The sequence below is a fragment of the Littorina saxatilis genome, linkage group LG15, assembly GCF_037325665.1.
Source record: "Littorina saxatilis isolate snail1 linkage group LG15, US_GU_Lsax_2.0, whole genome shotgun sequence".
Lineage (NCBI taxonomy): Eukaryota > Metazoa > Mollusca > Gastropoda > Littorinimorpha > Littorinidae > Littorina > Littorina saxatilis.
Window position 1 is genome coordinate 22,807,937 of NC_090259.1, and position 60,948 is coordinate 22,868,884.

General features: G+C 41.8%; 1 protein-coding gene and 1 long non-coding RNA gene across 4 annotated transcripts; one reads left to right on the plus strand and one right to left on the minus strand.

Annotated features, from left to right (window-relative positions):
- Positions 1-29,241: 29,241 nt before the first annotated feature.
- On the minus strand, positions 29,242-55,376 carry LOC138948867 (FAD-dependent oxidoreductase domain-containing protein 1-like). Of its 3 annotated transcripts, XM_070320499.1 has the most exons (12): positions 55,311-55,375; positions 50,955-51,004; positions 47,198-47,798; positions 46,773-46,934; positions 44,981-45,110; positions 42,805-42,904; positions 42,089-42,183; positions 39,948-40,117; positions 39,077-39,225; positions 37,799-37,934; positions 32,544-32,648; positions 29,242-30,737 (listed from the first exon to the last, which is right to left on the minus strand). In XM_070320499.1, exons 3-12 carry the CDS (start codon positions 47,579-47,581, stop codon positions 30,483-30,485), a joined length of 1,686 nt encoding a protein of 561 aa, XP_070176600.1. In that variant the 5' UTR covers positions 47,582-47,798; positions 50,955-51,004; positions 55,311-55,375; the 3' UTR covers positions 29,242-30,482. The 3 variants fall into 3 exon arrangements, with proteins under 3 accessions (XP_070176600.1, XP_070176599.1, XP_070176601.1); XM_070320498.1 differs by lacking the exon at positions 50,955-51,004 and having other exon boundaries at positions 55,311-55,376; XM_070320500.1 differs by lacking the exons at positions 50,955-51,004; positions 55,311-55,375 and adding an exon at positions 50,641-50,725.
- A 371-nt stretch (positions 55,377-55,747) lies between these two features.
- LOC138948873 (uncharacterized) lies at positions 55,748-58,205 on the plus strand. The gene is made up of 3 exons (XR_011450111.1): positions 55,748-55,952; positions 57,436-57,537; positions 58,031-58,205. It is a non-coding gene; the product is annotated as an uncharacterized lncRNA (long non-coding RNA).
- The last annotated feature ends 2,743 nt before the right edge of the window (positions 58,206-60,948 follow it).

The following is a 60,948-nucleotide window of genomic DNA, read 5'->3' on the forward strand; positions in this document are numbered from 1 at the left end:
AGATCTAGTACGATGTTTGATGTTGTGATGTTTGTGCGGGTGTTATAATGCAATATGTAGCCGTATGATGGTTCCAGTGTGTGAGTTGTACATGGCCGGGTGCTAGAGTGCTGCATGAATGAGTAAGTGCATGTGGAGCTGTATGGCTGGGTGAATTGTGGGTTGCGTACGTCCGAGGGGCACATGTAGCCTGTGTATCTGGAGTAGTGGGTATGTTGCGCAAGGCAGCTCCAGAACGTTTCCAGCTGTGACAGGTCACTCTCACATATCGCTGACTCATTCAGGAACCTACGCTAACAAGATGGTGCGCACCCATCCTGAACTCAGGTCAAAATGAGTTCGGCTCATTCTCTCCCTGACAGCCTGGATGCCTTGAGTTTCCTTGTCTACCGATTTTATTTATTTATTTATTTTTTTTTTTTTTTTTACATATTTAGAGCTTTTTGTAATGTACTATTGATTTAAGCAGATTCGCGATCGTCGATAATGATTTTTCATGGTGTTGTGTCATTTTTAAAATACAAAGGAATTGATTTGTAAGAGAGTTTCAAGCGAGCTATTTTTCGCGGCTGTATTTACTGTGCAAACTACTCTAAATATGGCAAAAGTGTCACGTGATAATCAACCGTTTGGTTTCGGCGCTCGCTGGAGCAGACGATTTTTTTCTGTAACCAGTTGACAGTGATGAAACCATACATTACGGTCTCCTTCCGGCAGCAGTCCCAAAATTTCGACTTGTTTTGACCTTAGAACGATGTCTTATCATAACTGTGAAGAACAGAACGGAGATCACTGTCGAAGTCGGCCAATCTGCAATCATTTTCGTCTCGCGAACACTGATCTCAACTTTAGATCAGTGCTCGCGAAAAACATATGGGAGATAACTCTGTATTTTTGTTTTGATAGATTCGCGTTGGACTGTAGCGTCCGGTCAGAGAGACAACTGGCAATAGCCGCCGTGGACGACGGCGATGCTTATCAGAATGGCTCGCACCATCTTGTTAGCGTAGGTTCCTAAATGATCGCTGACTGTGCAGATTGTCTGATTGAGATGTCACAAAAATTCTCCTTTTTACATTCAGTCAAGTAATGACTGAATCTCAAGAGCGAATAGCGAGGTTTGTCTCCCGATGTATGTCTGTCTGTCTGTCTGTCTGTGAAAAGCATTTCTCGAAATCTACCCAACGGATTGTTGTGAAAATTGGTACAGACATTTCTGAGAGCATTTGCTTGAAACAGTTTTCGCTGATTTTGGATAGGGCTATTTGATGACGTCATATTTGACCGTTGGTAAAAGTTGAGGCCACGCTCTCATGGTTACAGCTTTTCATCATTTTTTTTTGGAAATTTTTGTTACATGATCTTTCTGACAAATTGAAATCGGAATTAAAAAAGTGACTTATTAATTGTATTCGTTATTGCCTCCTGTATCCGAAAATAATATATAGTTTTGGTGTGTTTGACTGAAAAAATGGGCTTAACATGAAGAAAACCGAGAAATAGCGACTTTCTGTATTCAGCCGATCAACGTCATATATTGACTCTGCAACACACAAATGACGTCATATTGAAAGACAAGAGATTATGGCATGACCTTTTCGACGCTGTTTCACCCAGACACCAAAGATTTTGCCTCAAGCTTATTTTTTCTCAAAATATCCTCTCTCTCTCTCTCTTTCCTTCTCTCTGTCTCTGTCTGTCTGTGTCTGTGTCTCTCTCTCTAGCGGTCAGAATGTACATGTGTGTGTGTGTGTGTGTGTGTGTGTGTGTGTGTGTGTGTGTGTGTGTGTTCGGAATGTGAACGGAAAGCGTGCCGCCGCTTGACTGAATGATTAATCACGCCTCAGCGTTCTTGTTTGTCTTATAATTATTAGTTTCGCGGTACACTGCGTAACGATTGAAGTGCCATCCATGTTGTTTGCCTTATTCTAGTCATTTGTATTAAATGATGGTCGTTGTTTCACTTGGGGTTTAAAGTGAGGATAATCCTTTGCACGGTGTGTCAGCTGATTCCGTTCATCCACCGGATGTTTCCGTTCATACAGCCTCATTTTCGTCACTTGCTTGGGGAAAAATGTTGTGGTAAGTCGTGTGGGCAGCGCGCTTGTGTGATATTGAAAAATAAGGTAGCAAAATGGTTGGGCTATATGTACAATACGTACAAAGGTGCTAGTAATCCTAATGATAACACACGCGGGCCAAAACGTGGCAAAATTGCCTGATTTTTTAACATGTTCTTGTTTTTCTCGCTCTGTTATCGAATCTGACCCATATTTGCACATGATCACCAAAACCGTTGCCTGTTACGACATTTCGCTTGAACAAAAGTGTATAGAAACCCATGGCTTTATGTACAATCACTTGTCTTTTTAAAACATGCAGATTCCGTTCATACACCATGTTTCCGTTCGTACAAAAGTGCACGTTTCCGTTCGTACGAAAAGCGTTTCCGTTCGTACACATCTTGATGATTACGCTGCTGGGTACCAGAAGACTGGCATAAATGCAGCGGGGGAGAGTGCGGCAGCCTAATGGTGGTGGACGGCTGCTAGCTTGGCTTTAAAGATGCCAATGCTTTTGGAGGTTACAATATTGTCCTCAAGTAGATTCCAGTCTTGACCAGTCTTGTGCCGTCTTCACAAAAAAGGAGTTCCGAAACTGATCAGTGCGGCCTTGGGGAACTAAATAGGGTCTAGAATTGTTTCTTGAATACTGTGAGACGATGTTGGATGTGTGATGGTCAGAGTGTCTCACTGGCCTGATTTTACGGCCTTGCTTCTGCTCAGTTAAGAACTGGTGTGATGGTAGTGCCGGTACCAGCCCCTCAACCACCCTATAGAAGAACGTCAGACGGAGTTGTTGACGTCGCTGTTGCAGAGGTTGGAGTCCAGTTTTCTCTAGGAGTCTGGTGACGCTGCCGGGGGTCGACGACCTGAAGTCGCCTGTGATAAACCTCGACGCTTTGCGTTGTACGCGTTCGATGCAGTCAATGTCTTTCTTCAGGTAGGGGTCCCAGACAACCGCCCCATACTCCAGAAGGGGACGCACAAGGGAGAGGTAGGCCTGCTGACGGCAACGAGGCGGGCAGCGTTGGAGGTTGCGGCGGAGAAAGCCAAGGGTGCAGTTAGCTTTTTTAGTGATAGAAGAAATGTGGGGGCTCCATTTCATGTCGTCTGAGAGGAGAATGCCAAGGTAGGGTGTGGATCTAACGTTTTGGAGGATGCTGTTGTCCAGTTGGTAGTAGAAGTCAGAGGATTTGTTTATACTGAGGAGATAGCATTTAGAGGCGTTGAAGCGCATGCCCCAGGTAAACGCCCACTCTTCGAGGTGTCTGAGGTCTTGTTGCAGGGATTGGTGGTCCGTGAAGGAGTTTATTTCCCTATAGAGCAGGCAGTCATCGGCGAACAAGCGGACGTGGGACGATACGGAGGCTGGCAGGTCGTTAATATGGACAAGGAAGAGTAGTGGGCCGAGCACCGTCCCCTGCGGGACGCCAGTCTACTGTAGTTGATTCGGATGAAGTACCCTCGAGTGCAACTTTCATGGAGCGCTTAGTGAGGAACAACGTGAGCCAGTTGAGTAGGGGGCCGTTTATGCCATAACAGGAGAGTTTGTGGAGAAGGTGGGGGAGGGGAACAGTGTCGAACGCTTTAGAAAAATCAAGCACAGCGACATCTACTTGTTTTCTTTGGTCGAAGGTGGTCAAGAGGTCGTGGGTTGTGGTGAGAAGTTGGGTTTCACACGAGAATCCAGAACGGAAACCATGGTTTAGATGCGTGAGGATGTTATGCGAGTCGAGATGTGTGAAGATGTGGCGGCATATAATATGTTCTAGGAGTTTGCAAGGGATGGAAGTGAGGGAGATGGGACGGTAGTTCGCGGGGAGGTGGCGATCACCCTTTTTGAATACACAGGAGATGTTGGCCTGGAGCCAGTCGGAAGGGAGAGAACCGCTATCCAGGGATCTCTGGAAGATTGCACGGAGAGCAGGTGCAATCTGGTCGGCGCAGGTCTTTAGGACCAGGTTGGATATGCTGTCGGGGCCTGGGGCTTTGGCATTCGTTAGATCAGAGTGAAACAGGCTCCCACTACAAGTTCTGTGTATTCCAATCGTCTTCAAATAGCACAAAGTACGAATGCGTGTGATATTGGACCAATGTGAACCATAAGATGAATTAAATTTGCAAAAAAACAGTTTTGTGTCCTTTCGTACTGATTTTGACAACAAAATGTGTCCGTTTGTATGTATACCAATAAGAGAGGGACACGAGCTTGCGCCAAATGTCAAACACAACAGAATTTCTGTTCCAAAGAGGAGGAGCCTCATGCAACTGTGAGATGATATTGATCACGCAAAGTATTGAAATGCACAATGTGAATGAATTAAAATACGTTTACATAAACAGAACGTAAGCACACACACAAGAGAGAGCGAGCTTTGAAATAAGCAGGCTAGCTGTCGGTTCAATGGGATGAAATATGACCACCAGAAACGCACCCGACACAAAGAGGTAAGAACATATAATATTTTCAAGGACACATTTTATTTGATCAACGTCCGAGTTATTTTTTTTCGCTGCATACAATTGGTCTTCTTTGACACATTACAGATCAAATCCATCTACACAATGCTGTGTTTATTAATGTACTACAAACATTATACATTCAAATCAACCCAAAATAAAAAATAAAAATTATCATGGTCATTGTTGCAGAGCAAGTAGCCGTTACTGTGACAATTCTATCAATAATAAACTTTCTTTAGTGACATTCTTATTTAACCCTTACACATGTTACATAGCCACTGGTGAATTAACAGAGAGAAAAATAAAGAAAAACGGTCAAATTGGTTTTCGCATCTGTTAGGAAACGCTACCGTTGCTGAGCTTTGGTTCAGTTTTGTGTGTTGCATGTAGTTGACTTATTTGTACTTTGTGGGAAAGTACCGATATTATATTTTGTAAACACAATATTTATGCTTGGACGAGAATGCAGGTGAACTTTCTAGTCCTGTCAAAACAAGTTGTTTACCATGCTGTTTTAGTCGTGAGTTCGTGGCGTTCGTTCGGATTAAGTGCGTCGGCGCTTTTTGATGTACGTCATAGAGAGAAAGGGGGAATGTACGTTCTGGCTCACCGATTCCGACAGACCCTAAATATTAACGCAAAATAGGCTTCTGGACTAAACTTTTACTAAAATGAAACATGCGACAAAATCAAAAAAATACTGCATAAATCCATACAAAAAAAATATAGTAAAGTAAGGTTGTTTTGAACCAATGCCGGGTCTGTCGGAATCAGTAACCCAGAACGTACATTCTCCCTTTCTCTTATACAACATTCTTAAGCTCAATACGCTCTCTCATTTACAAACTTTACTTCATATGTTCTTTCACTGTTAGAATTATATCTGATACATGCAATGTGACTGTCTAAACGAATAGTTAACTCTTTACAAGTGATTCTATTTTTACTTTTTCTTCCCGTCCTATTTGAATCCCCTTTTTTAAAAACTGCTTTTTCAGATCTTCTATATCGAGTGGCTTGTTATATTCAGCTCGTGTTTTTGTTTGAATACTTGCTTTCTTACTTTTGTAGTCATCAAAGTCTGTTTGTATCTGTTTGAATTCTTCGTCAGAAACTTTTGAATCTTCAAGTGCTTTACTGATAGACAGTTTTAGGCTAGACAATTTTGATGATGCAAGAGTGGAAATGGATTCGTGTTTTTCAAGCTTTTTCACAATTTTTTTCATTATAGCTGATGCTATAAATGATAAACCACCAACTGCTGCTGCGACACCACCTAGGATTAGAGAAACTGGAGTCCCTACTCCGGTAGCTAACAGAATTGTTCCCGTTACACCTGCAGCTGATGCAAGGATAGTAGAACCAGTGCTGGCATTAGAAAGGCTGTTGTAAGTTGTTGAGTACTTACGTCTAGCGCGAGAATATTTTTCTAATTCATCTTCTAGTTGTTTTTGTATATTACTAATGTGTGCCAGTCTGAATTGTTGACTTTCTGCTGCACTTTCATCAATATTAGGATAAAGCTTCACACTGCTAGTCATCTTTTTAATGCAAAATATAAAATATTTATCTTAATTCTCACTGGCCAGTGTTTCTGCTAAGCTTTGAAGCTGTTCATTGCTTAACACCTTATCTGTATAGTAGAAAGCAATCAAATCAAGATAAGTAAGATTAATACTTCTTATTTCTGTTAAATTATTTATATCTGCGTTAACAACAACATTTTGGTTTGACGTCTGTTTTTTTATTGTGTTAGAATCCTTTTGAACAGCAATAAATACTCTGACTTCTTCAACATTTAATGGTCTCCAGTTGAGATTTATTCCTCTCATTAGAACAGTGTTTGTGGTTTCTTCCCTTTTCCTGACAACTATATCAAATATCATAGTTGCATTCTGCCCTATTGGAAGCTTGGGTATAAAATCGACAATGGTGTCAGCGTCCTTTTCAACACTTTGTTTTCTGTGAATGAGATAGTTGTTCTTATGGAAAGGTTTAACTGCAACTTCTCCCCTGCTGTTAAACGCAGGAACAAGGCTAACAATTAGTGGTTTAGCATTGATTGACTTACGGAATGTGTCGTCTTTTCCAACAAGAGTGTATGGACTCACAAATTCAAACTTCATTTCCCAGTCAATCTTTTTTATAACAGGACTAAGTACCCATTTTTTATTCTGATGTTTCCACATGTAGTATATGTCATCGACAATTGGATCAGGTACATTAACATCACGGATTTGACCTAGTTTGAGGAATCTTGGTTTCTTTTCATCGTCGATTTCCTTTCTCTTGTAATAACCGGTGTCTGTAAACTCGAATGCATACACTGCACCAACTTCAGCATTGCTCTCAAAGTCGATAGCGTCTGCTAAATCTTTCAACTCTATAGTTGAACATGCAACAGGATAAGCTATTGTAGGTCCACTCGACATTTTAATACTCAATATTTTATGGAACTATTTCCAATGTAATGTTAAACAAACAATCAACTGGTTGTCCACTTTGATTTTTCAGATCAATGTGTAGGAATTCATGACACCCTTCCTCCAAGTCCTTGAACTGAAGTGTCTTAAATGTTGGCACGTGCATTTTACAAAAAGAGGCATCACTCGGTGGAAGAATTCTAAGCAGATCAGAACGCTGATCATTAAACAGATTATAGGATGTGTTAAGCTCTCTCATGTGAACAAACAGTACACTGTTAACATCCATGTCAATGGGACGTGTTCCCTTGTATAAATTTGTAATTCCAAGCATATCAAGGAGTTTGGTTGGAAACTCAACGTTTACTTCTCTAGTTTTGGGCATAGTAAGAGTAGCAATGAGACTTGCATGATTTAAACTCGCTGTAATACCTACTGGAGCAAACAATTCTTTCTCTAAAGTGCAGAAGTCATAGTAACCATCTTCTACAGAATGTGTTTTACCATTAATTCTAACCCAGTTGTTAGCCTTTTTTTTACTGATATTATACCAAGTAACCTTGTACATAATTTCATGCAGTGCAACTTTCATTCCTCCATTTTGATTGTTGATAGGGTTTGCAAGTTTAACTGGCACACTAGTCTTCACATTTGTTAGTGTGATAAACATTTTTTATTCAACAACAAAAATGAGTCAGTATAAATTCAACAAAGATGTTAAATACAAAACTGGACCATATTACAATCCAAAGACTATTTCTTTCCATGAGTTGGACTTTGCTGTAACAGAAACAGAATCCATTCGCGTTAAAGTGCCTGACCCATTCCATTCTTACCTAAATCCCCCAATCAAAAATGATAGTGTTCCAAAGATGTGGAACTCTCACCCAATTCAGTTCTATCAGAATCAGTTAAACTTTGCAATATTCTGTGCAACCACAGGATGTGGAGTGTCCTATGCAGACCACATGAATAATTCAAACTTACTGACAAAGTGTGTGTACACATTTCACGTTTACTATCAGTGCAGGAGAATCTTGTCTGAACTTCAGGCACCAATGCCGCATGAAAAGAGCTGGAACCCATTCAACAATAGGATAAACATGAAAGTGTATGAGCGTCTCTGCAATGAATTCAATATAGATTTTAAGACCGACTTTAGGCAAAAGCAAGACAAAAACCATGGCATGGGAACACTATATTTATGGGGTGTCCACAGGAGGTATAATTTTGATTACTGGCCAGGTCATACATCTTTTTCTTCAAATGTGCAGGTACAGTTAGGATCAATAGAACAAGAGCACCACAATGCATGGACTACTTTTATATTAGACACCGGCAAAGGTTTCACTGGATCAGGTGTTGAAAGGATCAATGAATCTATCCGAACATATGCGTGGTGCTTGCTAGGCTCGCAGGCACAGACACGATCAAACATAATGAGAACAAGCACAGGGTTTGGTGCACAGAAACAGTTGTTATCAAATTTAGAAGATGTCATAAACTCTGCAGTTGATCTGCCTTCCAGCATCAAAAGGTATCAAGACTCTCTCCGTTATGCAAGATCAAAAGTTGACTTTGCTGTTGGTAACGGCCTTTACATGTTACCTTCTGATCTCCAGCTGCAGATTGGAACAATAACAAATTATAACAATGAAATCATTATTGCTAGTGACACCCAGCCGCTTGGAAAGGGTGAAGAACTGAATTCAGAAATCAGAACGATGTTACAGCCATATCACAATGAACAGAAACAAAGCGTGACAAGTGAAGATCGGGCTGCAGGTGAAGATCATTCTGTCACTAGTGATGATCAAGCTGTTAGTATTAGTGATGATCATGAATCGCAGAAGACTGCTCTAGTAATTGGTGGAGTGGGTGTAGGCTTACTTTTGCTTTATTCTCGTTAGCAGAACACCTGCAATTAAAACTATTAGAGTCCAGAGATGTTCAGCCATGAAACCAACAACTTTACCTGCAAAAGATAACAGCCAGCTAACAATTGAACCAATGATTCCTGGAAGTGCATCCAAAGCTTTTGCTGCTAGTTTCTTTAATAGTTCTGCAATGTGTTTGAGTTGTTTCTTTACCCATCCCGGATCAGATGGAGATGAAGGTGAAGGTGGAGGTGGAGGTGTGACAGTGCCACCTGTGAGTGTTAACACTAATGTGCTTATTGCAAATCCTAACGCAGTTAGTATACTAGCTATTGTGATTCCCTGCTCTCTGAAAAGCGTTCTAATTCTTTCAGCAAGAGTTGTGTCTTCGTAAAGGATTCTTTGAATTGTATTTTTTATTCTGCTGACCTGTGTTCTCAGTTGTTCTCTATTGTTACTTAGAACTTCTAACCTTATGGCTTTCTCCTCCTGCAAATCTTTTAAACGCTTAGAAATTCTGTTTTTTACTTCTTGTTCTAGGTTCAAATCATCAGCATCAGCAAGTTTTTGTTTCTCTTTGTTTATATCTTCATCCAGCTGACCTAGTTTTGACAGATTATTTGCTATTTCACCTCTGATGGTTTGTAGTGATTGATTAAGGGCTTCTATTTCTCTCATAGGTAATAGTTCATGTGGAGTCTTCAGTGAAGTTTCCTCAGAAAAAGAAGTCTCTATCTCTTGTATAAGTTGATCAGCCTCATCTGCAAGTTTATTAAGATCTTGCAATGGAACAGATTCTATTTGAGTAGCAGTTGGTAGTCCTAGTTCTGCTTGTTGAAGTAAGGAAACAACATGGGAAGATGATGACCGTGTGCTAGGCACAATATCTAATTGCCTAAGTCGATTAGCAGTAAGTTTTTGTTTTAGTGAAACTTTTGATAGAAACTTAGCAGGATTAGATTTATATGTAAGTTGGACTTTTTCTCCTTTATCGCTAGTTGTATATAAATGATTTGCTTCCATTTTGAACTGGTTTGGATCTAAAACATCAGGTTCTTCTCCTAAACTTTTGTAGAAATCTCTAACTTTACCTTCCAGAAGTTCATGTCGTGCCACCTCATAATGCAGTGAATGATGGTAGGGAACCAAAGGGATTGCTTCGCTCATGTCGTCCGCTGGCTCAAATAAATCTTCAAATCCACCTTCTGCCATTTGTAACTTATTTTTTATTTTGAAAATAAAAAAAGATGGCACAATCGTTCGGTTCTGTTCTTGATCCTTACAGAAGGCTGAAAGAACCTCTCGGGGTAAAAGGAATAAGGCAAACAGTTATAGTCACAAATAATCCTTCTACTATTGATCAGAATGAAATACTTACTGTTAGGTTTCCTAATCTAGGTAAGAACGATGTTATTGTACCAGGCACTGTAAGACTATCATTCAAATTAGAATTAGAATCTGGCTCAGATGCAAATAGGACTTTGGCTTATAATGTAGGAAGAGCAATTGTGAGGAAGATTACTGTCAAACTGGAAGGGCGGGAAGTGATGTCATTGAATAATGCAGATGTATTTTTAGTTTACGCAGATAATTGGTTGACTGACAATGAAAAGAAAAACAGAGTGTTTCAAGGGATTCAGTCAGACAATGGGATAAAAGTTAGAATAGGAGCAGGAGATAAAGCTGACAATAACAAAAAAGATAACGCTGTCAATGTTGCTTTTGGAAACAAATTTTGTATTCCACTTGACTTTGAACTCATAAATTCACATCCTCCCTTCTATCAAGGAGCATTGCGTGACAGGCTGTCATACGACCTGACTTTCAATAGTTATGATCGTGTTATGCTTTCACAAGACCCGGAAGCAAAGTATAAGGTGTCTGGAATTTCTTTAGAGTTTGATGTTGTAAACCATCCTGAACTGGCTAGACTTATAGAAAATCAGTACAGTTCTAAGCTGCCTATCTATTATGAAAGAGTGTTGAATCACAGTACACTTTCAAAAAGCCAGGCTGATCCAATCTGGAACATTAACTTGAATACACCAGCTAGGTCAATGAAGGGAATACTTATGTTGTTTGAGGAACCAAAAGATTCATATGAAAGGCAAATAGAAAAGTTTTACAATCCACTAATCAATAGAGTATATTGCACAATTGAAGGGCAGCCAAACCAAATATTTGCATCTGGCATGCTGCCATACCAACACTATGATGAAGCAAGAAAGTACTTTACTGGAGGAAGATTGAAAGACCCAACATCTGATCTTGTGGCTAAAGATCTACATTTACACGGTGTTGGCGTAGAAGATTTCTTGACAAATAAATATGCGTTATGGCTGGATCTCAGAACAACTGACGACAACAAACTGCATGGAAGTGGAAGGCGAATTGAAAACGGATCAGAAGGAATCACAATACAAATTGAAAAGGAAGTAGGGAGTAGTAGTAAATCAGTTAAGATCTACGTGTTTGTTGTGTCAGATGCGCAGTTAAACATCTCTGAAAGCAGATTACAGGATATTGTTTATTGAACGTGTTAAAATGAAGTATCTAGATTTTCTTCCAAAAGATCCACACTGTTCTTTGATTTGTGGGGCAACAGGTTGCGGCAAAACAAGATATGTTTTGGATTTATTACAAACTGTTTACATAAATCACTTTGAACACATAGTCATATTCTGTCCAACCATAAAGCATAACAGAACATACAAGGAGAGAAAATTCATATGGTCTGATCAAAATATATTTATTGTAAATCCTTCTGATCGTCTAAATGTTTGCTTGGAGCATTATTTCGATCTTTTTCAGAACACACCAACACTGTTTATTATTGATGACTGTGCAGCAGAACGTGACATTGTTAGAAAGAAAAGTGCACTAGCAAAGCTTGCATTCAGTGGACGACATGCATTAATATCAGTTTGGATATTAACACAAAAATACAATGCAGTTCTGAAAGACTTTAGAGAGCAACTCAAAACAATAACATTGTTCTATTCAAAGGACCGTGACAGTTTTGAAGAGTGTCTTCGAGAAAATGATGTCATTGAAAACAAACAGGAGAGAGAAAGAATAAAGAATAATCTGAAATCTTCTAAGCACTCGAAACTGGTTTTAAAAACTGATCAACCAGTTCAGTATGTATGTTTGTAGAAATCCTTGCTAAGTTCTTGTCAAGTTCTTACTCAAGTTCTTGACAAGTTCTTGTCAAGTTCTTACCAAGTTCTTACTCAAGTTCTTGTCAAGTTCTTACACAAGTTTTTACTCAAGTTCTTGTTAAGTTCCTACCTAAGTTCTTACTCAAGTTCTTGTCAAGTTCTTGTCAAGTTCTTACTCAAGTTCCTACCCAAGTTCCTACCTAAGTTCTTACTCAAGTTCCTACCTAAGTTCTTGTTAAGTTCCTACCTAAGTTCTTGTTAAGTTTAATTACTAGATTTTAATTTTATTCTGCATCAAAATAAAATGAACTGTGATGAATTGCTGATGCAGACTGCTACAGATATTGAAATCTGTGACAGTAGGACTATACCTGATAAAAAAGAAAGATTGTATTCACTTGCTGTTTGTGGAAAAACAAAACACTACCTTGGGCAGCAGTTAACTGTGGAAGAAGTACAACATCTTTCCTCAGAAGATATAGAAAAGTATCATGGACGGTATGAATCAGTGCTTGGTTCTAAGATGGTTAGAAGTATTGGACAGACTGTTATAGGTTTGTACACAAAGATTTTTGGACATTTTACACCTCTCGACTCGGAGGAAGACTTAACACATGATCTAACTCATGACCCTGTTGTTTCCAAGTCCCTCGAATCTCTTGCCTGTGGCCTGTATTATCGATTTGGTGCTTTATTAGTACCATTTGTTGCTGGATTAATTACTTTCAAACACATTAATTTTCAGAATAAAAAAGATGACAGATCAGTTGAAGCAGACAGTGGAGCAGACGAAAATACCAGAAGTGAACACAGTGACAAAGAAACCTGGTAGAGTAGAAGCAGGAAAAAAACTAGCCGAATGGAACAGACAAAAAAAGTTAAATCAAAAGGCAAAGCAGAACATTATGTCTGAGGTTGAGCAGACACCAAACATTCCTGAAGTGACTAAGGTCACACAAACTGATCACGAATTAAAATCTTCATTTCTATCATACAGAAAAGTAGCTGTAGCAGCTGTTGTTGGAGGAGGTGGATACTTGCTTTACAAACTTTGGCAAGGCAAATATAAAGTGTCAGAAAGACCAAAATCAGAAACACCAAAACCAGAAACACCAAAACCAACAAACAAAGCAGTACAAACAATAACAAAGCCCACAGTAGTACCTGCAGTGGATTCATTTCATATGGAATAATTTTAATATTTTAATTTTGATAACATAAAAATGAGTTCTGAAAAGACAATAGTTAATCTAGTTTATCACGCTGCAGTGATTGGAGGCTTGAGTGTAGGTTACACAATGCTGGGTAAAAGTCTCCTCAGAATGAAACCAGCCGACTTGGGAAAGTTAGACTTCGAAGACGGTGCTAAACTAATTGGTGTTGTGACAGCTTCCTTTGCAACAAAAGACTTCCTGGTGAAGCAAGGAATTATTCCAGAAAATATAAACATGTAAGACAATAAAATGGCTAGCTTGGTTATGATGGTGGGAGGTGCGATTGTAAATGCGCTTGCATTTTCTGGCAGCAACTATTTGTTTTCTAAACTGCAAAATGGTGAAGAGAGGGAAAGGCACAACAAAGCCATGGAACAACTGGCGAAAGCACAGGATGAATACGAGAAGAAACGAATTGCGCAGTTAGACTTTATGAATGATAAACTCAGGCAGCAAGGACATGCAAACAAAACCTTTGACAATGTTGATGCAGCCATTCAAGAATACTATCTTGTAACTGGAAAGAAAATGAAGACAAGTGCTCCTCCAAAACTGGGTGACTTTTATCAACCTTCAGAAGAGCAGAAGGTGGGCGAGATTGTTTTCATTGTTATTGGTATGGCTGTTGTTTACTTTATTGCGCGTGCTGTCAAATCTTAATATTCTGTCATTTAAAAAACCATGAGTGATGCTTTGTTATCTAAAATATATTATTCCCCAAAAGGATACTGGAAAGGAAGAACTGCTATTGACAAGCTCAGTGACACAGCAGGTGTTTCTCAAGATACAGCAAAGAAATGGTTGTCAAAGCAGGCAGTTTGGCAGATCTATTTACCTGCACCAAGAAAAATTACACGACCACACTTTGTTAACATTAAACCGAATGACACTCATCAAATAGACCTGCTCTATTTACCGCATGACACAGTCAGAAGGAAGAAATATAAGTATGCACTGACTGTAGTTGATGTTGCAACAAGATACAAAGATGCTGAACCGTTGACAGAGAAAAGTGCTATAGCTACAGCTGTTGCCCTGCAAGAAATTTACAGACGTGGACCACTAAAGTATCCCAGAATGATTCAGTGCGATGATGGTAAGGAGTTTAAAGGAGCTGTCAACCAGCTTCTGTTAAAACATCATGTTACAGTGAAGAGAGGTATTCCAGGAAACCACAGGTCACAGGCTATTGTTGAGAGCTTTAACAAACAGTTGGCAGAAAAACTGTTTTCATATCAGTACCATCAGGAATTTTTGGACACAGAAAGTAAATTGCGTAACACTGAATGGGTCAAAAGATTACCATCAGTACTTAGAGCAATGAATCTGGAGGTATTTAAAGCTACAGGGTTAAGACCAGTTGATGCAATCAAACAGAAAACAATACCTGTTGCTCCAAAGTCAACAACACCAGTGGCATTACTACCTTTCAATCAGAAAGTCAGATATTTATATGCACCCGGTGAAGCTGAGGGTGACAGCAGGAAGCGTGCAACGGATCCAATCTGGAGTATTGACATTCATGAAATCAAGAGAGTAGTAGAGACAAATCCACCTATATATTACTTGAGAGAACCAGCACCGCAAAGAGCCTTTGTAAAAGAGGAATTACAATTAGTTCCACGTGGTACAAATGTTAAATGATTTTTTATTTCAGATTTTATAGTGTTAACAAAAATGGAAGCTCTGAGAAAGAATTCTAAGCAACTTCATTTTTTTAATTTATATTTTTATTTTGAGTTATAAAATCAAACTCACAGCGATGGAAGACTCTGTATTAGAATCTTTATCGACAGTATTTGACACCGTTGAATTACAAGTAACGGATCCTCAAAATGTGCAGTCCAGTGTGCAAGACGCCATTGAACAAATTCCAAACAATTTGTTGATTGAACCTCCAGTAAAAGTGCAGATAGTCAGTTTAATAAAATACAAAACAGTCAGTGATGAGGTGCTAGAAGTTCATGTTTCAACCAGACAACTAGCACTTAATTCTATGGCAGAATTGAATGGAAACTGGGCAGATGAAATGATGAAACGGTTTGAGCAAGCTGCAGAGGATGCAAAGATGAAAGGATCCGGATGGTCAGAAGGTGAAATTATAAAAATAGAATTGAAGCTAAGTAAATTTGCCCCCATCAGAGGTAGAAGTTACATACCTTTACCTCCTGCTCTTGTCAAAAAACGTGCTGTGCTGAACATAAAGAATGATGATGACAAATGTTTTTTGTGGTGTGTTCTGGCAAGACTGTACAGTGTAAAGAAAAATGCAGAAAGAGTGTCTAATTATCATGCATACAGAAATAAACTAAACTTTACTGGTATTGAATTTCCTGTCAGCATTACAAGCATTGACAAATTTGAACAGCAAAACAAACCCATCACCGTAAATGTTTACACGTGGGATGAGGAAGATGAACTGAAACCAGTCAGAATATCAAAGAACTCACCAACGATTGGTGATTGTGATACTAACCATGTTGACATGTTACTAATGACTGATGGTGTAAAATATCATTACACTTTGATTCGTACAATGAGTAGACTGATGGCGAGCACAAGCAATCACAATAGTAAACAAGACTTTTGTAGGCGATGTCTCTTGCGTATTCCATCAATTCATGCAGCACTTATACACAAGCAACATTGTAAGAGCGTTGATGATGCGGTTGTGAAGTTAACAACACCACCGCCAGACAGCAAAGTGTATTTTAAGAATGTATGCAAACTACAGAAAAGTCCTTATGTTGTTTATGCTGACTTTGAATCTATCATTGTGCCATATGAAGGACCTTTACCAAAAGACCTACCTAAAACAGTAACTCTAAGTAATCATCAAGTCTGTTCATATGCATTTATTGTTGTTAGTTCAGATGGTAAACATTCTAAACCGCAATTGTACAGAGGACCTAATGCAGCAAAGAACTTCTTACAGCAAATGAACCAAGTGCGAAATGACTGCTCCAAACAACTGAATCTTTCAGACATTGTTATGAAACCGGAAGACCAAGAACAGTTTAACTCTACCACACAGTGTTGGATATGCGAACAAAGTCTAACACCAAACACAGACAATCCAATAGTAAGAGATCATGATCATGTAAGTGGGCAGTTCCGAGGAGCAGCACACAGCAAATGTAATCTACAATTAAAGTTTGATCCTAAGACTTGGAAGCTTCCAATCTTCTTCCATAACTTGCGCGGTTATGATTCACATCTGATCATGCAGGCAGTAACTGATGAATACAAAGCAAGATGCATTGCGCAGTCTTCAGAAAAGTACATGGCCTTTACTCTGAATAGTTTACACTTCTACGATTCTGCTCAACATCTGATGGGAACACTTGAGTCTTTATCTTCATCACTAACTGCTTTCCCAATCACATGTAAGTACTTTGACAGTGACTTAGTTAGAAAGGGAGTCTATCCATATGAATACATGGATTCGTGGGAGAGGTTTGATGAAGATGAGTTACCACCAAAGGATGCTTACTTCTCACGGCTGAAGGGTAAAGGTATAAGTGACGAAGACTATGAACACGCTAAGACTGCATGGAATAAATTAGGATGTAATACAATGGGTGATTATCATGATCAATATTTGTTGGCTGATGTTTGTTTACTTGCAGATATATTTGAGAATTACAGAAGAACATGTATGAAGCACTACAATCTAGATCCTTCACATTACATATCTGCACCAGGCATGAGCTGGGATGCATTTCTTAGATTTACAGGAGTAAAGATTGACTTGCTATCAGATCTACCTACACTTCAGATGATTGAAAATGGACTACGTGGAGGAATCAGTATGGCTTCACACAATTACTGCAAAGCCAACAACAAATACTTGGACGACTTTGATCCTATGAAACCTTCTAATTACATCATGTATCTAGATGCAAACAATTTGTATGGTTGGGCAATGTGTCAGACGCTTCCACTTCGGAACTTTAAGATCTATTCAGGACCATTTTCACAATGTGTTGTGCTGACAATATTAAAAGCAGGCCCAGACAGTCGAAAGGGATGGATACTAGAAGTTGACTTAGACTATCCACTATCACTTCATGATCTACATAATGATTATCCTTTAGCGGCTGAGAGGTTAAAAGTAAACCCAAGAGAACCTCCAAAGCTGGTGCCCAATCTGTTTCACAAAAAGAAGTATGTGTGTCACTACAGACTGTTACAGTTTTACATTAGACATGGATTAATTTTGAAGGCTGTTCATCGTATAATTTTATTTGATCAAGAACAGTTTATGAAACCTTACATCATGAAAAACACAGAACTGAGAACCAAAGCCGCTGATGCATCAGAGAAAGACTTTTTTAAACTGATGAACAACAGTTGCTTTGGTAAGACAATGGAAAACCCACACAAGAGAAAGGATGTTAGACTTGTTACAAGAGAAAATGAGGCCATCAAGCTGACATCCAAACCACAGTATCAAGACTTTAAATACTTTCATGAACAGCTGTATGGTATCTTAATGAAAAAACTTGTAGTCAAGCTTGACAAACCAGTATTCATAGGCTTTACTGTGCTAGAGTTGTCAAAACTGTTGATGCTTGAGTTTTTGTATGATTATTTGAAACCAAGATATCCCAAATCGAGAGTACTTTACACAGACACAGATTCATTCTTACTTGACATTCCAGCGGATGACATTTACAAAGATCTAGAAGCTGAAAGTCCTGCAGTAAAAGGAAAAGATTCTTTTTATGACACTTGCGACTACCCTAAAGAATCACCATTGCACTCAAATGTTAACAAGAAGGTTATTGGAAAGATGAAAGATGAAATGAATGGGAAGATAATTAAGGAGTATGTTGGATTGCGTGCAAAGATGTACAGTGTTGCAAGTGAGAAAGGGGTGGTTAAAAAAGCAAAGGGTGTAAGCAAACAGGTTGTAAAGTCGAGCATATCGCATGATAACTACAAGGAAGCACTGTTTCAGAAGCGAGTGTTTCACCATGACAACCCTAAGATCAGTTCCGCGCTTCATCAGATCAACACAACTATTGTAAACAAGAAATCTTTAGATGCTAATGACACAAAGCGCGTTTATTCATCACCAGAATATTCTTATGCAATTGGCCACTGGAGAATAAACGCAAATAGTATGAGTGTGTAATAAGAATTTTTGTCAATCGGGAAAACCCGCTATGACAGCTTTGTTCTGACTGCAGCGGGGAAAAGGAAGTTGCTTGCGTTTGGGAAGTGTTTGTGAAAGGGGAGTACTAGGCTTTGTTGAGTTTCAAAGCAGCCACCAAGTACACTTGTCAAAGCTTGAATCAATAAACAAGTCATTTGCATAAAGTGCACTCGGCGGCCGCCTGAAAAGGCAGCCTTTAGAAGTTGTTTGACGGGTTGGAAGAAACATCAATAGCAGGCAATACAAAGACCTGGCGCTCCAGCCTGGAGCGCTCTGCTCAACCGTGACTGACTTCTCACAACTGAGTGTAGTGACGGGTTGGAAGAAACATCAATAGCAGGCAATACAAAGACCTGGCGCTCCAGCCTGGAGCGCTCTGCTCAACCGTGACTGACTTCTCACAACTGAGTGTTTTCTACCTGAGAGGATCGTGTTTGGAGTTGTAGTGGTTCTTGCATGGGAGAAGTCCAATATTTTCTAATCTCCTCATTACTTTCAAACATTGTCTTCAAATCTTTTTTCAGAGAGTAGATTTCAATGAAAGACAGACCAACTGTAGAAAACCTGCTAAAGTATGGTTTCAGCAAACGAGCAATCTCTCTCAGTTTGCGTGAATAAGCTGGTGAGATGCCAATGTTTGCCTGCAACCACTCTTCCCACTTGTTTTTGTGAATTCCTCGTTCCTTTTCTTCCTGAAAGAATTTGAAAGATGCATCCAGAAGAGAACCATACTGAAGGTTAAAACACATACTGGTGGCCTCCTGTCTTTGAATCTGCCTGTATCCTTCCTTCAGCTTTTCAATAGCAGCATCTGATGACCCTATTTTCTCTGAGGAAAAAAAGAAAACTTCTTTCCTAACTGTCTTACTCACATCAACCTCTTTTGACTGCAAGTATTGATGGAGTTCTTCTGGTGACATAACCTTTCGTTTTTTTACCTGCTCCCCATACAGAGATGTCAGTTTTCTTTTTGGTTGGGAGAGAAATCTAGGTAGTTTCCTACTTTCTGATGGCCCTTCTCTTTTCATTCTATTCAATACATCAACATAATTATTATGATGAAATATATGCTCCTCAATGATGCCAAGTTGTTCTACACTCCATCTGCTTTGTTGATCCATATCTTGAGGAAGAAGTTCTCTCTCTAATTCTTCAGAAATGCTATCTTGACTCTCACAGAAAACACAACCGCACGGCAGGCGAGTCCGGAATGAAATGACAAAATCACCAGGCTATGTTACAATCAATACCAAGTGGTGGGCGGACGTGACGTAACTGTTGCTATCACATGATTTAATCTTGTCTTGCCATTGGAGGAATCAGTATAGAAGACAAGCTTGCTGTTTGTTTTTACCAGATCAATACGGTAGTTATGGCTAGCCGACCGACGGGCAGATTGGATCAATACGCACGCTGGCTGCAACTAGTTAATATTTCAATGGAAACTAAATTTAGCGTTGCACAGAGAGAAAGGGGGAATGTACGTTCTGGGTTACTGATTCCGACAGACCCGGCATTGGTTCAAAACAACCTTACTTTACTGTATTTTTTTTGTATGGATTTATGCAGTATTTTTCTGATTTTGTCGCATGTTTCATTTTAGTAAAAGTTTAGTCCAGAAGCCTATTTTGCGTTAATATTTAGGGTCTGTCGGAATCGGTGAGCCAGAACGTACATTCCCCCTTTCTCTCATAGAGAATGTCGCTAGTTTAGTCCATGCACGGCTCGTATAATGTAGTTGTATCATGTTCGGTCTGGAATATTCTCGAGATTGAGTATTTACTATATATGCCAGCGCGATTTGTATGTTAAAAAGCTTCTATTTGAGTTCTGCTACGATGTGCAGTTGTATGTATTGAATGCTGAATAAATCCTCGAACTCAATTTGACGAGTTGTTTTCTGTTGCTGCGAAGACGGGCGACGTAGAATAAAAGAACACAACTATACGGCGTTTGAGAACTTGTGGCAATCTCAAGTGTCGTGTAACAATTGGGGGCCAAGCCGGGATCTACGTTTAACGCCAAGGGTTTTCCAGCAACAAAGACAGTCAAGACAGTCACAGGAGGTAGCCATCAATCGGGTGTGTCCTGAGGGATCAGTATTGAGACTACGGAACCGTGGATTCGGTGTGACTGGTGAAGAGTTTGGTAATCGCCGCAGCTCGGTACGGTGAGCGACGCCGGAGTGTATCGGGATTACAGAGGTTAGCTGCCGTTTGGACGAGACGGACTTCGTCGCGGAGCTAGTGCATTAATACTACGAAATACGACTGAGGTACGTCGTGTACGTATCGTGAGCAGAGTGCGCCGTCACGTTAGACGAGGAGGGTGGCAGCCTGCGTCTACGAAGGTGACCAGCGACGAGAGAAGCATCGGAGGTGCGGTAGAGACTGTGTTCTTTTAGAAGACTACATTCGTCTACGTTCGGGGCTGTGAAAGAATACAGACGAACGCACCGGAAAAGACCAGAATGGCTGAGTTCTGGGCAAAAGGAGTTGAACTGGGACTGAAAGGCAAGCAGCTGACGGAGTTCGTCGAGTCCCAGACACATCTGCTAGCGCAGCGTGAAGAAAGACAAGCGCAGCGTGAGCGTGAAGAAAGACAAGCGCAGCGTGAGCGTGAAGAAAGACAAGCGCAGCGTGAAGATAAAGAAAGACAAGCGCAGCGTGAGCGTGAAGAAAGAGAAGCACAGCGTGAAGAAAGACAAGCGCAGCGTGAAGAAAGGCAAATGGAGCTGAAACGCATAGAGCTCCAGATAGAAATGGAGACCAAGCGCTTAGAGCTTCAGACAGAAATGGTGCGTGTTCAAAGTGAGCACGAGGAACCACGCCAAAGAGATAACCAGCAGCAAATGCTACACAGGGCACCGAAACTTCCAGCATTCGCTGACGGGAAGGACCAGATCGACTGCTACCTTGCAAGATTCGAGAGGTTCGCTGAGAGTGCTAGATGGCAGCGCGATGACTAGGCGATTCAACTCAGCGCACATTTGACTGGGGCAGCACTTGAGGTCTACACTAGACTCTCAAATGATGACGCCAGAGACTATGATGTACTGAAGGAAGCTCTGTTGCGTTGCTACAACTTCACTGAAAGGGGCTACCGTCAACGCTTCCGCGAATGCCAGCCATTGTCTGGAGAGACACCGAGCCAGTTTGTGGAGCGCCTGTCGTCATACCTGCAGAAGTGGGTGGAGTTATCAGGTGAAGAGCAGTCATACGAGAGTCTGCGGGACTTGATCGTGAAGGAGCAATTCCTTAATGCCTGCCCGAAGGACCTGGCGACCCGCTTGGAAGAGCAAAAACTGCGGGGTTTGAAGGACATTACTGATGCTGCTGAGCGTTATCTCATTGCTCATGGAAGGACCCTGGGGACGTCAAAGTCATCGAAACCTTTCCAGAAGAGCGGGAACCAGGGAAACCAACCTGCCAAGGGACAAACTGAGTCCGCACCATCATCCAATGAAGGGCAGAACATAACGTGTTTCCATTGCAATGCCAAGGGCCACCGAGTCGCCAACTGTCCACAAAAGAAAAATAACGGACATGTCAATGACAAAGCGCAAGAACACCGACGGAGATATTACGACAACAAGAGGCAAACGAGTGGCTCGAACCAACAAGTATGTGCAAGCAGCGTCATACTCCCAAGGGCTGCCGAGCAAGTGGATACACCATCGGACGTGGAAGAATGTCTATCTGATGGCCAGCTTCTACTCGCCAATGGCAAGTCAATCTCTGTCGTCGCCAGCGCAGCTGTGTCAGTGTCGAACATGCCCGTGTCGAAGGGATTTGTTGAGAAGCAGGAAGTGACTGTTCTCAGAGATTCGGGCTGCAATGGGGTCATCGTCAAAGAGGATCTGGTGCCAACAGAGAAGTTCACTGGTGACTTCAAGTGGACGCTCATGGCTGACAGCAAATGCGTGAGGGCACCAGTGGCAAAGATCCAGATAGATACTCCATACTTCACCGGAGAAGTTGAGGCCGTCTGCCTGAAGAAGCCCTTGTACGATCTATTAATTGGGAACATTGGGGGTGCGAGACGTCCTGATGACCCTGATTTCGAATGGAGAATGGGCTCAGCTCAGCCTGCTGCTGAGGAGGAAGACCCACTGCCATTCGCGAATGAAGATATCAGCGAACTGTTACGAGATGACAGAGCAACTGTGCATCGCCGCGACCAGCCGCAGGTTGTAAGCGCTGTGACGACCAGAGCCCAGGCGAAGAAGGACAAAACAACTACGCCACTCAGGGTCACCAACAGTTCTGCAACTGCTGTCGTGGACAGGGATCGGCTTATTCAGCTACAGGAAGCTGATTTGACCTTGACAAAGTACAGGAGTCGTCCTGTCAAGGAGATGACTAAGGGCGAAGGCACTGTGCAATTTGAAGTGAAGGCCAAGATTCTGTACAGAGTGTTCCAGCACGCGAGAGTCAACGGTGGGAAGCCATTACGTCAAGTTCTGGTGCCTCAACCACTTAGGCGCCAGGTGATGGAGGTGGCCCACGACTCTATTATGGGAGGTCACCTGGGGGTCAAGAAGACATCGGACAGAATCCAGGCTGCGTTTTACTGGCCAGGACTGCATGCAGATGTGACTCGATTCTGCCGATCGTGCGATATTTGCCAGAAAACCATACCTCGAGGAAGGGTCCCGAAAGTACCGTTGCAGAAGATGCCTTTGATCGACCGACCTTTCAAGAGGGTGGCCATTGACCTCATCGGCGAGATCAAACCGCCAAGTGAAGCGGGTCATCGTTGGGTACTGACCCTGGTAGACTATGCAACCAGGTACCCAGAAGCCGTGCCTCTGAAGAAAATTGACACAGAGACTGTTGCCGAGGCACTTGTGGACATTTTCAGCAGAATTGGGGTTCCTGAAGAGATCCTCACAGACATGGGGACACAGTTTGTCTCTGAATGCATGGAAGAGGTCAACAGGCTGCTGAGCATTCGTCACTTGACTACGACACCCTATCACCCGATGTGCAATGGGCTGGTAGAAAAATTCAATGCGACGCTGAAGTCCACGCTGAAGAAACTATGCAGTGAGCAGCCAAGGCAGTGGCATCGCTACATCAATGCCTTGCTGTTTGCATACAGGGAGGTGCCACAAGAGTCCACTGGATTCTCCCCGTTCGAGCTGATGTACGGGCGGACCGTGAGAGGCCCGATGCAAATACTAAAGGAATTGTGGACGAAAGATGTGGACACACCTGAAGTGAAGAACAGTTACCAGTACGTGTTCGAGTTGCGAGAGAAACTGGAGGAGACTCTCGAGATTGCGAGAGAAAACTTGAGAAAGTCTCAGGATAGCGGAAAGCACTACTACGACCGCAAAGCCGTAAACAGGAAGTTTACACCAGGTAACAAAGTGCTGATACTGCTTCCCACTGATCACAACAAACTACTGATGCAGTGGAAAGGCCCATACGAGGTTGAGGCCGTGGTAGGGATCAACGACTACAAGGTGAATGTCGGCAAGAAGTCCAAGATCTACCACGCTAACCTCCTGAAACTGTATGTGGAGAGACCTCCGGAAGCAGTACAGGTCGCAGCAAGTGTGGAAGAACCAGCCGAACTAGACGAGTTCGACGGCGAGGAACTACTGGAGTTGGGAGACCTCCACAAGAAAGAGGGAGTGGATGACGTCAAGTTAGGACCTGACCTGACAGAAGATCAGCAGATTTTATGGGCGACTTCACCCATAGGTTCTCTGATGTTCCAGGCTCTACGTCCTTGGTCGAACATGAAGTCCACCTCACATCTGACGTTCCTGTTCGCTCAAAACCATACCCTATCCCGTTTCAGGCTCGGGAATCCTTGAAGAAGGACATCGACAGCATGTTGAAGATGGGGGTCATCCGTGAGTCATCATCCCCTTACTCATCTCCCGTTGTTGTTGTCAAGAAGAAAGACGGTACAAACAGGGTATGCATTGACTTCAGGAAAGTGAATAAGATCACCGTGTTTGACCCTGAACCAATGCCGACGGCGGCTGATCTGTTCCGACGGTTGACTGGCAGTAAGATCTTCTCAAAGATCGATCTCAGCAAGGGATATTGGCAGATTCCTGTGCGCGAAGAGGACATACCAAAGACCGCCTTTGCAACTCCAGACGGAACGTATGAGTGCCTGCGGATGCCTTTTGGCATGGTGAACAGTGGTGCTACCCTGAAGAGGGGAATGCGAAAAATGCTCAAAGGAATGAAGAATGTTGTGTACTACTGGGATGATCTGCTAGTCCACACGGAGACCTTTGCGGAGCATCTGGAGACTTTGAGGGAATTGTTTTCCCGCCTGACAAAAGCTAATCTGACCGTGAGACCCAGCAAGTGCATTTTGGGGACCGACAACGTTGACTTCATAGGTCATTCACTGAAGGAAGGTCAAAAGGGGCTTTTGTTGGAAAACGTCACCAAGATCCTCAATGCGCCACGTCCTGAAACCAAGAAGCAGGTGCGATCCTTCCTTGGATTGGCTGGGTACTACAGAGAGTTCATTCCAAACTTCGCCGCCATAACGGCGCCTTTGTCGGACATGACCCGAAAAGGATGCCCCAACCGAATACTCTGGGGACCAGCTCAGGAGAAGGCATACCAGACCGTGCGCGACCTGATGTCACGAGACCCGGTGCTACGCCTTCCTGATACTGCCAAAGAGTTCATCTTGCGTACAGACGCATCGGACGAAGGGATCGGCGCCATGCTGATGCAAGAGCATGGAGGTAAACCGTTTCCGGTCAGCTATGCCAGCAAGAAGCTGTCAGGAGCCGAGAAGAACTACTCGACCATGGAGAAAGAGTGTTTAGCCATCGTGTGGGGAATCAAGAAATTTGAACTCTACCTCCAAGGGGTGAAATTCGTGCTTCAGACTGATCACAAACCCCTCACCTACCTGAACTCTGCGAAGTTTGTGAATAATCGTATCATGAGGTGGGTGATGTACTTGCAGAACTTTGATATGCGAGTGGAATCGATCAAAGGTTCAGACAATGTTGGAGCAGATTTTCTCAGCCGAGTATGTGATTAAAACTGTGTTCATCCTCCAACAGACTAATGTACATACCTGGATTTCAATCTGTTATGTATACATAATATGTGTACAGGTAGCGTTTCAATGATTGAAAGAAATTAGGTAAATTTCTTCTGGTGTTGGGGGTAATGTTAGGAAACGCTACCGTTGCTGAGCTTTGGTTCAGTTTTGTGTGTTGCATGTAGTTGACTTATTTGTACTTTGTGGGAAAGTACCGATATTATATTTTGTAAACACAATATTTATGCTTGGACGAGAATGCAGGTGAACTTTCTAGTCCTGTCAAAACAAGTTGTTTACCATGCTGTTTTAGTCGTGAGTTCGTGGCGTTCGTTCGGATTAAGTGCGTCGGCGCTTTTTGATGTACGTCATAGAGAATGTCGCTAGTTTAGTCCATGCACGGCTCGTATAATGTAGTTGTATCATGTTCGGTCTGGAATATTCTCGAGATTGAGTATTTACTATATATGCCAGCGCGATTTGTATGTAAAAAAGCTTCTATTTGAGATCTGCTACGATGTGCAGTTGTATGTATTGAATGCTGAATAAATCCTCGAACTCAATTTGACGAGTTGTTTTCTGTTGCTGCGAAGACGGGCGACGTAGAATAAAAGAACACAACTATACGGCGTTTGAGAACTTGTGGCAATCTCAAGTGTCGTGTAACAGCATCCATGGGAGGTAATCGGAACCGACCAAACATACTGAGCCAGTAGCGCGACATATGTCGTGACAACCAGGTGACAGTATACGTAAAGTAGCGCGACATATGTCGCGACAACCAGCCTAAGGGTTAAAACAAGATCCACTGTATACATCATATGTAATTTAACAATATCTAAAAGGTCATCTGCTTTCTAATGTGGAGAAAAGCGACTACAGGAATATTTTAGTCTTTTCTCCATATGCAATTTTCTTCTTAAAGTTCATAGAGTGAAGAAGAAGAGAAGGCGTAGAGAGCAGAATATATATTATCTAAGTTAGTATTGAAACGGTGTGGAATTAAGATTCACACTCTAAAATCATATTTGTTTTCCCTTAGTAAATGATTTGGAAATAGGTATGATCCAGTCCTTTCTCTTTGTTCTCTCGCGGTAGAATTTAATTGGCTTTGACACGATGGCGCGGAACTGACTGGATTCAAGTCATGGAGGTCGGAGAGGCCAGTCTGTGAACCTTTTTTCCCCTCTCCCATGTAACCTTTCTGTATTGACATTTTGACCCCTAGGTCACTTCTCCTGTCACTAACCCCTACGCCTTTGTTTGTGCGGGAGGGCATTGTTTTGCTACATCCACCTCTCACCTCCCTCCTCCCCAACCCCCTTTTCCTTTTTGACCTAATTCTTTACTTCTATGTTGCTGTGCTTTTGTTGATAATACTTGTTACACACAGACGAACACACATACATAGACACACATACACACACACACATACTCACTCTCTCTCTCTTCTTTTATGTAGCTTTTCTATCATTTCTTTTACCCATGTATTCGATATAAATATGTATTCTGTATTCATTTGTTTAGTAGAATGAAGATTTTATGTTTATTATCTACATACGAGAAGTCTTTTGAATATACACTGTGTTTGATTGTGGTTAACTTGTAACTGCATACGTTTATGGTGTGACATGACTATTTTGCGAGGTAATAGTCAGAGGTTTTGTACTTTGTTCACAGTGTTGATAACCAATGAGTGTTTGGTATTAAATGATGCGTCGAAGAATTTTCATTTTATTGATGTATTTCTTTATAGCGTTTTTGGTGTAGTTTTCTTAGTACTGGAGTTTTTGTGTATTTTTGAGGAATTTTAACTGTAGCTTCTATGGAGGCTGACAGCAACCTCGAAACTCTCCCCCCTCCCTCCCCATTTTGTTCTGTGGTCCCAGAACGACGTTTTCATTGGTTCTTTAGAGGGACAGTCATGGAAGGTATATAAGCTGTTAGTTTTCAAGGTTCGGGGGGCCCGGGTAGCTCAGGTGGTAGAGCACTGGACTTGTGATCGAGAGGTCGCTGGTTCGAATCCGGGCCGGGACGGACACGGGTCAACTTTATGTGCAGACCCAGAGACGGTATCCATCTCCCACCCCCGTGTCACCACAATGGCACGTTAAAGATCTTGGTCATTCTACCATAAGTGCAGATGGCTGATACCACCTAAACACGCAAACATCAAAAAGCCGTGAGGGCGTAAAACTCTAATCGTATAAACCAATTCATGTCCAATATAGGCAATTAAGACCTGACGGACAATAAGCCCCTTAAAATTTACTTTTTTTTTTTGGTTTGGCGGGAGTCTGAGCAACCTGACTTTGTGTCTAAAAGGTATACCGGACTTCCCACTTAGGGTTACAGCATTGCTTCTTTGGGAATGGTTGTGGGAGGGTCCCAACCTGAGTACCGAACGGTTGTGGGAGGGTCCCAACCTAGTATTGAAGTATTTGTTGTCATCTCTAAGTTGTCCTCCGGGGTCTGAGCAACCAACCTGACTTTGTGTCTGAAAGGTATACCGGACTCCGCCCTGTGGACTGAACTAACAGGGTTAAAAACAAACATTCCGCAGTCCCAGGTTACCACACGGCGAGTAAAGTGGCGTCGCATTACTCTTTTACTTTATTTTTCTTCAGGCCCCGAACCCCTGCCCAAATTTTCAGCCATTTTAGGACATATATAGGATATTTTTTTTTAGTAGCGTAATTTGCCAAGGGTACCTATACGGGTCATGCCGAAATTTTCAGCCATTTTAGGACTTAGAATATTGTTTTCAGTAGCGTATTTTGCGAAGGGTACCTACGGGTCATGCCCAAATTTTCAGCCATTTTAGGACTTAGAATATATTTTTAAGTAGTAGGAAAATTACAGGAATAGAGTGAACCAATGTACAGATATACTTTCTGAAAAGAACCTACGCCTTGTATTGAGTTGTTTTCATGATTTGTTTTGATTCAATACAATTTTGAACTTCACCTGCCTCTTCTTGAGTTTATATTCTGTGTGTCTGTCCTGTCGTGTGATTGCCATCCTGACAAATGACCTTCAAACACGGACAACATCTAAGACACAGACACAGACAGTTAGAGTTAATGTGAAGCTAAGACCGCTCGGCTTTACACTAATATGATTATACTTTACACTGCCTTGCAAGCACACAGAGAGACACACAAACAAGACCATAGCATGGATTTACATTTTCTTTGACAAATTTACCGAAATGGCCATAACGCTTCTGGCAATTGTCGTAAGTTTCAGGCAGTCGTTTGCGTGATCAGGACTGATTGGTACGGTGACACACATATATTCCCAAACAGGTTACTGGAATAGTTTCTCAAGCTCACAATCTTTGGTTCCTGGAGACTTCGATAGCTACACGGTGGATTATCTCTCTTTATCATACTCTCCTCTAAAATAAGTGAAGCTACAATAAGATTTAAACCTGAATATGATGATCATCTAACAAATAATTGATGAATGAACCTGAACATCATTATACAGTAGAACTCCCCCTTAGCGACCCCCCTGTTTACGACCACCCCCTTTTTACGACCGATTTTGCTACCACGGATGCATTCTACTATATAATGAACCCCCAGTGAACGACTCACCCCAAAACGTGACTTACGACCGAGCTTTTGGGGATGAATTACGACTTTCGCGCATTTGTAGTCGAGCAGACGAAAACAATACATGGCGGCTCTTGCTCCTTGAACTATCGCGAGACAAAAAAAAACCTAAATCTCGCGCACGATAGAATCCGCGGCGACTTTCTTAGGAGTCGGGAAGACGCAAATCCAGTGTATCGTCAAGGATAATGACCCAAAACGCGACTTACGACCAAGCTTTTGGGGATAATTTACGACTTTTGCGCATATTTCGAGCAGACGAAAACACAACATGGCGGCTCTCGCTCCTCCAACTATCGCAAGAAGAAATAAAAACGAAATCTCGCGCGCGCGAGATCCTGATACATCTTGTTTTTTTCTGCACACTATCTTGTCACGACGACTGTCTTGTTGACAAACGAAGATTCGCGAAAGAAAAAGAAAAGCGCCGACTCTTGAGTAGAGAGCTAATAAAGTAATCGCTAATCGAGCGAAGTGGCAATCCGCGGCGACTTCCTTGGGAGTCGGGAATACGAAAATCCTGTGTGTCGTCAAGGATAATGACTCAGTGTTATCTAGATGGTGAGAAGGATAGCGAAGCGAAAGTACGCAAAGAGAGGAGCCTGTACGAAGACCTCAACGATCGTGGTCAAGTTTAGCGATGCAAGGCGACGAATCATTCATATGAGCGGAAAGATGATTCGGGAGAAAAGTCGTTATGCTTTCTATCGAGTTAGGACATTCGGATTTTACTGGTTGCGCCACAATGTCAAATGTGCTTCACTCAGCGGGGAGCGAGCATTACGCCATGAGTAAATTTTCTTTGAAATTTGAGTTCAAGTTGTTCTGCTGTAATGTGTGTGTGTATGTGTGTGTGTGTGTGTGTGTGTGTGTGTGTGTGTGTGTGTGTGTGTGTGTGTGTGTGTGTGTGTGTGTTTTGATATGACAGTAAACTGCAACTGTGTGTTTGTGTGTAAACATGACAGTACATACACTGCAACCAAGTTCATGACCGACCGGCCAAAAACTCAAACCCCCCTTTTAAGACCCCCCCTTAATTTTACGACCTAATTTTCAAGGTTTTTCCAAAGTCGTAAACAGGGGGTTCTACTGTATAAGCAATACTTTGTTCAAACAATTTTTCAGTACTGAACAGAACCTGAATATCACCCTACACTGCTATCACACAATTTTCTCTGACATGCCTTCAGTAATGCAGGACTCCATAATACAGTTATATTTACACACAGCTTTTTCCGACAAGTCTTTGAGTTATGCCCTAAAATACCATAAAACACACGTAATTTTTGCCCACAAAGACTTAAAATTCTCCAACAAGTCTTTTCTCCAACAAGTCTTCAGTAACGCATCAAAACATCACACTACAAAATGTCCACATCTCTGTCAGCTCTTAAGTAGTGAACCCTGAGATATCGTAATACACAACAAAGTCCCAAGAGTCTCCATATCATGAAATACAACATGTTCACACGATTTTCTCCTCAACTAAAAAGTCTTCAGTGAGGAGTCTCTCAAACTCGAAACGAGACAGATCAATAGTCGTGTACTTTCCGTCGATAATCAGTTCGCTTAGAGCACGACCCACGGCGACCGAGTGCTGCAGTCCGTGGCCACTCAGCCCGTTAGCGAAGAAAAAGTTGCGGTGATACGGGTGATTGCCAATGACCAGGTTTTGGTCAATGTAGTTGTAGTCATAGAAACCTGCCCAGGCACTCTTGAGCTGGAAAGACAATTATAGTGGTTAAAGGTTTGACCAAATTTATTCATATTGCCCAAAATGTTGCTGTCATTGCCGCAGATATGCAGAGAAAAGGAATGCCAATTGAAGGAACGCCTTTAATTTCGGAAAATTGCTCACAATTCCAATGCCATTCCGACAAATATTTGAATGTAAGTAAATCCTTGCGATTTCCTTGAACAAATATATTGTTGGTTAACAGCACTTAATGTCTTTATGGCTGCCATGGTAAGGATCATGAAGGTATGCTTAGACAACAAAATGTTCATCACAGGAAAAGTCATTTACAGCCAGGATCTAGGAATAATCAGAGGTCAGGATGAAAGCTTACAAACTCGGGTGTAATGTTACCAAGCAAGCAAAATCATTGAAGCACAGAAGTAAAAAGCTTCCAAAAAGGGGAGGAACGCGGTTGCAAGTTCAGGCATGATGTTCGAGAGTAGGTAGGTATACAGTTGAACCGCCCCTTTTGAGGCCACCCTGATTAAAGCCCCCCCTCCCCCCCCTCTCCTTTAAAGGCACATTAAGCCTCCCGTAAACCATCACAGATACTGTCAGGCTTTTACACACAGTACAAACACCCTTTCATTTAAACACTCACCGCTTGAGAACATCCTAGGTGCCCTCCGTAAAGAGCGAGTAATTTTCAAAGAATTCATTTTTGCGTGGTTTGTCTTACCCCTGAGCCATCGTGAACCCTTGTGATCCAGTTTCCTTTTTTCACAATGTAGTCGTCAGTTTGTAATTTGAATGCGACTCGCTGTGAGCTTATCTGCAATAGCACGTTATTATAGACATTTATACGAAACAAACGGCTGTGATTCACAAGAACTCTAGCGATGGTTTTTGACTGTTCAGAGGAACTGGCGATAGGCATAAACCGTCGTCTGCTATGAGAACCACGACCTTGCGTGACCCTGCTTCCGGGCTTTTCTTTTTATCAAACTTTCAAAACTTCGAATTGTACTGATCTTGTCTTGATGAAAAAAGAATTCTTTTATGATTTAAGAATGTTTGTGTAACAAGCTGTCAATTTATTATTTAGATTTTAAAAGTTAGGTCTAGTGCCCAAACGCACCACGGTCCGATTTTGAGGAGACAATCCGCAAAATTAATTCTTTGAAAATTGCTCGCTCTTTACGCAGGGCACCTAGGATGTTCCCGTTCGGTGAGCGTTCAAATGGAAGGGTGTTTGTACTGTGTGTAAAAGCCTGACAGTATCTGTGATGGTTTACGGGAGGCGTACTGTGCCTTTAAGATCTTGCTTTCTCAGATTTTCTGTTCATAACCATTGTTGTTCCCCAACTCAGAGGACAATAGGTCAGTTGGACTGATATTGAAAATATGTATAGATCCAAAGTCTTAGCAATAAAAACTGTATTTAGTCAGAACTCCCCCTCATACAGTATGTCAAAACTATCAGACGGTTGACAAACCATGCAGGGGTCAGACCAATGCGTGAATGGACGCACACCAAGGCCTGAAAACAACACTGCATAACCTCTATAAATTGATCCCCGTTTTAGAACTTACCTCCATTTTAAGACCTTGTTTTTTTTCTCCACATTTTCTGATCATAACCTCTGTATTTATTTATTTTTATTTTCTGTAAATTTACTTCCTTATTAAGACCACATTTTCTAAGAATTTCCGAGGGCATTCCACTCACCTAATTTTCTGAGATTTTCTAAGATCTTGAATTGGGAGTGGGGTGAGAGGTGGGGGGTCGACTGTGAATTGATCAAGACATGGCAAAGGCAAAATGCAAGAGCTGTTACATGTGATTACCTTCAAGCACTCGAAAGAAGGCACTCTCTTTGATAGCTCAGGCCAGACGCGTTCAGTGAAGAAGTCATAGTCGACATCCATGTCTTTAATGCTGGGCTCCTTGTCCTGAAATAGTATACATGAACATGTTCGCAACTTTCTGCACAATACTGGGAAGAATCTGTCAAGACTGTGATGACAGACAATGTTAAAAAATAACTCTGGTTTTTTTTGTGCTTGATTGGCTGTGAAAGAGTTGTATCCCCTTCAAACAGTGAGGCAAACACACGTACCTGATCAGTATAAAAATTAACGATCATGGTGTCACGGGGAATAATGAGATACTTATGTGCAAGTTATTCAGTGCTCACTCGACATGATGGCATAGCTTTAATTTACCTTCAGAAATATACTCATATGACCTCACTATATTTACTGCAACCATGATAGCTTTCACAATCGGATGCAATCATCAATGGACTGCTTGCCTCATTATTTCCAAGGGTCAAAACTCTTCAACAACCAATAAAAAAAACTCAACCGTTATCTTGCCTCATTGTTTCCAAGGGTCGGAACTCTTCAACAGCCAATAAATGCAACAGAGTTATCTTGCCTTAATTATTGTTTCAAGGGCTACAACTATTCAACACCAATAAGTAGAGGTTACACGCCGAGTCTCAGTGATTATCAAAAATAATGGTCGAAGTTAGCGGATCATGAAAAATGCGAGCTTTAGCGAGCTTTTTCATGACCGCGAACTGAGACCATTATTTTTGATAATCACTGAGACGAGGTGTGTAACCTCTTTATTCCTCCTTTCTTCAGTTATTCAAAGAAAAGAGGAAGTTTTTTGCGAAAGTTTGATCGAATCCTATTCACTCAACCAGTCAATCTGCGCAGGCGATCGATTAATGCGCGGTTGTATAGTTCCGTGCAAATCATTCCATTCTGTTAACACTTCTTGTCAGTTTTCCTATTTTGGACTAAAATCAAGTACACAGATATGCTGTTATTCTGCTGTGGCGGCAAAGGCAGATATTGTGTGTTCTGTATATGTTTTGGTATCGGTTAGGATTATGTTCTTTCGTCAAATGGGACTAGCAGACGAACTTTTGCACCCGTGTTCCAACGTTAAAAACTGTATGAAGTTAAGTTTTCTGGGGAAAATAGTGTATGAAACCGCTTTATGTTGTTTAAATTGATGAGATGTGTGCATTTGGTTGCGTGTGATCTGTTTATTAAATGAAATATTGTTGAAAACTGACCGTCGGATTGCAGTCTGTTGTCGAAGAAACTGAGTGAAAAGAAGGGGAACTACTCTTGTCGCTAGACAAAGTATGAGTTACTTGCCTTGGGAAATTGCTTGTGATGAACGTCTGATCTAGATTCAGAAAACAACCGAACTCATGGATTTTATATGGAGATTCATGTGTTCAGGCCTGTAGTTGTTAATTTAAATGCGGTATGTTTGTATTGTTTGCTCCAGAGATGTATACTTCGTACATTAGAGCGTTCGGAACTTTTCAGTCGCAAAAAGTAGTACCGAAACAGAACAGCTTCTCAACCCATTGCACTATCGAGGATTCAGGCTGTTGCTGGGTCGTTATTTGTTTGGTTGCTGGGTCATTATCGAAAAATAACTACCCCTACAAGTTTACAGAGGTAAAGAAGCAGAGGGGGGAATAAAAGCCTCAACAGAGTTATTTCAAGAATGTTTCTATTTACAGCAACTACCACTTGAAAACGACGTTAAACACCAAATAAAGAAAGAAAGAAAGCAACTACCACTAATGTCATCTCAAATTACAAAATGTGACAGTTATATAAAAAAAAAATAAAAAAAAAAATAAAAAAATAAAAAAATAAATACAAATCCCTGCGCTTAGAACTGTACCCACGGAATACGCGCGATATAAGCCTCATATTGATTGATTGATAGCTGTTAAAAGAAACCATTTGCAGGCATGTTCATTTTTCTCTTGTCTTTCTCGATCTGTACTCCCTTTTTTTGTCGTAAGCTTTTGTTACTGTGAAAATATCAGAAGCACAAGGAATCTATATATATATATCTATATCTATATACGGCTTGTGTGTGTGTGTCTGTCTGTCTGTCTGTCTTTCTTCGCGATGCACGGCCAAAGTTCTCGATGGATCTGCTTCAAATTTGGTGGGCATATTCAGGTAGACCCCGGACACAATCTGGTGGATGAAAATTTTCAACACGTGCTCTCAGCGCACAGCGCTGAACCAATTTTAGTTTTTCTGTACATCCATTCCCAGTAACTCTTCCTTATCTTCTCCAGTGTTTTTAGCGTTTATCTCCCTTCCTTCGTGTGGCGTCAATCGCGTACGGTGCGTCCGGCGAAGCCGGGTATTGGTGCGCCACTCACCCGGCGAAGCGGGTATTCATCTAGTAAATATATATATATCTATATCTATATACAGCTTGTGTGTGTGTGTGTGTGTGTGTGTGTGTCTGTCTGTGTGTTCGCGATGCACGGCCAAAGTTCTCGATGGATCTGCTTCAAATTTGGTGGGCATATTCAGCTACACCCCGGACACAATCTGGTCGATGAAAATTTTCAACACGTGCTCTCAGCGATTTTGGTTATTCTCTGGATCCATTCCCAGTAACTCTTCCTTATCTTCTCAAGTGTTTTCAGCGTTTATCTCCCTTCCTTCGTGTGGCGTCAATCCATATTCCCGTTACTACGTTACTATTTTTAGAATGTCACTGCACTGTCCAGAACGCTTTCATTGCACCCGTAAGTTGTCCTTACTGTAAAAGTGAAAAGGTCGAATCAATTTATAGCCACGCAAAAAATACACTGTCATCTATCTCTATATATATATCAGACCTGTTTACCCCCATAAGTGTTTTGGAGTAATGCTCAGCCCCAAAAATAGTAATCCTGGCACAAAAATAGTAATCATCCAGCATTCGTCGCCAATTACAACGCACATGACAACTGTGTCTGCGAAACGCAATCATGCACATATATCCATCATTCACAAACAAAACACATCAGTCAGTTTTTGTAGTCATCATAATTTCAAAGAAGATCACATCAAAAGCACATGCATCACTGATTCTTTTTCTTTTGCTCGTAGTAGGCCTTTTTCAGTGTGTCAAGCGCTTTTCTACTGTACTTGCGCTTGCCGAATGAGTGAGGGCGAGACTTCACCACTAGAATAAGGCTCTCCAGCGTCTCATCAGACAGACATGATCTCTGGTCAGTCCTGTGCTTTTTCACCCCATTTTGCCATTGAAAAAAACAATGCCAAACATGTGAATTGATTAAAAAAATAAAAATAAAATATATTTTTTTTTATATTTTTATTATTATGAAAATCGTAGTCTTGACACGGATAGCGGAATGGCGTATTTTTTGCAGAAAATCGTAATAAATTACGCCAAAATCGTAAGGGTAAACAGGTCTGATGTATAGATAAAGATATACATATATATACGGCTTCTCTGTGTGTGTTTGTGTGTGTGTGTGGGCAACACCTGTGGATTGTAGAGTTCTGTTTGTGATGTGGTCTGGCGGCTTTGGTGTGTCTGTATGTTCAGGCCTTCCTTCCAGAAGCCATAACAGTTATTCTCAATCCCGTTTGAGTGGACTTCGCCTTTAAAGGTGATTGTGGTGTTTCGGCACTCGGTTACATTTGGCGTCGTCGACAGCGATGGGACTCGACATGAAATGTTCAGGCCACTGAATCATTTTCGTGCTGTTCCCATTCCACCTGGGAGGGACCTAAGCTTGGCGGGTCCATGGTTCGAAACTTTGGGGACAAAGTTCATTCAAAGGGGGTCGAGTGTGACAGGGAGACTACCGTCGCCCTTCACAGCAGACTCTGCAGAGTTGTTCGCCTTAGAAGTTGTGGGCTTTCCTTGCATGTACCCGTAAGTTGTCCTCACTGTAAAAGTGCAAAGGTCGAATTTATTTATCGAAAAATCCACTGTCATCTATCTCTATATATTTATATATATATAGATAGATATATACGGCTTCTGTGTGTGTGTGTGTGTGTGTGTGTGTGTGTGTAGGCAACACCTGTGGATTGCAGAGTTCTGTTTGTGATGGGGTCTGGCGGTTTTTATCTGTCTGTATGTTCTGGCCTTTGAGAAGCCATAACAGTTCATATAGGGCTTAGAAATAAGCTCTAAAATTCTCAATCCCGTTTGAGAGGACTTCGCCTTCAAAGGTGATTGTGGTGAACCGCCACGCTGTGTGTGTCTGTCTCGCGATCCACCCCGGCGAAGCCGGGTATTCCTCTAGTATATATAGATATACCAGCATACAACTGACATCCTGGACAAACTGCTGCAGAAAATCAAACAGCATAAACAAAAATCAGTGTTAATAATTATATGCATGCACATTGCAAAATCTGTTTCCCAAACTGGTCGTGCATGCAAATTCACTGGTTTTCTCTCTACAAAATTGTCATAGATAAATTAAGCACAGCTGACTACCCTGCTGAAAGGTGATTAGGTGTCCCATAACTATTTTTTGATCGTATAGAAGAGCAAGATGTTAGAAATCTTGAACTTTTCCATGGCCAGCTTTATGAACGCTGTGCCCATCTAACTTTTCTCTCTCGATGGCGTCACCCTTCCTGTACCTGAATAGAGTCTCAAACCCATTTCCAATAGACGAACTCTAGAAATAACTCTGCTGGGTTTGTATGCGTTGTGAAAGAGTGAGTTCCCTTGCTTTTGCTCAGACAAATGTGCTTCCTGTACACGTGTTTGATACACACCCTCTTGCTAAGTGGCCTACAATATGCCACCTAGGAAAGTTTCCCCACGTGACATTATTTCCTATGTGACATTATTGGCCAGTCACTAGCGAGGGGGCGTGTCTCAAACACGTGTACAGGAAGCACATGTCAATATTTGTCCGAGCAAAAGCAAGGGAACTCACTCTTTCACAAACCATACAAACCCGACAGAGTTAATATTTCCGAAAATCGTCTCTTGGGGGGACTGAACAGCGCTGGGAAAGATAGAATAAGATGTTTGTGTGGCAGTTGGACTATGGTCCATCATACTAGTGAGAGGCATACACCAGCCCTAACCACTGAATGACACTGGCTCTATAAATTTCGTTACTAGATTCTGTAAATAATTTTAAAAAATACCATCATAATTTGTGAGGAATTGCTAGGCATGATATATTTTGAAAGGTGCTTAGAACTATGGTAGGATTTGTGCAATATAAATACCCTTATTATTATTATAATCATAATTAGAAAGTCTAGAATCTGACCTTATCTGGGGAAGCCCCACAGAGATAGTATCCACCGTAGCCCTCTCGCCTGAAGTACACGCCAGTAGGATCCACAGTCAAGGGGCTGTCTATGGGCGGGCCGTTCGGGCAGTGGACGACGTACACGAATCTCTTTCTGGAAGAAACAAACACTTTAAGTGCAACTGTATGCACAAGTCTGACTCAATGCAGGAAAGGTACACTGCACAGACAATAGCAGTAGGTTTTTTTTTTTTAGCATAAGCAGCCCATTTGGGCAACTAGACAACGTACACGAATTTCAATACAATACAATACAATACAATAACTTTATTAATCTCTAAAAGAGAAATTGCATTGCTGAGCTTTTGTGTCCGTAATAAAACATACATAAAACATTCAAAAATAAACATTTGTTCTTTGTCATTCATACATTCTTGTGTTCTTATACATTTCTTCAATTCATACATCAATATTCTATCATAATTATGTACATACATTTATTCTCTTTTGACAGTACATTACAAGAGCAAATGTATGCATAAGTCTGTCGTGCAGACACAATGCAGGAAAGGTAGACCACACAGACAATAGCAGGCACATTCGGGCAATAGAAAACGTACACAAATCTCTTTCTGGAAGAAACAAACACTGCTAGTGCAACTGTCTGCACAAGTCTTTCATATAGGAAAATTAAACCGCACAGACTATAGCAGGTTTCTATCATAAGCATGTATGCACACACACATTTAGTACCATACATAGGCAAACTCTTTAGGAAGAAACAACAGTGCAACTGTATGCACAAGTCTGTCATGAAGACTCAATGCAAGAAAAGTAACCCACACAGACAACAGCAGGTTTCTAGCATAAGCATGTATGCACACATACATTTAGGACCACACATAAGCAAACCTCTTTATGTAAGAAAAACAATTGCCAATCAATGAATGGCACAAATCTGTCTTGTAGACCATGTAATGGGGAAACGACACAAAGCACGCGCACGCATGCACACACACATGTTTACACACACACACACAAACACACACACACACAAAATCTACAACATCACGTCTGAGAAAACCAAGTTTGTTGAATGACACCTACCCCGGTTTATAAAAAAAGTGGCTCGCTTTCGCTCGCAGTTCAATATTTAAAAATGCAACTCGTGTAAATCTGGTACGACACAGCAAGCCATGTAGTATTTTCTATAAATAAATCTGAGACAATCAGGTATAAAAAGGGAAGGGGTCAATAGGGGGTCTTAAAAGGGAGTTCCACCGTGGTATCACCTACCTGGGTTCCACAGGAAGAGGCGTCGCCAACTCCGCAGTGTCCATGGCACCGATGCCAGCCATTCGAGCCACCTCCCCGGCCCAGGGTCCTGCACAGTTGATGACCATGGCAAACTTGCATCCATGGACCTTGTGGTCACGAGTGCGAATCTGCAGTTGGAAGATAAACACAGAGAGGGTGATGTTCAAAAAGGGCTTCTTTTGTTTGTTTGTTTGTTTGTTTGCTTAACGCCCAGCCGACCACGAAGGGCCATATCAGGGCGGTGCTGCTTTGACAAATAACGTGCGCCACACACAAGACAGAAGTCGCAGCACAGGCTTCATGTCTCACCCAGTCACATTATTCTGACACCGGACCAACCAGTCCTAGCACTAACCCCATAATGCCAGACGCCAGGCGGAGCAGCCACTAGATTCCCAATTTTAAAGTCTTAGGTATGACCCGGCCGGGGTTTGAACCCACGACCTCCCGATCACGGGGCGGACGCCTTACCACTAGGCCAACCGTGCCGGTTTGTTTGGAGGTGAGGAAGAGGATAATGGATAAGAAGGAGAACAATGATAGTGTGTGTGTGTGTGTGTGTGTGTGTGTGTGTGTGTGTGTGTGTGTGTGTGTGTGTGTGTGTGTGTGTGTGTGTGTGTGTGTGTGTGTGTGTGTGTGTGTGTGTGTGTGCGTACGTTCTTGTGTGTGTGTGTGTGTCTGTTTTGCTTGGTTTAGTGCATGCTTTTGCTTTTCTCAGTCCAAATCCAACCTCTCTAAACTGTGCATAGTATAGTAAGTATAATTTCAATGCGACTTTTGAAACGCTGAATGTATCTCTTATGGGGCATTTTCAGATTTTCTGCGGCGCGTTAGAAATCAAAACCCTGACCTTGGCAGTGCCAAGGGTTTCCGCAGGCTTGTCTTTGGTGTAATTGTGGTCTGTGGTGTTCTCGAACCCCTCCAGTGACCCCTCAGTGTACTTCACGCCTAGGCTGATGTTCTTCTGCTTCAGCGCCTTCACAAGTAGGTAGGGGTCAAACCAGCCCTCGCCGTCACACCCTGGGTGTACAGAGAAACAATATCAGACATCAACATCAAATGGCACAGCGGAACCCCCACTTTTAAGACACCGCAATTTAAGACCTCCCCCTTTTAAGACCATACTTTTCCAGACTTTCTGTTCATAACCTCTGTAAATGTACCTCAATTTTAAGACTCCCCCCTCTTTAAGACCTCGACATTTTCTCAGATTTGTGCAGGTATCTTCTTTCTTCTTCTTCTTCTGCGTTCGTGGGCTGAAACTCCCACGTACACTCGTGTTTTTTGTACGAGTGGAATTTTACGTGTATGACCGTTTTTTTACCCCGCCATTTAAGCAGCCATACGCCGTTTTCGGAGGAAGCATGCTGGGTATTTTCGTGTTTCTATAACCCACCGAACTCTGACATGGATTACAGGATCTTTTTCGTGCGCACTTGGTCTTGTGCTTGCGTGTACACACGCGGTTGTTCGGACACCGAGTAGAGTCTGCACACAAAGTTGACTCTGAGAAATAAATCTCTCGCCGAACGTGGGGACGAACTCACGCTGACAGCGGCCAACTGGATACAAATACAGCGCGCTACCGACTGTGCTACATACCCGTGCAGGTATCAAAAGGGGGGTTCCACTGTATCAGACATCAACATTAAATGTATAACGCTGGTTGAGGATTGACTAGGCCTCTCCACCCTTCAATGCATTGACCAGTTAATATAGGTAGGAGTCGAACCGCCCCTCACTGTCCCACCCTTGGCGTACAGATAAACAATATCAGACATCAACATCAAATGTATTACATAAACACTGGTTGAGGATCAACTTGGCCATCCCCACCTACATTTCCTTCACCAGTTGGTAGGAGTCGAACCGCCCCTCGTTGTCCCACCCAGTGCATATAATAGATATAATATCAGGTAAACAACATCGAATCTATAATAACACTGGTTGAGAATTGATTTCGCCCCCCCCCCCCCCCCCCCCCAGGCTATAGTGCCTTATCCCCCTTCGTGTGGCAGGATAAAAACGGCGAAACACGTAAAAAAATGTTGGAGTTTCATCCCATGAACAACAAGAAGGGCAAAGCCCATACGACTCACATGCTTGACCTAAACCTAGCAATGACATCATACACTAAGAACTGCTTTACACATTTTTCCTACCAAAATACATGTGACATTGACCCAAGGTCAAGGTCATCCAAGGTCATGCAACACAAAGCTGTTAATTCAAGACATAGGAAGTACAATGGTGCTTATTGGCTCTTTCTACCATGAGATATGGTCACTTTTAGTGGTTCACTACCTTATTTTGGTCACATTTCATAAGGGTCAAAGTGACCTTGACCTTGATCATATGTGACCAAATGTGTCTCATGATGAAAGCATAACATGTGCCCCACATAATTTTTAAGTTTGAAACAGTTATCTTCCATAGTTCAGGGTCAAGGTCACTTCAAAATATGTATACAATCCAACTTTGAAGAGCTCCTGTGACCTTGACCTTGAAGCAAGGTAAACCAAACTGGTATCAAAAGATGGGGCTTACTTTGCCCTATATATCATATATAGGTGAGGTATTCAATCTCAAAAACTTCAGAGAAAATGTGAAAAATGTGAAAAATAGCTGTTTTTTAGGCAACATTTATGGCCCCTGCGACCTTGACCTTGAAGCAAGGTCAAGATGCTATGTATGTTTTTTGGGGCCTTGTCATCATACACCATCTTGCCAAATTTGGTACTGATAGACTGAATAGTGTCCAAGAAATATCCAACGTTAAAGTTTTCCGGACGGACGGACGGACGTCCGGACGTCCGGACGTCCGGACGTCCGGACGTCCGGACGGACGGACGGACGGACGACTCGGGTGAGTACATAGACTCACTTTTGCTTCGCATGTGAGTCAAAAAGGGAAGGTGGGTAATGCAAAATATGCATGAAACGTTGTGCTGACGATAACATGCACACATGAAGACTAAGTGTATTGCTTACCATGTGATCCTACTTCAATCCCTGTGGTATTGAGCCAGGGGAACTTGGCTGCAAGCTGCTCCTTGCTCAGTAGCTCAATCTTGGCACCCACTTTCCTGTGTGTGTACAAACCATGTCACACTATGAACTGCACTTTCTCTGACTTTACTCGGTGAGAATGCATTTTGATTGAATGACTGAATATATGCATGAGTAAGTGAGTGTCTGTCAGTGCAAGGACTGATTGTGAAAAAAAGCCAATTTTGTTTGTAACATTACCCAAGTAAACATTAAAGAACGATCTGAAGTATCTCTCTTTTGTTCTTGATCTCTCTCTGTATATATGTGTGTATGCACACCTAGATGTTCAAGTAAGCATGCAAGCATGTGTGAAAGCATGCATGTGTAGATCTGTATGAAATTTGCTTGTTTTTCAGTTGTTATGCTGTGTGTGTGTGGTGTGGTGTGGTGTGTGTGGTGTGGTGTGGTGTTGTGTTGTGTTGTGTTTGTGCATGTGTATGTGCATGTGTGTGTGCATGTGTGTGCATGCACATGTGTGTATTTATGCATGTGTATGTGTGGTTGTCTGTCTATCTGTCTGTCTGTCTGTGTGAGAGAGCCTGTGCATGATAATGTTTTTGTCGTTGTCGATTTACAAAAATACCCAAATTGTTTGTCTGTTATGTTGTTGGTTTATTTGTTGTTTACTTGTATGTTTTGTTGACATAGTAACTCACCTCTGTAACTGAACATTTTTTTCCAGCAGCGGTGCAGACCTGGCTGTGGCGAGAAACAGGTAACCTTGGTGGTTGAATTGAACGTCAGGGGGGCTCTCGTCTGAAAGATAGATGCAATAATTTCACTTTTTTATCTATTTTTATATTTAGTCAAGTTTTGACTAAATATTTTAACATCGAGGGGGAATCGAAACGAGGGTCGTGGTGTATGTGCGTGTGTGTGTGTGTGTGGGTGCGTGCGTGTCTGTCTGTGTGTGTGTGTGTGTGTGTGTAGAGCGATTCAGACTAAACTACTGGACCGATCTTTATGAAATTTGACATGAGAGTTCCTGGGTATGAAATCCCCATACGTTTTTTTCATTTTTTTGATAAATGTCTTTGATGACGTCATATCCGGCTTTTCGTGAAAGTTGAGGCGGCACTGTCACGCCCTCATTTTTCAACCAAATTGGTTGAAATTTTGGTCAAGTAATCTTCGACGAAGCCCGGACTTCGGTATTGCATTTCAGCTTGGTGGCTTAAAAATTAATTGATGATTTTGGTCATTAAAAATCTGAAAATTGTAAAAAAAAATAAAAATTTATAAAACGATCCAAATTTACGTTTATCTTATTCTCCATCATTTGCTGATTCCAAAAACATATAAATATGTTATATTCGGATTAAAAACAAGCTCTGAAAATTAAATATATGAAAATTATTATCAAAATTAAATTGTCGAAATCAATTTAAAAACACTTTCATCTTATTCCTTGTCGGTTCCTGATTCCAAAAACATATAGATATGATATGTTTGGATTAAAAACACGCTCAGAAAGTTAAAACAAAGAGAGGTACAGAAAAGCGTGCTATCCTTCTTAGCGCAACTACTACCCCGCTCTTCTTGTCAATTTCACTGCCTTTGCCATGAGCGGTGGACTGACGATGCTACGAGTATACGGTCTTGCTGAAAAATGGCATTGCGTTCAGTTTCATTCTGTGAGTTCGACAGCTACTTGACTAAATATTGTATTTTCGCCTTACGCGACTTGTTTTACTTTTTTTTTTACTCTGGTCTAGCTCTTCAAGAAGTTCTGTTGGAAACGAGTTCACATCATGGCTAAAACAAGGTGTGTAGTCCTTTCCGCCAATACAATTCACAACATAATCTGTTTCAAATCTGCACGAAATTATGTATAAGTTGCAAGCAGTCCCTTCCACATAACAAATTATCTGCAAATTGTGCTACTCCCCCTAAGGAGCTTGTTTTCTTGTTGTTAGTTGTTGTTTTTTTAATGGGTTTTTGTTTTGCTTTTTTAAATTGGAGATCCTGTTTTTTTGCTTTCTTCCAAATTAATATTCACATTTCCTAAGTGGAAATGGTACTTCATCACCTAGCTATGCTTACCACTCATTGACCTATTCCATTTGATATAATGACATGGGTGCAACCTGGAAAATTCCAAAACCCCGCAAAAGTTGGGGTACAGGGGCAGCGCCCCGTTGGGGGGGTCTGGGGGTCGAAGCCCCCCAGAAGCTGAAGCTTTTTTAGTATTTAAAATGCCAAAAAAAACCTCTCCTGGAACAAAAACATACAAAGTAAACCATACTATTCATCCTAAAATTTGTGCTCTCTTACTAGTCTTAGTGATTCATGAATTATGCTCGTCAACTTGTCAAAAACCGGCACTGCCGGCAGCCGATGAAACCAAAAACCGGCTGCCGGCATGTGGCCGGCAGAGTTGCACCCATGTAATGAACATGTCGGCTGTGTCAAGTATCAAGAGGAACAAAGTTTTAAAGAAAAGATGCCATTGGAGTTTCAGTAATATTCTGAAGTTTAATGGTCATTTCAGATTTCAGCAATTATAAATTACTTATACCAAACAATTCAAGAAACATTCTTGCCTTCTTCCCCCAAAACTCTTTCTTCCCATTTCCTATCTAGAACACTGAGATCCCACCTGCCCCCCAAACACCCCCCACCTCCCCCCCCCCCCCCACCTCCCCCCACCCATCATACACCCCACCCACCTCCCCTCCCCCCCTCCCCACTTGCCATTTTTTAAAACATTTTATCGTAACCACTGAACATTTCTTATCCCCTCAAATTACCCTCATCCCCCCCCCCCCCCCCACCACTTACCAAGATATTTCTACAGCCCTCACCCCCATAATTTCTCATCCCCTTTCTTACCGAGAACACTGAGATGTTCCTTGATGTTCCTCAAGAAGTCTGTGGTGAACATGGAAAGCTGAACGTTCTCCTCCACCGAGAACTGGTGTCGTATTCCTCCCACCGACAGCATGGTGGAGGCCTGGGTGTACTGCATCACAACAAAACAATATCATGCTGATATCAAATGCCTTGATTTGTATTGAACATGGGGAAATCTACAGGAAGTATTACAGTGAAATTTGTATTTCGCGATAGTCAGTCACATAATTATATCTTGGTCCCTTGCTCCACTCAGTTATCCGTAACTGTAACAACATCACTGATATTATAATGCTGATGTAAGTGAAAGAAATGGCATTCATTTGCATTGAACATTGGAAAAAATCTATGCGATCTATCTGTCATGGCAAGTATATATACATGTAACTCCACTTTTTCTACATTCTTTCTCTTCGTAAAATCTATTAAAAAAATATTAAAATAGGGTCAGTCGTTGCAAACACTCAGCTGCAACTGGTTACTTCTTCTTCTGTTTTCATGAGCTGCAACTCCCACGTAGACAAAAGTGGGCTTTTACATGTATGCATGGCTGCTTTTTTCTCTGCTATTTAGGCAGTCACACTCCCATTCCAGGCATCAGTCTCTTCTTCTTCAGCGTTTCAGAATTGTCTGGTTACGTGTGAGCTCGTTTGCCCATTTGGGTTGACCCCACACTATACTCTGAGAACATAGTCAGCTCACTCCGCTTTCGTTGAGTAGGCATGCTGGGTATTTTCGTGTTTCCATAACCCACCAAACTCCGACATGGATTACAGGATCTTTTCCGTGCGCACTTGGTCTTGTGCTTGCGTGTACACACAAAGGGGGTTAAGTCACTAGCAGGTCTGTGCATAAGTTGACCTGAGAGATCAGAAAAATCTCCACTCTGAACCCACCAGGCGGCAGCGACCGGGATTCGAACTCACGACCTCCCGATTAGGAGGCCGACGTCTTACCCCCCCGCCACTGCGCCCGTCACACATGGGTCTCGAATAGCATTAATTTAAAATGCTGAAGAGACGATAACCAACCAACCAACCAACCAACCAACCAACCAACCAACCAGCCAACCCATTCCGGGCGAGAACTGCAAACAAAGGCAGGGCGCTATTGACCCTTTCTTTCTTTATTTGGTGTTTAATGTCGTTTTCAACCACGAAGGTTATATCGCGACGAGGGAAAGGGGGGAGATGGGATAGGGGAAAGGGGGGAGATGGGATAGAGCCACTTGTTAAGTGTTTCTTGTTCACAAAAGCACTAATCAAAAAATTGCCCCAGGGGCTTGCAACGTAGTACAATATATGACCTTACTGGGAGAATGCAAGTTTCCAGTACAAAGGACTAAACATTTCTTACATACTGCTTGACTAAAATCTTTACAAACATTGACTATATTCTATACAAGAACCACTTAACAAGGGTAAAAGGAGAAACAGAATCCGTTAGTCGCCTCTTACGACATGCGGGGTGCAGAGAAATAAGGATGTGGAAAAGAAGACTTTTGGTAAGTGAAATAAAGGTGATGGATCCAGTCAGGTAGAAATAAGACAACAAGAAAAGAATTGGAAAACTGCAGGGAATAGTAGGGAGAGTTTTCTTGGAAGGAAATATAGGTGAAAGGACTGGTAAGGCAGAAATAAGACAAAAGAAGAGAAGTAAAGGGGTGGGGTAGCTCTGTGGAAACACTCCCGCCGCGTGAAGGCAACCCCATGGGAGCTCTATTGACGCTGGTTTACATGAAATATCCTTATATCAAGGGCAACAAACTCACACAAGGATCTCGCTCCACCACCGTGACGGTCATGCCCTTAGGGTTGCGTTCTTTCAACCAGAATGCCACGGATGACCCCACTGCCCCTCCACCAATGACCAGCACGTCTGTCTCCCGGGGAACAGGTACCACTGATTCCAGGTTCTGTCCGTGAGAAATTCCCTGCACAATACAATGGTAGAGTTAACAGCGACATTAATGTTCAGCAGTCTTGGGTAATATCATTAATAATGATAACAATAATAATGATACATGAGTTTTATAAAGTGCATAATCTAGGGAGATACCCCGTTTAAAGCCCATTACAATCAAGGTAAAATAAAAAGTAACAACAATATTAACAGTACATGCGCATGTACGCACACACGCACGCACACACACACACACTCACACACAACAGGTCAGATTTTGAAACCCCAACCTACCTTGAACTCTTCCTTCAAGATGGTCCAGGGAGATCTGTATTCCCCAGCGGCTGGTGTTCCCTCCTCACCGTCCCTCCCCCCGTCACCTTGGCTGGACAACCAACGACTTCTGCACACCACATCCTTTCCCTCTTGCCACAAAACTGCAGTCTGCGGCCGTGATGGTATGTGAAAATTCCTGGTGACTGCTGCTATCTGTCCAGCATATCTGGGCTTTGCCAGTCTCTGCAGTGGATTCTGATGAGGTGAAATGAGTGTGCGCCTACTGCCTGTGCTCAGCTGAAGAGCCAAAGCGCCAGTGTGGATGTTTTGCAGGCTGAGTTTTTTCAGGGTCAGACGTTGCATTGTGTTGCGTGCCACGAGATGACACCACTGACACAGCATAGTTGTTTTTCAAGGATTTAATACCTTCCGTACTGGCTAATACAGCATATTGCCCAAGTCTGATCAGGAGAAAATAGCTTTAATTAATCAAGTTTCTGTGATGCTTTTTACTGCTACAGTAGTTATCAAATCTGCACGTAATCTGTCACAGAGATGCCGAATAACAAAGGTCACTGTAGTATTTCATCACGATGCCAAACAATCAATAAGTCCAAATCTGCAAGCAAACAAAGTGATAAATACATGAATACAAATCAAGACAAAAACAACGAGGTGAAATAATAACTTAAGTCACCTGTAAGAAAAATCAAACGCAAATTAATGGATTTTTTGGTAATAAAGATGCAAACATAAAATATTGTCATCATTTTCACGAGTTTTCATTCACAAACACCTGGGAAATAAATCTCATGTTCCCCATGCAACAAATCCCCGGTTACCATAGTTGCAGGAAGCAGGTTATACATGGATAATCAAAAGCAAGCCCAATAGAAACGCTCGGGGATTCTTTGGCTCTTTTCATTGGCGTTTCCCCAGATCTAAACAGACGACACGACACAGCTTTGCAAAGTTCCAAACCGAACTGGCAAACTGGCAAAAGTAAACAACAACAAAAACTACTTCATGAAGGGTCATAAATTCACCACAAACAAATGAAACCTAGCGATATGTTTTGTCTTCTTACGAAATCATGGAGTGCGTGTATCTGTGTTTCGATACACAGACGTTCGGAGAAACACGAACATCAAGTTCAAGTCAAACCAATTGACCCCTGACACACAAAATTTGACCCGTGCACAAGACGTTGTATCGATAAACGAAGCGTAAATAAGAAATAATAATAAAAGCAAAGAACATAGCAACAAGATATGCAAACATCTAACAAAGCCAAGCAATCAAACTGACAGGAATGAAAAACAAAGAGGCAATGAGTCGGAAACAAGATCACGATTCTTTCCTTCGCTGCCCGACGCAAATCTTCTGTGACCTTTGACCCAAGGTAGCTTCCACATTCGATCACTAAGCTTAATATTTACAACTAAAAACCGAGGGGGTGGAATACTGAGAGGAACCTACAGAACTGCATACATGTGCATCCTCAAACCTGACCTATTTATCTCAACATTTTATGAACTCAAAACACAGAAAGTTGCTTTCACACGCCAGCTTTGATTGCAACAACGTGCTGGGGCCCAAAACCATGAGTTATCAAAACGGAACTCGTGTTTCAAAGCATGGCTCCCTGTGTTGATTTGGCACTTATTATCCCGCTACCAAAATGATGACAAAAACGATGTTTGGTGGTTTGTTGTCAGACAAGCTTTTTTGTCGGTCCTCCGGGGCATATCGCATATCGACTTTTGTTTCATATTTATTGACCGCGGCCTTCGGCATAATGCTCCCCCTCAGACCGACAAAAAAGCTGGTCTGTCAACAACCCATCAAACATCTTATAATATTATGTGTTGCTGCTGCATATTTATGTGCATGAGACAATTCCAGCTGCAGATATACAGTGAAGTCCGGATGTAGTGATAGCCCTCGGGACCAAATTTTTTTATCACTACATCCGGACTAACATTACACCAGGACGTCCGGTTATAGTGATATTTTTGTAGGTTTTATCACTACATCTGGACGTCCGGTTATAGTTCTATTTTTGTACGTTTTATTACTACATCCGGCCAATCGCTTGTAGTTGTATATGATATTTTATCTTCAAAGCTTTTATTGCTACATGCGGCGGCACATTTGGTAAACTAGCCTCAAGGCAGTAACAAGGTGATTTTGGAACCACTATTGATTTCGTTTTGTGACGTTTCTTCTGTCGTCTTTGTCAGGCTTGCAAATGTCCTGTGTTAACCTACCCCCGTCCTGGCAGTTCAACAGCCGGTGTCTGTGTGTGTGTGTGTGTGTGTGTGTGTGTGTGTGTGTGTGTGTGTGTGTGTGTGTGTGTGTGTGTGTGTTGGGGCGGGGATATAGCTCAGTTGGTAGCGCGCTGGATTTGTATTCAGTTGGCCGCTGTCAGCGCGAGTTCGATCCCAGGTTCGGCGGAAATTTATTTCACAGAGTCAACTTTGTGTGCAGACTCTCTTCGGTGTCCGAACCACCCCCCGTGTATACTACATTGGGTGTGCACGTTAAAGATCCCACGATTGACAAAAGGGTCTTTCCTGGCAAAATTGCTTAGGCACAGTTAATAATTGTCTACCATACCCGTGTGACTTGGAATAAGGCCGTGAAAGGTAAATATGCGCCCACATGGCTGCAATCTACTGGCCGTATAAAATTTCATCTCACACGGCATCACTGCAGAGCGCCTAGAACTGTACCCACGGAATATGCGCGATATAAGCGTCATTGATTGATTGATTGATTGTGTGTGTGTGTGTGTGTGTGTGTGTGTGTGTGTGCGTGCGTGTGTGTGTGTGTTTTAGAGAGAGAGAGAGAGAGAAGGGCCACTTAGAAATAAGGGTTAAATGAAAAATTGTCAGATTTTTTTAGGAATGAAATGTAGTCTTTAATCAAGAGATCAATTTTCCGCTTCAGGGTAAGCACAGTGCGTGGCTGGCTTTTGCTCGCCATTTTGGTAAAGGGAGATTACTCTCGAACATTATCACTACAGCCGGACTTTAGCTTCCCCGGGACTTGAAAATAGTATCACTACAAGCGGACTATCACTATATCCGGACTGAAAAATATCACTACAACCGGACTAAGTTAACAATTGAACATGAACAACTGGGACCGGGACCCAGAAATTCTATTACTACAACCGAACTATCACTATATGGGTCTATCACTACAGCCGGACTTCACTGTAGCTATAATATAACCAAAGATGAACTTTTATTGTTAAAAAGAAACAGCAGCAAATCTGATTCATTCTGAAAACACATGCATATTATAAAACAAAATTAACAACAGCTAGCAAATGAAATGTGAATATTAAAATGTTCGTTTCACTAACCTGTCCTTGTTATTTGATCATTCCCATACAGACAAGTCTAATGTAACAAAAATTCAATGTCAATAAATTAAACTTTTCAAAAACAAACCTTTCTTAATGTTTAAAAAAAAAATCATATTCAGCAAACTGTCTCCTTCTCATCAGCCCTATACCGCCAAGCAAGTAACACCTTGACCATGAACCAATGGTGTGTATACAAGAAAGCTGTACTTTAAAGCAAAGGCATTAACACTGTCAACCAGTTCAGTCTGGTTTGATTTACTCTGTCTCAAATATCATGTGGGGCTAGCAAGTACAATGATACCTGCGATGTGAGACCCCTCCAATGAGATATCACCCTTAAATAAATTAGTGCACCTTCAGTTGTCCCATTGTTTATAATAATATCTATAAAATAATTACCAGGGCTGCCAAACTGTGTGTCCCGGCCTGCATTATATACTCCTTAGAAGCTGAAAAAAGTACCAGAAATTCATGTAGAGATCGAATCCTAGCTGGTGCTGTTTTCCAAAAATGTTATGTCAGATCTGTACCAACACAACTTTATGGAGTGAATCTAACCAATACATGTTTGTATGACATTAATGTTTTTGTGAAGGGCTCAGAGTACATCGGAAATTCAGCATTACATCCAAGGATCATGTGTCAGCAAGGAATGTATGTGGACTGGGTGGCCGAGTGGTAACGCACTAATGCGCTCGGAAGCGAGAGGTTGCGAGTTCGACCCTGGGTCAGGGCGTTAGCAATTTTCTCCCCCCTTTCCTAACCTAGGTGGTGGGTTCAAGTGCTAGTCTTTCGGATGAGACAAAAAACCGAGGTCCCTTCGTGTACACTACATTGGGGTGTGCACGTTAAAGATCCCACGATTGACAAAATTGTATAGGCATAGATAAAAAAATGTCCACCAAAATACCCGTGTGACTTGGAATAATAGGCCGTGAAAAGTAGGATATGCGCCGAAATGGCTGCGATCTGCTGGTCGATGTGAATGCGTGATGTATTGTGTAAAAAATTCCATCTCACACGGCATAAATAGATCCCTGCGCCTTGAGTCCGAGTCTGGAGATACGCGCGCGATATAAGACGTCATATATATATATATATATATATGTCCTCTGAACACAAGAATGTAAACCTCCTGGTATTCAGACCCTCTTTTAAGTTCCACTATACATGTAAGTTGGGGGTCCCGGGACACTCCAGTTGGAGTTTTTGTGTGGATCGAACCATGTATACCAGTCAAACCTGACCGCCTGTATGAATGTACAGACAGCTTTAGCTGGTCCCAAGTTTGTCCTTTCATCTGAGAGATTACTGTATACATGTACACACTCACATGTTTGTACAATGTATATATACATTGTATATATATACATTGGACCTCCCCTTTTAAGACCCACCAATTTAAGACCTCCTCCCTTTTCAGACCATGTTTTCTCAGACGTTTTGTTCATAACCTCTGTAAATTTACCCCTATATCAAGACTCCCATCCTTTTTAAGACCTGATTTTCTCAGATTTTTGTAGGTCTGAAAAGGAGGGTTCCACTGTATAAGTAAGGTTCCCTCTCCTATTTTTTTTCCCTGCTCTTGATTACAGGCAACTCTGAAACGTGACAACGGGATGCATGTTAAAATGGAGCTTTTATCTGATATTATGCACAGGCATGATTGCTCCTATCCTCATCATCCTCCTCCTCCCCACTCACACTATAATTAACCTACTTTTGCAGACTGTTGACAAATATGTGTGAGATGCACTGGAACCTCGATATGACCTCCAAAAATCAGAAAAAATCAGGTCGTAAAAAAAGGGGGGTCTTAAAATAGGGGTACATTAACAGAGCTTTAAATTATATGAGAAAAAAAGTCTGAGAAAACAAGGTCTTAAAAGGGAGGGAGTCTAATAATGGGGGGTCCCCTGTACTATAGTTATTCAGGACGCTAACCTAACCCCCCCCCCCACCCCCCACCAATGAATAAATTAATACTGAATATATTAATGCATCAAGGCATTAATCTTTATATTTGTCTAAGAACAATGTCAAAATAAATCCAAAGTACATGCAGCATTGTTTACCTATATACACAGGGATGGCCAAATCTCAAATTTTTAACTCGCCATCATGATCGAGTAACCTCAAGAAAGTCACTAGCCTGCCAGAAACAGGGTTTAGCCTGGGAGAAAAAGTCAATGGGACATGTGTCCCACTCAACCAAATTCCGATGGGACATAGTCGAAGGTAAGTAGCGCCAAAGAGGCCTGTACGCGTTTTGACCAAAGATGCAAAAGGGTGCAATATGGTGCCATCTGAGAATTAGCCGCTATATCGTGTTATCTATGTGTGTGTGTGTGTGTGTGTGTGTTTGTGTGTGTGTGTGTGTATGTGTATGCAACAGGGTGCAATATGGTGCCATCTGAGAATTAGTGTTATCTATGTGTGTGTGTGTGTGTGTCTGTGTGTCTGTGTGTGTGTGTCTGTGTGTGTGTGTGTGTGTGTGTGTGTGTGTGTGTTTAATCCGATGTAAAGTGTACATTTGGTGGCGCAGTGGTACGTAATCTCAATGCGCCCTTTGGCGCACAGAAGGGAATTGCAATGGGACATTTTTAGATTTAATGCGCCAATAGCACAGGGCGCACTAGTAAATGAAACCCTGCAGAAATCATATCACAGCTAGTGTTTAGTATGAAAGACTGTCAGATTTATTTACACATAAAATAGCTGTGATATGATCGTCAACTCGGCACATTGCAGTGATGAATATGCTTTTTCAGCTGTGTTCTATAAAAACACATCATCTCCCCATCATCAAACTCATATGTGCACGCCACTCTATTCCCCACAATCTACATTCACTCGCCAGTGTTCTTTGAATGGTCAATCTGATCTTTTTCTTGTGCTGTTTTTTTTTTCTCTCCCAGCATCAGTCTTTTCAATTTATTTATTTATTGCAGATTATGAATAAGTATAAAAATAGCCTAGCCATGGCGCGAATGAAGTGATGAAAAATAATGCGTCTGAGAAAGGAGCCTCGTTCTCATGTCAATAGAACATGGAGGCGTTTCTGCAGACAACAGAAGCTTCTGCATGTGCAACTATCTATCTATATCTATACGGCTTGTGTCTGTCTGTCTGTCTGTCTGTGTGTTCACGATTCACGGCCAAAGTTCTCGATGGATCTGCTTCAAATTTGGTGGGCATATTCAGGTAGACCCCGGACACAATCGTGGAAAATTTTGAACACGTGCGTGCTCTCAGCGCGCAGCGCTGAACCGATTTTGGTTTTTCTGTACATCCATTCCCAGTAACTCTTCCTTATCTTCTCCAGTGTTTTGCGCGTTTATCTCCCTTCCTTCGTATTCGGCTCTACTTCTTCCCGGCGAAGCCATACCCGGCGAAGCGGGTATTCATCTAGTTATTTATCTTTAAAACATAGGTACTCTACTGCACAACCAAAGTTATTTTGCATTTGACCAGAATTTTCACTGGCCATCCGTGCCCAGACGGTGCCAGGCAGTGTTTAGTAGCTTGGCGAATTTGTTATTCTCCGCTGGCAATCGGGCAGGTTATTTGGCTATATCCCTGATAGGCATTTGCCTTCCACTGCAACACAGAGACATATATATTCTTCTTCTTCTTCCGTAGAGGACTGGGTTCTTGCGAACGTCTCAGAGTCCTGCGGTTGAGTCACTGTTACCGAGAGTGGCTAGCTCCGGCAAACAGGGAGATTAAAAAGGTAGGGAGGTTAAAACTATGTACAGGGGAGAGTGCGTTCAAGGGGCTCTCATGCCCGGCTGCAGGAGACTACATGCTGCCGAGACGGGAGTGAAACGACTCCAGGGAGGGCGCCGATGATATTAATGTTGGCAACTTATTCCATTCGGAGACATATATATGCACAGAGGAACAGAGAGAAGAGAGAGACTGGGGTTGGGTGGCCAGGGGGTTGATTAATTATTGAACGATTGATAATTGATTAATATATTGCTCTTTGAGTTTGATACATAATGATAGATTTTCAAACACAAGCCTAGCCTCACAACCTGTCTGCCTTAATATACCTAAAAGACATGCATCAATATGGCAACACTGTACTTTGATGTTACAACAACAAATATACTTAAAACCAGTCAAATATAAATAACTTAACAAGCTTGTAATCTCATCAGGTGAAGTACAGCTAGGTGGTGGAATTCAGCTACTGTACACCACACACTCAAACAATCAAAGCACACACACACACACACCCCTCTCCAAAGACACTGTCACGAACACGCACACGCACACACATTCCCTCACTGCGAGAAAAAAAAGAGAGGGAGAGAGAGAGAGAGAGAGAGAGAGAGAGAGAGAGAGAGAGAGAGAGAGAGAGAGAGAGAGAGAGAGAGTGTGTCCTTGGTTTCATTCTGTGACCTGTCTCACTCTGCCTGTCTATTTGTCTGTCGATCTATATTTGTCTGTCGATCTAAATTGTCTGTCTCAGTGTGTTAGTCTTCGTGTGTCTGTGTGTCTTACTTGAGTATGGTCAGCTTAGGGTGCCTCGCGCACCAACCGTGACTGTTCAGTCAAGCGAACCACAATCAAAGGTTACGAGGATTTTCACGCGAATGCATGGCTGTTGGAAGCGATGGTTCTGTAAGTGTAAGCTAGTGTGGGAGTCGAAATCGGGCACTGTTCGAGATGCATCGTGACATGTTTAAACAATCGGACGATCTTAAAAGTACGGCTAGTTCGCGACAGACCTTGTGATGTACTCACCGCAGAGAAAAAACGTTGCCAAGCGGGTGATTCCGATGAGCATGGAACAGACCACATTGTTCAAGGGAACTAACTCTATTATAACGAGCGTTGTTTGACAGAGTTGCAGGGATTGGAGCACTGGTCGATGGTGAGCCCCCCCATTTTTCTAACAAACAAACAAGGAACTTCAACAAAAGAACAAACAAATACCCAAACTAACTAGAACTGGAGATAGATAAATAGCATAAATTGAAAAATCACTAAACCACGAAATCTACGTTAAAAACAAACAAAACAAAAACAAAACTAAGAAAATAACTAACTCCCCCCTTCCTAACCCGCAAAGAAAACGAACCCCTCCCCCTAAAATATAAGAGAGCGAATGAAAAGGGGGGGCAGAGCTGTCAGGATGGCCGAGTGGTCTAAGGCGACAGACTCAAGGTGTAAAATCCTTCCTCAATGAAAGGGGGGGGGGGGGGGGGGCAGAAGGAGGAGGAGGAGCGGGAGAGAAAAAGAGCAAGAACAAGAACTGATACACGACCGTCCCAGACTCCTTTCTGATGAGCTGCAGTGGACATAACTTTGATCGATACAGAGAGAGAGAGAGGTCAAATTGAGAGAACAAGAACAAGAACAATTCTTTAGTTCAACTTGACGAGGGTAATAGAGTAAGCAGTGATATATGCTTTTTTTTTACATCTGACCCTCGCCCTAAAGAGGGACTTGTCTAAAATGGCTAACGAATAAACAAGTAAAGAAAAAAAAGGGGGGGGGGGGGGTAGTCTTCAATTCACTGGCTTCCTCAAGCACTTAATTTGATAGGAACCGGCACGACGGTTGGCCTAGTGGTAAGGCGTCAGTCCGCCCCGTGATCGGGAGGTCGTGGGTTCGAACCCCGGTCATACCTAAGACTTTAAAATTGGCAATCTAGTGGCTGCTCCGCCTGGCGTCTGGCATTACTGATGGGGTAGGCCTAAGTGCTAGGACTGGTTGGCCCGGTGTCAGACTGAATAATGTGACTGGGTGAGACATGAAGCCTGTGCTGCGACTTCTGTCTTGTGTGTGGCGCACGTTAAATGTCAAACGGCAGCACCGCCCTGATATGGCCCTTCGTGGTCGGCTGGGCGTTAAGCAAACAAACAAACAAATTTTGATAGGAACGAAGGTAGGCAATACTCTGTGACTGTTCTCTCTCTTTCTACACACACCATGACCTTATGATTGTTATATAGTGTCTCCATGTAAGTATATTCACTGTCATGCGAGTGTGCTCTCCCTTCGTGCATTATATAGTCTGTATGGTCCGTATAACCAGTCTTTATTTCTAGCCCTGCATCAGCATATATTTGTGCAACACTATAACTTAAACGATCTATTTAAATGGGACAAATGTCTGTGTCCTTCTATGTGCATTCAAGTTAGCAGGAAATCCTTACATCCCCCAACCCCTCCCTCCAGCCACTGCATGCTTGGTTCCCTCCGTTGTAGCTACTGATTCTTATACTTTTCCTCCCATCGCCTTTTGGGCATTTGCCCCTCTACATTTGTTCACTACTGTTGTCAATATTTCAGTTTCCTCCTACCGGTCCTCCCATTAAAAAAAAGAAACCTTGATAATCGCAGGTTTGCATGCATACGGTGTGGGAAATATGTGTAACAGTTGTGCAATCCTTTTCTATCAAAAAAGCTCGCTTGAGAACTGGCATAACAGTGACACAGTGCAAGCCGATCAAATGTAAAAGAGAAGGCAGAAAACATCGATTACTCAAACAGAAAACCCGGGCCATGGTTAACGCACACCGTCCGCTCATACACCGACACCCACGCACACACTCACGCCCGCATGCACAAACAATGACACACACACACACTCACTGGTACACACACACACACGCACACAAGCATGCACACACGCCCGCACGCACACACTCACACACACACACACACACACAAACACATGCACGCAGACACGTACGCCGGGACGCACGCACAAACACGGTGACTTAATATGACTAAAGTCACCATAATTATAATGATGAATGTGAGAGATGCCACCGCGTATGGTGTCTAACACAAGTGCATCATCTTACAAGTATATAATGCATGTGTGTGTCCAATGAATGCTGTGTTGGTGTCTGTGCAGCACCTGATCAAACTGGAGGGACAGACACTGGTGGGGGAGCACGAGATCATGGGGCAGAAAACATCCTCCCGCCGATGGGTAGAGGGGGACAAGCTTAATTTCGTGAGTTTTTGTTTCCGTGGGTGGGTTTTTTTCTGGTCCTTTTTATTTATTTTTTTGGGGGGTCAAATTTTATTTCGTGAGTATTTTTTTTGTGTGTGTGTGTGTTTTTAACCAAAAAAATACTACCTGTGTCAGTTTTAATGTTTGACTGCCTTCCTGTCTGCCTATCTGTCTGTCTGTCTGTCTATGTCTTTTTCTCTCTCTGAATGGGTCTTTGTCTCTCTCTCTTTGTCTTTCCAAAAATAAAAATAAATGAGAAAAAACTTCCAACGCACGACTGTGTTTCTCTGTGTGTGTGTGCGCATGTGTATGGTTGTGGTGTGTGTGTGTGGTGTGTGTGTGGTGTGTGCATTGTGTGGTGGGTGTGTGTGTGTGTGTGGAAGCCTCAATGGGATTCTCTTTTCTTAATTTTATTATTTTCAGCGCCTCTTTTTTTTGACACTGCAAAATTCATAGATCGATCCGATGTCATTTGCTTTAATATTTGTTTCAGGAAGTCACTGGCAATGGCAAAACGATGAAATCTGTTCTCCAGAAGATGTGAGGACACTTAATAGCCCTGTGTGTTTTGTGACATTATTCTTGTTCCGACTGTAATACCACCGCTCTCGCTTTATATACTTCACATCAGTCAATACAACTGGAGTCAATAAAGTTTTAGATTGTAAGCAGGCGGACGTGTGCATGAATGTGCTTGTGTTCTTTTTGCAGGACAAGGTTTTGGGGGCATTTTTTTTCTAAAGCTATCGTACATTATTTAATTAAATTTGATAATTCAGGTACTCTCTCACTTAGACTTTGAAAAAGTAGTCACAGCATCACCAGCACTTTTTGTTGTTGTCATTCCACTAAAACTACAGACTGCAAAACTGTTATTTGTAAACTTACTCAATATAACACACACACACACCAAATAGAGAAAGACACACACACACAGATAACATACCTTTCAATTCCCAAAGATTTTAATTAGCATTTTATTGTTACATTCATATTCATACACATCATTTTCCCCACCAAAATGTCTAAGAACCCTGGCCCTATGCTGTGTTATCTGAATGAAGAGCCATACATTAAGTAAATATCCCTGCAGAAACTTGTCAAAGCAACAAGCGCAACTTTTTGACCGTCACTGTGCGAGTTTCATGTTTCTTTCTTTATTTGGTGTTTTACGTCGTTTTCAACCACGAAGGGTTATATCGCGACGGGGAAAGGGGGAAGATTGGATAGAGCCACTTGTCAATTGTTTCTTGTTCACTAAAGCACTAATCAAAAATTTGCTCCAGGGGCTTGCAACGTAGTACAATATATTACCTTACTGGGAGAATGCAAGTTTCCAGTACAAAGGACTTAACAATTCTTACATACTGTTTGACTAAAATCTTTAAAAAAAATTGACTATATTCTATACAAGAAACACTTAACAAGGGTAAAAGGAGAAACAGAATCCGTTAGTCGCCTCTTACGACATGCTGGGGAGCATCGTGTAAATTCTTTCTCGTCCCAACCAATATGGGACTCCCCCTAGCCCGTGGGGGGGGGGGGGGGGGGGGGAGTTTCATAAGTGCACTGTTCACATATATATATTTCCAATTAAGCTGACTACAAAAACTCTGCCATCAGTAAACTGTGTCACTGTGACTGTGTGATCCTGAAATATTTTTATGAAACCCTCCCTGGTTTCTTGGACAGGAACTGTTTGTTCTTCATCAGCGTTGGACAATAACCGCCCCTTCAAATTAAAATAACAATCATACGCATTTAGACAAATGACAGCAAAGGCTAAAGTGCCTTGCTGTGTTTCTAAACTACTTGTACAATGTATGTGTGAGAAGTTACTGCAAATACACGTACACCTGTACATAATAGACGAATTCTCGAAATAACTTGAGTTTTTATGGGTTGTGGAAGAGTTGCTTTTCCTTGGAAACATTGAGGCAAGATACATGTGCCATTGTTAGGCACACACACAAAAATAGTCTGTTTACGGTATCCCGACCGACCCTATTTTTTCGCGCGACCCTAGACTTTTTTTTGGCATTTGGGGGAACAAATAAAAATTTAAAAAAATAAAGTCTTTGTTTTTTGGCAAAATAACTTTAAAATGTTTTTTTGGAGAAAAAAAAAAGAAAAAAATCTCGACCTACCGACCCTATTTTTTTTGCCTATGTTACCGTAAACAGACTATATTTTTTTTTGGCCTTAGCAAGTGTCTCCACATGTTGTCGCTCGATCTGAGCGACCTGATCACAGCAGCAATGCCGACAGTGCAGCTCCGATGTGCATACTTTTGAACAAAAAGAGCGTTATATTGAGCAGACAGTGCATAAATCACGGATCAGAGCTAATTTTACCTGGGATGTCAGTCGTTCACACGATTTCACTGGCACAGATCACTGACCACGTGGGGACAAGCTCTTCACTAGTGATTGGCTGACAATGTCACATGTAGCTTGCCAATGCATTGCCAAGGAAAAGCATAATTAATCTCCCAAAACCGTTGAGAGAGTAATATTTCCGAACATAGTCCATTCGAATTATACCACATTGCTTAATTGTGCACAGTAAATAAATCTGCACAAGCATCTCAGATTATGCTCAGGGATTACAGTACATCCCCCAAAAATTAGCTGTATTTTCATGGACGGAATGCAATGCCATTATCACAAACTGTATATAAAATCCAATGCAGCTGCAGTTTGAAAGCACTGCGCCAAACTGTCGACAACATTAATATTCATAAGCCGAACGAGCAGGAACATTGATTTTCTTCGTATAGGACTGGACGGTGCTATCACAGCTTTACCAATGATCACAAGCAATACATTGGTCTATGTTTTTATCATGAAGTAAATGATAAAATTATGCAAATGGAGTGCAAAATATAAAATGGACGGAGACTCCAAATAACACAGGATTAGTAAATACACATTACGTAATTGCTTGTTATTCACTGTTTGCAAATACACTGTACAACAAAAGGTATGCTTAAAAACATGTAAGTATACTAATTCCATTGGACATCCCTACAAAACTTGTTATCCAATGTTACGTAAAAATCACTCAGGAAGCCTGATATAATGAGTCAATAACACTCCTGCACTTTTCTAATCTAACTGAAAACACATGGACATAATTGTTTAAACATTCTTCATATCACAAAACAACAAAATCAATGTTTAAATGCATGGTACACAGAAATGCTTATGTATACAATTTTCTGACTGAATCTATTATCTGTACAATGAATAACCAAATCATACTTAGCATTTGTATCATTCTACTTTCAGTCTTTCGGCTTATCAAAACAAAATGATAATACATGAACTGTAATACAAACAAACAAAACTAATAGACAGAAAAAGGTAGGAATGAAAAAGAAAGAAAGAAACAAAGAAGGAAGGGGGAAAA

Coding starts and splice junctions, on each gene's coding strand:
- LOC138948867 (XM_070320498.1), bottom strand. CDS start 47,581: ATGCTGTGTCAGTGGTGTCATCTCGTGGCACGCAACACAATGCAACGT. Junction 46,935..47,197: donor TCTTGAAGGAAGAGTTCAAG/GTAGGTTGGGGT, acceptor TGTATTGTGCAG/GGAATTTCTCACGGACAGAA. Junction 39,226..39,947: donor AAACCCTTGGCACTGCCAAG/GTCAGGGTTTTG, acceptor TTCCAACTGCAG/ATTCGCACTCGTGACCACAA.